The 61,212-nt window shown below is 41.6% G+C and overlaps 3 protein-coding genes across 9 annotated transcripts; 1 reads left to right on the forward strand and 2 right to left on the reverse strand.

The window, feature by feature from the left end:
- Positions 1 to 568: 568 nt before the first annotated feature.
- Positions 569 to 11,260, reverse strand: LOC138651497 (arylacetamide deacetylase-like 4). The gene is made up of 4 exons (XM_069741760.1): positions 11,028 to 11,260; positions 5,831 to 6,053; positions 3,106 to 3,169; positions 569 to 2,410 (listed from the first exon to the last, which is right to left on the reverse strand). The coding sequence occupies exons 1-4, from the start codon at positions 11,181 to 11,183 to the stop codon at positions 1,654 to 1,656; spliced, it is 1,200 nt and encodes a 399-aa protein (XP_069597861.1). The 5' UTR covers positions 11,184 to 11,260; the 3' UTR covers positions 569 to 1,653.
- A 1,900-nt stretch (positions 11,261 to 13,160) lies between these two features.
- On the reverse strand, positions 13,161 to 36,228 carry LOC138651496 (arylacetamide deacetylase-like 4). Of its 4 annotated transcripts, none has more exons than XM_069741756.1 (6): positions 36,023 to 36,228; positions 34,986 to 35,152; positions 25,424 to 25,623; positions 21,883 to 22,105; positions 14,328 to 14,391; positions 13,161 to 13,926 (listed from the first exon to the last, which is right to left on the reverse strand). In XM_069741756.1, the coding sequence occupies exons 3-6, from the start codon at positions 25,577 to 25,579 to the stop codon at positions 13,170 to 13,172; spliced, it is 1,200 nt and encodes a 399-aa protein (XP_069597857.1). In that variant the 5' UTR covers positions 25,580 to 25,623; positions 34,986 to 35,152; positions 36,023 to 36,228; the 3' UTR covers positions 13,161 to 13,169. The 4 variants fall into 4 exon arrangements, with proteins under 4 accessions (XP_069597857.1, XP_069597856.1, XP_069597858.1 ...); XM_069741755.1 differs by having other exon boundaries at positions 25,424 to 25,695; positions 36,023 to 36,203; XM_069741757.1 differs by lacking the exon at positions 34,986 to 35,152 and adding an exon at positions 34,907 to 34,966 and having other exon boundaries at positions 36,023 to 36,201.
- A 10,684-nt stretch (positions 36,229 to 46,912) lies between these two features.
- Positions 46,913 to 60,265, forward strand: LOC138652095 (arylacetamide deacetylase-like 4). 4 transcript variants are annotated; one of them, XM_069742831.1, is made up of 4 exons: positions 46,913 to 47,112; positions 48,567 to 48,789; positions 58,457 to 58,520; positions 59,386 to 60,265. In XM_069742831.1, the coding sequence occupies exons 1-4, from the start codon at positions 46,957 to 46,959 to the stop codon at positions 60,140 to 60,142; spliced, it is 1,200 nt and encodes a 399-aa protein (XP_069598932.1). In that variant the 5' UTR covers positions 46,913 to 46,956; the 3' UTR covers positions 60,143 to 60,265. The 4 variants fall into 4 exon arrangements, with proteins under 4 accessions (XP_069598932.1, XP_069598930.1, XP_069598931.1 ...); XM_069742829.1 differs by lacking the exon at positions 48,567 to 48,789 and adding an exon at positions 56,435 to 56,657 and having other exon boundaries at positions 46,917 to 47,112; XM_069742830.1 differs by lacking the exon at positions 46,913 to 47,112 and adding an exon at positions 56,435 to 56,657 and having other exon boundaries at positions 48,635 to 48,789.
- Positions 60,266 to 61,212: the final 947 nt, after the last annotated feature.

The raw sequence follows: 61,212 nt of genomic DNA on the forward strand, positions 1-61,212 counted from the left end.
CGTTTTTTCACCATGCGTTTTTTTTTTTTTTAAACGCATGCGTTTTGAAACGCAAGTGTGAAACCAGCCTAAAAATCTCCATTGCAGGATATTGCTGGGTGGTGGGTTAAGAATTTGAAGTTCTGCCAGTAGCTGGTGAGTATTTTGCACTGTGTTAGAAGTTACATTAGGCTGCAAATGAGAAGGCTGGTCATGGGTCAGCATGGGGTTAACATTACGTTCATCCTAATGAGCCCTGTAGAGTCTGAGGGAGCATAAAAGAAAATGTCAGGGCCAGACTCACAGATGGCACAGACAGGTACAGGATGAGGTTGTGTTAAGTGAATGCCTGCACCTTAGTTAGCTAGCAGTGGGAATTAGTAATCATTGGCTACTAAGCTGCACCAACCCAGGGCTTAGATGGGAACACTGAGAAGCTATAAAACTCCAGCCTGAGCTGTAATCGTGCGAGATTTGTTCCAAATTGAAGAAACCAGCTCCCCTGCCACTGCAGAATGGCGCATTGAGGATTAGTCTTGATTGTATATACTGTACATCCTGTATAAATACGAGTACGAGCTAGACAGTCAAAGAAATATAAATTCATTTATTGAATGGCACATACTGTTTGCAAGTAGACAAAAATGTTAAATACATTGGAAGGTACCCCAGACCAAGCAGTAGAAGACTGTACAATGTAAGCGCAAAATACATATATGTTGAAATTGAATATACTATTAAACCACTAAAATAATACAAAAGTGCCATGATCAAGTCATTAAAAACCGTCAGCCCACAAAGAGTATAATGAAATAAAAAATGAGAAGTTACTTGGCTATAAATGATTTATAGTATACGAATTAGTAACAAACACTCAATGACCATGCTGAAACAAGAAATCTATGTCCGGGCTAAAGAGAGAACTAGAAGTTAGCAAAGTGGTAAACACGGCAAGGAATAATAGGTGCATGACTACATATCAAACAGTATCTGTGTTCTAATGCTGGAGTGGTGCCGAAACCCGACACACGTTTCGTCAGATACTGTTTGGTGTGTAGGAAGCACGCTTAGCTGCCTGCACCTCTCTCATCTCTCCTGTCTCCTGACCAATAGCATTTAGATGTCGATAGCACATTCAGCCAATCAGCAGCTGCACTGCAAACGTCTTACGCTGCTGCCCAGTGTACTCACTTGCCACACAAGATATTACCAGATTCTATCAGGAAATCCCTCCTCTCGACTCTACAGGACCCCGGACTATAAAGGCTTACACTCTACAAAAGAGAGATTCTCTGGAGATGGAAAATGACCCTGTCATATATAACTATGCTCTGCTGGGAATTGCCGATTTGTGATGGTCCAGGTACTGACCACCACTGTACAAGGTAAGATAATCAGCTAGATGTTATAGCTGCAGGTCATTATGGAGAAGTCATTTCAGCAATGCAAAATCACGTTAGCTTGTTCTCTGATGTTCCAGTAGTGTGGTAAATGGTACCAAGTTTTTTAAAATTTATTTTGTGAATGGCAAATCGTATCTCAAAATGTTCGAAATCACGGGAAATGGCAAATTTCGGGAAATTCGAATCCAACTCATCCTCCACGGATCGAATCACTAATCGTAACATGAAGCCAAAAACTGGAAAATCTCAAACATGTTCACCATAGAAGGTTTCAAAGGTTTTTAATGTAAGTAATAACATTATCTACAGCCAGCTTTCCAGACACCATGTCGGGTTCATTAAAACAGTTGACAATTCCATGGAAGCCATCTTTAACAGCATACCATGTGACCGGGACTCCATTGTCCTCCAGACGTTTTTTGTAGAGTATCCCATCATCACGAAGAACATCAAACTCACATGTTAGTATGTAGGCTTGTGGTAGTTGCCGGATTACAGCATCATCGGACAACAATGGGGAACATGGAAGGTCAAGAGTTATCTTAACTTTCTCATAAATCTCTTTATTAAAGGGTGCCATGATGTGAGGTTTGTAGCCTTTGACCTTTAATTCCTCAGATCTCAACCACTTACCTAATGTTTGCCTTATTTCAGGAGGAACATGGCTGCCCTTTATAATTTCTTTTGATAAAGAACGATCACTACTTATATAGGTAATTACGTAGAGTAGAGCATGTTCTTGGCTTAACAATGGGACCATCTTGTTTTGTTGGTACGAAGGTAAATTGAAGTCCGCCATCTGGAGCACTGGGTATATCAGCACTTGGGCAAGAGGCTTTGGAATATCTGATCTACCCACAAGAGCTTGACAAACCCCAGCTGTAAGATTGCCCCCGGCACTGTCTCCACATATTATAACAGAAGAAGGATCAACTCCATGTTCTTGCGCCGTCTTCAGAAAGTGAACTGTAGCCAATACACAGTCATCAAATGCAGCCGGGCATCTGTGTTCTGGTGCCAGGCGGTACCTAAAATATTAAAATATAAAACATATTTTATATTGGACCTTTGTCATTTAGAAAACAAGGGTCAATATTTGGATAATAAAGACCACCATATGCACTGTTCACCACCTCAACCCATTTCATATAGTTTGTAGTCATCTTGCATAGTATGACCCAATGAACACGACCAATGGTCAAGCTAAGTACCTGAGATGGAGAAACATTTTTTTTAGCTACTTTCGACCCTAAGGGTATGGACGCTGCTTACTTACATGCTTCTAGGTCTTCTGCACATACCCTAAGTGATAGTGGTCCTGAGATGGGAATCCTCTGTACAAGGACAGACGTTGTCTGAAGCAGGTAGCACTGTTCCATGTAGTTAAAATACAATGAAATACAGCTTTCGTTTTCCCAAAATGGGAGCTGAAATTTGAGTTATTGCCTTGTATATTTTCAGCATTTTTTTGCTTTTTAATCGATCTCCCCTACAGGCATTTTGTATGAAAATGAATATAGTTGCAGCAGGTCCCCCAAAAAAACAATCAGATTTCAACTATGATCAACTTTAATTGAATTGGTTGCTTTAGACAAATCCTTTTTATCCACACTAATTGTCACTATACCTGCAAACTGAAGTGGTAAAAATCCCATATCATCATCACTACATCATTACATTAATTAAACCATCAGGAAATGTTAGAGGAATGTTGTCACCTTACCCAACAGAAACAACCACGGCTCCGGAATTCTTGGTTACGTATCGGCATAAACTTTCATGGGTGTCTAAACCACATAAACAAGAGATTAGTTATTAGTGTCCATCTTTTTTGTCAGTGGTTAAGACATTAATGGCTGTGTGTGAGTTATTTAGAGGGCACACCAAATTTACACTGTTATACAAGCTGTACACTGACTACTTTACATTGTATCAAAGTGTCATATCTTCAGTGTTGTCCCATGAAAAGATATAATAAACTATTTACAAAAATGTCAGGGGTGTACTCACTTTTGTGAGAGATACTGTAGGTAGCAGAATCCACTGCAGGATCCAACATAATGTGAACAGATTCTCATAAAAAAGGGTGATGCTTATGGCAAACGATGGGTTAATCATCAGTAAACAAGTGAAGAGTTAAGCAGCATGTTAGAAGGTTTGAAGAAATCACAGTAGTTTGCATGGATGAAAGCTACAGATGACAATGGATGGTGGCAAACTCCAAACAAATAACTGGACATTTTGCTGTCTCAATTCTAGAGATAGAGTGTGTCCAAGAAAGACTTGGAAGGCCTTGTGAGATGATGTCACTGAGGAATTTCGGAGCACTTGTAAGACCTGACGTGGCGCACAACAAATGGTGGTGGCCATAGGAGACAGTAGTGAAGCGCTTCCTTCAAGACGAGACCAGTACGTAAGAGCGTGCATGTTTATGGAGTCTTTAGGAAAAACATCTATTGATTAAAAAAGTCATCAACCAACAGCTATAAATATATACATGGATGAATTTAACACTTTTAGAGTTCATGCATAGTGCTTGTACAGTTGTGCACATAGTGTCCGACAGACGAAATGTTAAAACTGATATTGTCATCTAGAAGCAGCATCTCTACACACACATCTTCTGATGGGATTTGTTATGATTTGTTTTATGTTAGAATCAAAAAGCAAAACATTTTTAAATCTACGTTGTGCTACAGTGAGAACATTACGGATAAGATTTTAGGAAATCTCATCCATGTGCTGCAGAAATTACACAACATAAACTGACCAGTGCTTAGTAGTGGTGATCGAGCGCTAAAATGCTCGAGTGCTCGGTACTCGAATAGAGCAGGTTGGAGGCACAGACGGGCTCAATTCGAGTAATAAGTACAACGGAACTTGAGAATTTTTCTCTCTGAGCGCAGCATTGAGCCAGCGGCACTGATGAGCATTGTCATCACTACCTGGCGCCTGTGAATAATGGTAACTTTACTCCTATTCATAGATGCCGAAGTCAGATACAGAGAATATCGACTATGACGGAGAAGCTTTGTGGGAACATTTTTTTAATAAATTGGTGAACGAGGGATTTTTGTGGGGGAGTCTTTTGTGTATGTGTTTTTTTTTATTACTGGATTAGTAATGGGGGTGTCTGGTAGACACCTCTCCATTACTAACCTCTGGGCTTGATGCCGGCTGACATTACACAGCTGACAGTAACCCCCCAAAATATTACCCCAATTGCCACAGCAACAGGGCAATAGGGAAAAGCTGAGCAAAGCGCCAGAATTGGCAAATCTAATGTGATGTGCCAATTCTGGGACAGTTGTGCGTTGTTATTTTTAGGCTAGGAAAGCCCAATATACATGAACCTTACCAGCCTGATATCATCAGCCCCCATCTGTCTATTTTTGCTTGGCTGGTTATCAAAAATAGGGGGACCCCACATCATTTAAAAAATATATATGTTTATTTAATAGGTTTAAAAAAAAGGTTAAAAACACCATTTAGCACCACATGAAAAGCACTAAAGGGAGCAACTTTATGATATGTAGGGGGGGACACACAAATAATCTCAGGTCTCCCTTCTAACAACTCTCCCTGAACTGCTTCCAGGGGAGAGTGTGCCGAGCATCGCGTCACCGGGTTTTATATAAGAAATGACGCGATGCGACCGACCAATCACAGTAATGCCAGTACCCAACATGGCTACGTCATTACCGTGTATGGCGGACAATCATTGCATGTTCATTGCCTTACTAACAACCATGAAACACTCAGGCTGAGTACTCGAGCATGGCGCTTGAGCACCGTCAATATTTGATCGAGTATCGAGCATTCTCGAGCACTCTGATGCTCTATCGAGTATCGAACATTGTTGAGAACACTCATCACTAGTGCTTAAGATTCAAAATCCAGATGCCAGGAAATTGTTTCAGAAATGAAGGCATTTTTCTCTCCTGAAATGTCTTTTGCAACATTTTTTTCAGCGTTTTCCCAACGATTTTAATACACTTTTTTTTTTAATTCAACAAAGAAAAATCTGCTAGTGGTCACTCAAGCAAAAACACACAACTTTTACGAATACGCCCGGAATCATTTGAGTTTTCCCACTGACTCGTATTGGAGCATTTTGAAAGAGGAAAATGACAAAGAATGGTCGGGTCACTTTTTTTAACCGCTTGGTATCTTAGGAAACCTGAATTGGTTAAAAGACGCTCAAAAGCTTCAACATATGAATAGAAAGTCGTTTTTATCAAAATACATATGTACATTCTTGTTTGTGTTTCTAGGTGATTTTTTTAGGCGAGTTTCAGAACAAACTTGTTCCAATCACACCTCAAAAAGACTTCATGTGCATATACTCCTATACAGCTGAATGGATGAGCCATCAGACAATTGAATAAGTAAGTACATCCCTTCATACAGAAGATCAATCTTTAAACCACACAGTTTTACTTGCTTACCGATACTCCCCAACATGAATCCTCCTCCATGAAAGAACATGACTCCTTTTCTGCCACCAGCTGAAGGAGATCGGGGCTGGTAGACCCTCACCGGCACTCCTCCAAATTGTAGGTCTTTTGTGAAGATCTCTTGATCTTCCTTCAGTTTAGGCATTAATATTTTTTGTAGAAAATTATTAGGTCCTGCAACATTCCATACTCCAAGTTTATCAAGAAATTTCCCCTGTAAAGAAAAGAAAAAGTGAAAAATCACAGAGACATATATGATGTTGATCCAAGTGTCGGATTAAAATAAACAATGCAAGTCTATGGGTCCGTGGAAAATCAGACAATATTCAAATGCCATCCCAGTGCACAGATTTTCACAAACTGTTACTAATAGAAGAAGGAGAATCTTTTTTTCACATACGATAATAACTTGGATGACATGCTATGATGAAATTTGGTCAGTTTTTAGGCCATATAAAGACCACATTCACACGTTCAGTATTTGTAAACTAAAACCAGGAGTGGAACAGTCAGAGGAAAAGTATCATAGAAACACGTCACCACTTCTGTATTTATCACCCACTCCTGGTTTTGGCTTACAAATACTGATGTAAAATACTGACCAAATACTGAATGTGTGAACATGGTCTGAAGAATAGACTTGCACTTGTGAGTTTTATCTGAGACTCGGGTTAAAATCGGACATGTCTCCTTGATTTTATATGGACCAAAATTTGGTCTGAAAAAATACACTTACATGTGGACAGCTTCACACTATAAGAAGTAGGAGTGATAGCCATCAAAAACATGTACTTCTTCCTCTTGTAAGATTGTAGTAGCATCGTACGTAGTGAAGAGGCAGTGACCCACAAAGTTCCAACACAAAAGTCTCTTTAATGTGTTTTCTCAGCATAAAAGTCCAATTCACAAATGCATATAACTTCAGTGTATATTATCAGTGTTCAATTCACACCAGTTCATAGCAAAACATATCTTATGGCTTTAGATTTACAGTCCCTAAACAGGCCAGACTTCCCGTGCGCAGTTTCCCTGGGCGACCGCATGCCATATTACAGTCTCCATATACACAGCCTAAGGCTGCCGTCACATTGGCAGTATTTGGTCAGTATTTTACCTCAGTATTTGTAAGCCAAAACCAGGAGTGGAACAATTAGAGGAAAAGTATAATAGAAACATATGCACCACTTCTGTATTTATCACCCACTCCTGGTTTTAGCTTACAAATACTGATGTAAAATATTGACCCTGACCAAATACTGCTAGTGTAATGGCAGCCTTATATGTTGCAGACACTACACACACCAGCCCCCTCCGACTAGTTCCCGTGGGTGTCCTGCATCACTGTATTACAGTCTCTTACAGTCTCTTTACTCACACAGCCTCTGGATAGCAGCCGGGCACCATATCCACCTGTTTGCAATCGTTACACATGCTAGTCCTCTTTTGGGCACAGGATATCCACCTCCGGAACAAGGACTGTCCACCTTCGTCTCCTTCGGGCACAGGACATCCACCTCCGGGCATAGGACTTTCCACATCCGACTTCTTCGAGCACCGGACATCCACCTCCGGGCACAGGACTGTCCATATCCGAGACCAGTACCATGGACGACTTGCATCGCTATATAAGCTGCGGGTTCCAGGCTATTCAGCTGCCCTGGGTGCTGGCTCCGCTGGCCTGTGCCTCCATGCGCTCAGCCAGTGCTCTGCAGGCCTCTGCTCTGCACACCAGACTGACACTGACGTGCACCTCACACACCTGACACACCCATACCTCTTACTGCAGGGCTTTTAGCATGCACAAACCTGTGGCCTTCAGTCAAATGGAAAACCCGGATCGGAAATCAGTGACTCCCATGCACACCTATGGACTTCAACCGTCTGCACGCACAACCTGGGGAGAAGACACAGCAACCCCTACCTGTGACATGGGTTACTGCCTCACACTCTGTGAAAGGTTCACCTATCATACGCAGGCAGCAGCATCAAGGGAAAAAAGAACATCCCCACAATAGTTTAGAAATTACTTTAACCTGTTTGAAACATGTAATGACAGACATTGCAGAGCTGTGTGTAATTATAAAATGCGGGGAATAGAGCAGAGATGACTGTGATTACATACACTGTCATCTCATGGCAGTCGGTATGGGAAGGTGGAATATTACATTAGAGCTTAGTCCCATTACAGTCACCTGTGCATCAGCAGCTCTTCTTTCACAGCACTGTCAGCTCTGATGTATTCATCCCCCAAACTGACTCCCCTGAGATGAATGATAAATGGTGCTTAAAATCACGCTCATCTCTGTTCTACTCCCAGCACTTATAATTGTTCTACAGTGCGATCAGTGAGAAGAATAGACTATCTGTCATTACATGTCTCATACCAAAGAAGCTATTTTGGAGGAGTGCTGTTTTTCCCTTGTATGTTGCTGCTTGCTTATGATTGGTCAACCTCATACAGAGGAAAAAGTACCCAACCCCAGAGCTAAATCTATGGTAATGCCTCCTTCGACTTAAGATAAATTATATCCTAAACTTTACAAGCTAATATCTTCTTAATATTGAAGAGAAATTAAAATATACAAAGCTTTGAAAAAATATTCATAAATATTCATATTTTATTTTGTTAGCATTTTAGGAGGTTTAAAAATGGAGCAGCAATCTTTCATTTTTTTCATGGAAATTTACAACATTTATTTTTTTAGGGACCTATCCACGTTTGAAGAAAAGCCGGGGAGACGCCATCACATGTTTCTCAACGCAAGCAATAAATAACCAGGTCTTTCACCGGGAAGGAACAACCACGGGAAGGGCAGCATCCAAAAAGGAAAACCACCTATGCCAAAACATGGTATCCATCCACAGACAGCTGTTTCGGGGTATTATTTCCAATAAGGGAAAACTCCTATAAATTGGAAAACCCCTGAAAGTTATACCATTCAAGTGCACCCATGAAAAAATGTGTTGCACCACAGAAACAGGATATGGGTACAGAGGTAATAAAGCAGAGCACGATTTTTTCACTATAACCAGCAATATTAGAATAATAAAGTGCCAGTGCATAATATCCAGAGTGGCTATAGTCCCCTAGTAACACATGGGTATGGTGAAACACATATCCCTCAATTCAAAATCGGTCTCGGACCGCATAGTAAGAAACCCATCATGTAAAAGAACAAGAATTAACTGGCCCCCCGAGGAAGCCAAATACAAAACGCGTGTCAGGGCGCGTGTGTGCACCGAGGAAAAGGATATGGGTAAGAATATATAATTGGAACACTTGTTCTTTTACATGATGAGTTTTTTACTCTGCGGTCCAAGACTGTTTTTGAATTGAGGGATATGTGTTTTCCCATACCCATGTGTTAGTAGGGGACTGTAGCCACTCTGGATATTATGCACTGGCACTTTATTATCCTAATATTTCTGGTAATATTGAAAAAAATCTTCCTCTGCTTTATTACCTCTGTGCCCATACCCTGTTACTGTGGTGCAACACATTTTTTCATGGGTGCACCTGTACCGTATTTTCAAATAGCTCTGTTCGTGATACTTGAATTTTGATTGTCATTTAATTGTACTTTATGGTAATTTTCTATGGTAAATAAAATATACATTTTTGTTTAGTACCTTTTTTGTGATTTTTATGCTTCAAGTCATGTGTTCTATCCCATTTTTCCAAGGTGTTGCAATATGTAATGCAAAAACACAAAATGAAGCGAACGCAAGTTTATTTACATAAATCATTTACGCAGAGTAATTCAGGTAAAATCATTCATTTTTTACAATCCAGGCACTTTCCTTGATTTTCGTGCTGCAAAATCACTAATGATGTCACTAAAGGCCAATTCACGCAGTATATCTGACTCGATGCTCATGATAGCCAAAGTTACAAGTCGTTCCTGCTTCATGGATGTCCTTAATCGGTTTTCAACTAATCTGAGTTTTGAGAAGGAACGCTCACCACTGCAGTTTGTTACCATCAAAATTAGATATATCCTTAGAGCTATCTCAATATTTGGGAAAGTGTCCTGCACACCCTTTTCCATGATAAGCTTGTACATGAAAAGTTCACTGCTGATATCTTTTGGCTCCTCGTCTGTGAATAAATTGGCAAAATGTTACAAACTGACACAGTTCTTCGATAAATGTAATGTCCAAGTCATCGGAATAAGACCTGACGAGTTGCTCTTCTGCGGCCTTAAGCTCGTCTGAAGACAGTTCTTTCAGATGGCTAAAAAAGCAAAATTTGCTTGATATACCTTTATATGCTTGAAGGCGTTGGTCAAGAGAAGCGATAAACTGATCAATGATAGGCAAGAAAGTTTCGGTTCTGTTTTTTTCAGGAGGGCTGTATATATCAGAGGCTGTTGCTGTGCTGGCTGTATATAGAATAGAGGCTGAGGAGCTGTATAAAGTGTATACACAGCACTATACTGTAAACAGGACCACACTATATACATACATACATACAGTATACACAGACACACTGTACTGCAGGATATAGTGTGGACCTGTATATACAGTATGGTACTGTGTAGGACAGGAGCTGCAAGAAAGATAGACAGACAGTCAGACACACAGATAGGCAGAGATCATACTCACCCACCGCGACACTGTGAAAACTGAACCTCTTCACCTCTGGATCTTCAGTGACTGAAAACCCATTCCAGAGTGAAGTCCTGCCGCGCTCCGCGGTGGAGAATCCTCTTCTCGCGCCAACATTCTCGAAGGTAGCTGAACAAACTCTCATCTGATCTTGGTGAATAGGTAGCGCCTAGAAGCTTCTGTTGGGATCGCAGAAGGCTGTCGCATGCCATAAGCTAAGCATTGGGTACAGGGAGGGTACTAAGAAAGTCTGGCTAGGCTAGCCAGGTCAGTGGATGCTGACGCAGGTCAGGTGCCATGACTCTGCCGCTCTGCGCCAGCCACTGAGATGTAGGACCATAGCCAGGTCCCTACACTTTCAATAGTTTCTCTTTCGTTAAATGTTCCTTATCATTAGAAACGGTTCACAGCGAAGAGACGTGTATTTTACATGTTTTGAAATATTTATCCCTATATTGGTGGGAGGCCCTGCTTGGTGGGTGGCCCAGGGCCCGGGCCCCTTGGGCCCACCCCTAAATCCGGGCCTGAGAACAAGTAGGAAAACAAAGGAAACATCTTCAAATTCTGGCTGTGGACTTACCAAGATGAATGAGCCAACAACAAACGTATGAGCTGTCCGAAGAAATTTAGGATTTGCAATCCCTGGTGGGTACTCCGCTTTCGAGGATTCATACCAGGTGACCCCCAAAAATAACAGAATACCCAAGACAAGGAAAATGATGATTACTCCGAGCATTCTTGCGGCTTTTGTCCTTTCTGGCTTTCTATCAGTTTCTGGTTTCCTTTAATAGTCATTTCCATGTAGTAATTACAGGGTAGCGGAGCTTTACCTCCTCTAATAGGAGAAGTGAATATAATAATATTTAAGCTGAAGTTGCCAAATATTCAAGTGCAAACACATCTTATCTGTACAGATCTTCTTCTGAGAATTCCTGCCCCAGCCTGCTGGCTCTTCCCTTAGCAAAAAGTTTCATTTAGAACATTAGGAATAAATTGACAACTAAGTGATAGAGTAAAATTTTTTTTCTTTTAATGCAAAAATTCACAAACTTACATGAGCCCCACTGTTAGACTCCAGACTGTGATATCATTTAAGATCGTCTGCGTTCTCATTATGGATGCAGCCAATTTTTGGTTACCGTATTTTGCCCTCTTGTTGTTTTTCCTCCCTTTTTTCAAAGAGCCATTACATTTATATGTATTTCATCGACATAGCTATATGAGGGCTTGTCTTTTTGTGGGACAGGTTGTAATTTTCAAAGACATCATTCATTTTCCATTATTGTGAATGGGAAAATTGGGAAAAAAATCCAATTGCGGTGAAATGGTGAAACCCCACCTCCCACAATTTTGCCTTTTTTTTCATTTTTACAGCATTAATTGTAAATTGTAATAATTGTAAATAGTAATAATTCACATGGAAAGAGCCTTTACTGCCACACACCATTTTATAATACAAATATGCCATTCTTTGCAATTCATTTCCAAGTCTCCAAGTAGAAATACCAGTTGTGCCAGTAATTTACTAGGAGGGGGCGAACCTTGTTATAATTGACCTTGTTGTGATTTAAATACCACCTTGTTCTATCATTAATGTGTCTATGTTATGATGATGTTATGTTGTGTAATGTTATCTAAGGTATTGCGTGCTGCGTGCACCCGTACCACCCTGCGTGCCTCCTGTAGGTATGTACATTACAGGAAAAAAATGTTGATGTGTGACTACAGTATAATAAAGTTTTAATAAAATTATAATGTTCTATTAAAACTTTAAAGGGAACCTGTCGCCCCCCAAGCGGTTTTAACGAAAAGAGCCACCTTGTGTAGCACTAATGCTGCATTCTGTCAAGGTTACTCTTTTATTTGGGGTCCCTTCCAACGCTGAAATATTAGTTTTTATAATTTGCCCGCCACACCTGTAGTCTGTCCGGGGGGCATTTCTTTTCCCCCCGGACACAAACGCCTCCCAGCCATCCCTCAGCTCCTCCGTGTGGCGGGCGCCGCCTCCTCTGAAGTCATTAATGTCCGTGGCGCCTGCGCTGTAAGTTCCCATCATGTGATGGGAGTCAAAGGGCAGCGCAAACTGCGCATACCCGAAAAAAAACTTACAGTGTATAAGAGTATAATGAAATAGAAATTGAGAAGTTACTTGGCTATAAGTGATTTACAGTATACGAATTAGTAACAAACACTCAATGACCGTGCTGAAACAAGAAATCTATGTCCGGGCTAAAGAGAGAACTAGATGTTAGCAAAGTGGCAAACACGGCAAGGAATAATAGGTGCATGACTACATATTAGTATCTGTGTACTACTGCTGGAGGGCTTCCGAACCCCAACACACATTTCGGCAGATACTATTTGGTGTGTAGGAAGCACGCTTAGCTGCTTGCACCTCTCTCATCTCCCCTGACGACCACTGTACAAGGTAAGATCATCAGCTAGATGTTATAGCTGCAGGTCATTATGGGGAGGTCCGTTCAGCAATGCAAAATCACATTAGCTTGTTCTCTGATGTTTCAGTAGTGTGATAAATGGCACCCGTTAAGTTTTTTAAAATGTATTTTGTGAATTGCAAATCGTATCTCAAAATGTTCGAAATCGCATGAAATGGCAAATTTCAGGAAATTAGGCTGAAACTCAATCCTCCACGGATCAAGCCAATAATCTTAACAAGAAGCCACAAAACGGATGATTTCAAAAACTTTTACCATTCAAGGTTTCAAAGGTTTTTAATGTAAGTAATAACATTATCCAAAGCCAGCTTTCCAGACACCATGTCAGGTTGGTTAAAAGAGGTGACAATTCCATGGAAGCCATCTTTAACAGGATACCATGTGACAGGGACTCCATTGTCCTCCAGACGTTTTTTGTAGAGAATCCCATCATCACGAAGAACATCAAACTCACATGTTAGTATGTAGGCCTGTGGTAGTTGCCGGATCACAGCATCATCGGACAACAATGGGGAACATGGAAGGTCAAGAGTTATCTTAACTTTCTCATAAATGTCTTTATTGAAGGGCGCCATGACTTGAGGTTTGTAGCCTTGGACCTTAAATTCCTCAGAACTCAACCACTTACTTAATTTTTGTCTTATTTCTGGAGGAACATGGCTGCCCTTTATTATTTCTTTCGATAAAGAAGGATCGCCACCTATATAGGTAATTAAGTAGTATAGAACATCTTCTTGGAGTAACAATGGAACCATCTTATTTTGTTGGTACGAGGATAAATTCAGGTCCGCCATCTGGAGCACTGGGTATATCAGCACTTGGGCAAGAGGCTTTGGAATATCTGTCCTGCCCACGAGAGCTTGACAAACCCCAGCTGTAAGGTTGCCCCCGGCACTGTCTCCACATATTATAACAGAAGAAGGATCGACTCCATGTTCTTGTGCCGTCTTCAGAAAGTGAACTGTAGCCAAGACACAGTCATCAAATGCAGCCGGGCATCTGTGTTCTGGTGCCAGGCGGTACCTAAAATATTACAAAACAAAAAAACATTTTATATTGGTATTTTGTTGTTTAGCTAACAAGGGTCAATATCTGGTTAATAAAGACCACCATATGCATTGTTTACCACCTCTACCCATTTCATATAGCTTGTAGTCATCTTGCATAAGGTATTATTAATTACTCCTGAAGTATGACGCAATGAAAACGAGCCATGATCAAGCTAAGTCCCTCAGATGGAGAAATTAGATTTCAACTATGATCAAATGTAATCGGATTTGTTGCTTTAGACAACTCACTCTTATCCACACTAATTATCACCATACCTGCAAATTGAATTGATAAAAATCCCATATCATCATCATTACCACTTCATTACATTAATTAAAGCATCAGGAAATGTTAGAGGAATGTTGTCACCTTACCCAACTGAGACAACCACCGCTCCGGAATTCTTGGCTAGGTATCGGCATAAAGTTTCATAGGTGTCTAAACCAAATAAGCAAGATATTAGTTATTAGGATCCATTCTACTATCAGTGTCATAGAAATTCTCCGGAGCCATTCTATCAGGAACCAAAATCAATGTACTGGAATATAAGTTGATGTGCATGTAGTGTGTAGGCACATGTTCACACTGGCAACTAAACAGAGAAAACGCAAGACAAAAAGAAAAGAACAAATTCCCTACAGTAAATAAATGAATAGCAATAGTGCATAAAAGTAATTAATATTGAGTACTTGGTTAACATAAATTTGATTAAAAAAGTAAAAGCCATCCCACCATGTCACAGTGACCCTATTCGGGATGGTAGTAACCTCTAATTTTTTAAACCTTACCATGTGTCTACTGACGTATGTGTGAATAAGGGCTGAGACAGACCAAGGCCCAAGCTAATGGATACCCAGCCTTGGGGAGGGTTGAGTTGGACATTACATTTAAAAAGCTCCCCACTGCTGGGTGTCCATTAGTCGGGGCCTCGATCCTTCTCAGCCCTTATTCTCATGTATGTCAATAGACACATGGTAAGGTTTTAATACTAGAGATTAGCATTGTCCTTAATAGGGTCACCTTGACGTGGTGGAGTGGGTTTAAGTTTTTTTGGTCAAAATTATGTTTATCAAGTACCCTACATTATTTTCTCTTAATTCTCTTAATCTCCTGGCTCTTACTGAAACCTGGATCCAGCAGTCAGACACCACCGCTGCTGCTGCTCTTTCATATGGTGGACTACACTTTTCTCATACCCCAAGATCAGACAACAGAGCAGGTGGAGGCGTTGGTCTGCTCCTTTCACCCAAATGTACTTTCCAAGTTATCCCCCAAGTACCCTCACTTGTCTTCCTTTCCTTTGAGGTCCATGTGGTCAGACTCTACGTCCCCTTCTCCATGCGAGTGGCGGTGGTGTATCGTCCTCCCGGCCCCTCTCATCAGTTCCTGGATCACTTTGCCACCTGGCTTCCACACTTTCTCTCCTGTGACACCCCCACCCTTATCATGGGTGATTTCAACATCCCCATTGCCTCTCCCCTCTCCCCATCTGCTTCTCACCTTTTATCTCTATCCTCCTCTTTTGGCCTTTCGCAGCATACTAACTCTCCAACACATGAAGATGGAAACTCCCTTGACTTGGTCTTCTCCCGACTTTGCTCAGTGGATGACTTCACAAACTCCCCTCTCCCGCTCTCTGACCACAACCTTCTTTCATTCTCTATCAAGAACTGCCATCCCGCTCAGGTCACCCCCACTTTCCACACCTATAGAAACATACAGGCCATTAACACCCAGAAACTTATGATGAACTTGCAGTCCTCATTGGCCCCTATTTCCTCCATCTCATGTCCTGATTCTGCATTGAAGCATTACAATGAAACCCTGCAAAGTGCTCTGGATGAAGCTGCTCCTCCTATACATAAAACAACTCGGCACAGATGGCAACAACCGTGGCACACGCTGCAAACACGTTTCCTGCAGCGGTGCTCCAGGTGCGCAGAACGTCTGTGGAGAAAATCTAATCTACCCGAAGATTTCATCCATTATAAGTTCATGCTAAAGACATACAATTCTGCCCTTCACCTCTCCAAACAAACCTACTTCAACACCCTCATCACCTCCCTGTCCAATAACCCTAAACGTCTCTTTGACACGTTCCAGTCCCTACTCAACCCAAGAGAGCAGGCCCCAACCACGGATCTCCGTGCTGACGATCTGGCCAATTACTTCAAAGAAAAAATTGACCACATTCGACAGGAAATCATCTCCCAATCTCTTCATACCATGCACTGTCCTCCCTCCCCCACTGCATCTAGTTCACTCTCTGACTTTGAAGCAGTTACAGAAGAAGAAGTAAGCAGGCTCCTTGCATCTTCTCGCCCGACCACTTGCACCAGTGACCCCATTCCGTCACATCTCCTCCAGTCCCTTTCCCCGGCTATCACCTCTCACCTAACAAAAATATTCAACCTTTCCCTCACTTCCGGTATTTTTCCCTCCTCATTTAAGCATGCCATCATACATCCATTACTTAAAAAACCATCCCTCGATCAAAACTGTGCCGCTAATTATAGACCTGTCTCTAATCTTCCCTTCATCTCTAAACTCCTCGAACGCCTGGTCCACTCCCGTCTTACCCGCTATCTCTCAGATAACTCTCTTCTCGACCCTCTTCAATCTGGCTTCCGCTCTTTACACTCTACTGAAACTGCCCTCATTAAAGTCTCTAATGACCTACTAACAGCTAAATCTAATGGTCACTACTCCATGCTAATTCTCTTGGATCTCTCTGCAGCATTCGACACTGTGGATCATCAGCTCCTCCTCACTATGCTCCGCTCCATCGGCCTCAAGGACACCGTTCTCTCCTGGTTCTCCTCCTATTTCTCTGACCGATCCTTCACTGTATGTTTTGCTGGTTCCTCCTCCTCTCACCTTCCCCTTACTGTTGGGGTTCCTCAAGGATCAGTCCTAGGCCCCCTACTCTTCTCGTTGTATACTGCCCCTATTGGACAAACAATCAGTAGATTTGGTTTCCAGTACCATCTCTATGCTGACGACACCCAATTATACACTTCTGCTCCCGATATCACACCGACCTTTTTAGAAAACACCAGTGATTGTCTTACCGCTGTCTCTAACATCATGTCCTCCCTCTATCTGAAACTAAACCTGTCAAAAACTGAACTCCTCGTGTTCTCTCCCTCTACTAACCTACCTTTGCCTGACATTGCCATCTCCGTGTGCGGTTCCACCATTACTCCAAAGCAACATGCCCGCTGCCTTGGGGTCATCCTTGATTCTGACCTTTCATTCACCCCCTACATCCGATCACTGGCTCGCTCTTCTTACCTGCATCTCAAAAACATTTCTAGAATTCGCCCTTTTCTTAATTTCGACTCTGCAAAAACTCTGACTGTTTCACTTATTCATTCTCGTCTGGACTATTGTAACTCTCTACTAATCGGTCTCCCTCTTGCAAAACTCTCCCCGCTCCAATCTGTCCTGAATGCTGCAGCCAGGATCATATTCCTCACCAACCGTTACACCGATGCCTCTACCCTGTGCCAGTCATTACACTGGCTACCCATCCACTCCAGAATCCAGTACAAAACTACTACCCTCATCCACAAAGCACTCCATGGCTCAGCACCACCCTACATCTCCTCCCTGGTATCAGTCTACCACCCTACCCGTGCCCTCCGCTCCGCTAATGACCTCAGGTTAGCATCCTCAATAATCAGAACCTCCCACTCCCGTCTCCAAGACTTTACACGTGCTGCGCCGATTCTTTGGAATGCACTACCTAGGTTAATACGATTAATCCCCAATCCCCACAGTTTTAAGCGTGCCCTAAAAACTCATTTGTTCAGACTGGCCTACCGCCTCAATGCATTAACCTAACGATCCCTGTGTGGCCTATTTATAATAAAAAAAAAAAAAAAAAAAGGTTCCTCGCATCATGTTCTCATACACTTTATGCAGTATTAGCCCTCTGTGTCTGTACTGCTACATACTTAGGCAATTAACTGGTTCATGCAGCTTTACATGAACACCTGAGCCCTACACTATAGCTGGTCCGAATAACTAAAGCAATTGTTACCATCCACCTCTCGTGTCTCCCCTTTTCCTCATAGTTTGTAAGCTTGCGAGCAGGGCCCTCACTCCTCCTGGTATCTGTTTTGAACTGTATTTCTGTTATGCTGTAATGTCTATTGTCTGTACAAGTCCCCTCTATAATTTGTAAAGCGCTGCGGAATATGTTGGCGCTATATAAATAAAATTATTATTATTATTATTATTATTATTTTCATGCATTATTGCTATTTATTTATTTGCTCCCGCAAATTTGCTCATTTTGTTTTTGTCTTTTTGGTTTTGTGCTGGGATTTGTCCGTTCTATCAGGACCCATTAAAAAGTGGCCATAATAAATCGATTACATTTACTTAAGGGGGGTCTTCTAGTATATTCGCCCGATTTTTATGCTATTTTTTTGTGCGGAAGAAGTATAAGGATTTTTGGGATAGTGTTTTTTACAGTACATGTTTGCCGAATGCTAACAAATGTTTATATCATGAACAGAGTTTAAATAAGTACTGTGAAAAAAATGCAGTGAAGTGGAAAAGGAAAACAAAACGGTGGTCAACAGTGGCCATGATCCCAGCTGTTGTACTTATCTGAAACTGAAGGACTGTTTTTTTAAAATGCTGCCCAAAAATTGACCATCTAATGGGCAAGTTAATCCAAAAGCTAAGAAAGTACACATGCACACAAGAACACAAGACTGACGTAATGCTCCATTGTGCGCTGCATGTTCCGAGCACCGAGCCTGCGCCGGAGAATTGCTCCCTATAAGGTGCTATAACTTTTTTAATATTGTGAATCGAGATAAATTATTTGGCAGATCTATCCTTCACACTAAATACATGAAAAATACAACAAAAAAATGAATAGATTTTTCTGATCCGCTAGACTAAAAGACCACCATAACTAGATTATACTGGATGTTGCTAGCTACAAAAGAAAGTCGGGTATGTAAAAATACAAATGGGGGGCTTCTGTTTCTAATTTCCTTTGCAATGTTGCTGCCTATCTTATACTGAACAATGTGGGTCACAAAACCTCCTTTCCTTTGAAAGGTTGTAAAGAGTTTGAAAAGTGTCCCAAAATGCATTTACAAATAAGTTGACTGCTACCATGACAGACCCTCACTGAAGCTGTTGTTGAGTAGTTTCTTTTTGGGATAGGCTTGGTTCCCCACTTCTGTGTTGGGTGTTGCCCCATTCCGGTTAAGCACTTTTTACATTATTTATATTACATGCTGTACTCATGCTGTTTTGTGCATACGTATGATGAAATGTATGAGGGCCAGTGGATGTTTGGTGATCAGTATGAGTGTCTCCTGGATGAAAGAGGACCAGGTCCAAAATGCATGGTAAGGGGATGAGGTGACGGTCTCAGTCCAAAATGCTGTCATAAAAAATTACAATAACATACGCATAACATTTTTATGGATGGAGATAGGTAAATGGATAAAAAAAGTTAAATTTTAGGCTCACCTGGATTCATGAAGCAACTAGCACAGGTGTAGTCACACACCCAGGGCATTTACACAGCTGGCTAGATGGTACGTGAAATAGTGAGGACATGGAAATCAGGTGATGGTGAAAGGCAGATGAACAAGCAGTAAGCCATCCATGTCCTTATTCTGCTTGTCTTCAGCAACCTGTGGACTTTTTTGTGCATCATCTTTGGGGCATATAGTTTGAGCATGGACAGTCTGACCTCCCACCCCTGTAACCTCTGCAGTAAGGCTGGCAGCGCTCATACGTCTACCCTAACAAGACACCCTCTGGGTATGACGCTGAGCACGTGCACTCAACTTCTGTGGTCGACCATGGCGAGGCTGATTCTGTGTGGAACCTGTCGTGTTACACCTCTGTATGGTCTTGGCCACCGTGCTACAGCTCAGTGTTGGCAATCTTCTTATAGCCTCGGCCATCTTTATGTACAGCAACAATTCTTTTTTTCAGACCCTCAGAGAGTTCTTTGCCATGAGGTGTCATGTTGAACGTCCAGTGACCAGTATGAGCGAGTGTGAGAGCGATAACACCAAATTTACCACACCTGCTCCCTATTCACTCCTGAGACCTTGTGATACCAATGAGTCACATGACACCGGGGAGGGAAAATGACAAATTTGGCAAAATTTGGCCATTTTCACTTAGGGGTGAACTCAAATTGCGTGCAAAGCATCTAATTTGTTTTCCTAATATTCAAAAGCCGTATTGCGATTCATATTTCATATATTTCACATTGACATGCATTAGCACGATAGAGTGCAACCTATTTTTGTATATTGTATATGGAGGTAGCTTCTCCTGGTATGCACCTATTCAGACTAGCTTGGATGTGCCAGTCAGTTTTTTGTTATTTGTATATTAGCTTACTGACCAAGCACTCCGCCCTTAAACATATGGTGATTTTAATTACAGCAGGTTCCTACCCACCCATAAAAGCAGGAATTACTGAGGGAGGTGTCCACATTCACCCAGGAATTAGACATCAGGCTAAGAGAGGTATTGACATTGGTCAGGGACCCATCAGTTTTTGAGACCACCTTGACATTGGTTGCTGGGCAGACATAATTTGGCCAAATTGTGTGCAAAGTGTCTCATTGTTTTCCTAATATTCAAAAGCCGCAGTGCTATTCATATTTCATATATTTCACATTGACATGCTTTAGCACGATAGAGTGCAACCTTTTTTTGTCAATTGGTTAAAAGACACTCAAAGGCTTCAACATATGAACAGAAAGTCATTTTTATATCGATATACATACTGTATGTGTTAGGAGTCGAGTTTCCTCTGCTGCACAGGGGGAATCTCAATCCGTGTCTGCTGCGGTCTCCCATTCTGCTTCGGCCGCAGTGGGTTCTGCTCAGCGGAGGCGTCGCTCCCAGCGTCTCGCTGGGACTGATTCTGTGCAGAGGGTTACTGCTGCCTTTTCTGGCTCTCCTGTTGTACCCTGCACTGATTTGCGGCGAGCTGGCTTCTCTGGGACTAAGTCCTTATTTTCACACACTGAGCATGCCCAGGGCAAGGTCTCCCGTTGGAGATCGAGGGTCACATGCTCAGGTGCTGCAGCACATCTCATTGGCCCTCCTGACAGGTCTTGGAAGGGCAAAAGTTCTGTGGCCACTTCCTGTGCTGCAACTATATAAACTGCGCATGACCGCACGGCCATGCGCTAGTATTGTTCTATTATGATATATGTGTGTGTGTAGATGGATGTATGTCGATGGATGAAAGCTCCTAAATATCCCTCCCTAGAGTTGTTGTCTGCTCGCGGATGTTGGTAGCTATCTAGCGCCCGACTTATCATCTGCACGATATACACATTACAGCGTCCTCTTGCTGTGTCCGCCTGTACGGCGCCGTGCGCTTGCCTTGCGCTTTCCATACCCAAGCCTCAGTGGTTGGTGGCGTCCGTCAGTGCGACATTGCTCGCACTCCTGTGCATTATATATTTCCTTTTAGTTTCCTTACACACCCAGTTGCGGTGTAGTGCCAGCAAGGGTCTAATCGGACTTCAATCCCAGTCGGGGTTAAGTACGCTGACTACTTGCTCGCGCTTTAGGTGCGGTACCGCAGTCCTGTGACTCAACAGGATTGCTCCCTTCACGCTGGGTGAGGTTGAACCCACGTGTTTATACTTTAGTGTACCGCCATATAGTCTGCTATTTACTAGCAGCAGGGTTTCTCCTGCACGGTGGACCTCGGACTGCGAACGCACCTTGTTCTATTCCATCTTGTACTTGGTGCGTTCCGCCAGTCCTAACAGTATGTTAATTCTTTTTTGTGTTTCTGGGTGATTTTATTTAGGCAGGTTTCAGAACAGATGGGAAGAACCATCAGACAAATGAATAAGTAAGTACATCCCTTCATACAGAAGATCAATAAACCACAGAGTTTTATTTGCTTACCGATACTCCCAAACACGAATCCTCCTCCATGAAAGAACATGACTCCTTTTCTGCCACCAGCTGAAGGAGATCGGGGCTGGTAGACTCTCACCGGCACTCCTCCAAATTGTAGGTCTTTTGTGAAGATCTCTGGATCCTCCTTCAGCTTTGGCGTTAATTTTTTTTGTAGAAAATTAATAGGTCCTGCAACGTTCCATATTCCAAGTTTATCAAGAAACTTCCCCTGTAAAGAAAAGAAAAAGTGAAAAATCACAAAGACATGTCTGATGTTGATCCAAGTGTTGGATTAAAATAGACAATGCAAGTCTATGGGTCTGTTGAAAAATTGGACAATATTCAAATGTCATCCCAGTGTGGTCCGATTTTCATAAACTTTTACTAAGAGAAGAAGGAGAAACATTTTTTTACACATACGAGAAAAACATGGATGACATGCTGTTGAAACTCTGATGAAACGTGGTCAGTTTTTAGGCCACACAAAGGCCACGTTCACACGTTCAGCATTTGTAAGCTAAAACCAGGAGTGGAACAGTCAGAGGAAAAGTATAATAGAAACACGTCACCACTTCTGCATTTTATTTATCACCCACTCCTGGTTTTGGCTTACAAATACTGATGTAAAATACTGACCAAATACTGAACATGTGAATGTGGCCTGACGCATAGACTTGCACTTGGCAGTTTTATCTGAGACTTAGATTAAAATCAGACATGTCTACTTAATTTTATATGGACCAATCAGTCTGCAAAAAAACACTTACATGTGGACAGCTTCACACTATAATAAGTAGGAGTGCTAGCCATCAAAAGCATGTACTTCTTACTCTGTAAAAGGTTGACCTATTATAGGCAGGCAGCAGCATAGAGGGAAAATAACAACACCCCCCACAATAGTTTAGAAATTACTTTAACTGTGTGAAACATGTAATGACGACAGTCTGCTCTTCCCACTGACGTCCCTGCAGAGCTGTGTTTGATTACAAAATGTGGGGAATAGAGCAGAGATGACTGTGATTACATACAACTTTCATCTTTCATCTCATGGCAGTCAGTATGGGAATATTACAGCAGAGTTTTGTCCCATTACAGTCACCTGTGCATCAGCAGCTCTTCTTTCACAGCACTGTCAGCTCTGAGGTATTCATCCTCCAAACTGACTCCCCTGAGATGAATGATAAACGGTGCTTTGAATCACGCTCATCTCTGTCCCAGCGCTTATAATCGTTCTGCAGTGTGATCAGTGAGGAGATCAGACTGTCTGTCATTACATGTCTCATACCAAAGAATGCCCGTTTTAAGCTATTTTGGGGGGATGTTCTTTTTCCCTTGCATGTTGCTGCTTGCATATGATTGGTCAACCTCATAGAGAGGAAAAAGTACTCAACCCCAGAGCTAAATCTATGGTAATGCCCCTTGGACTTAAGATAAATTATATCCTAAATTTTACAAGCTAATATCTCCTTAATATTGAAGAGAAATTAAAATATACAGAGCATTAAAAAATTATTCATACCCTGTGAAGTACGTAAGTGTTTTTTTTTATTTCGATTGTATGTGATAAACCAATAAGTAGCAACTAGCAAGTATTTGTGAAGTGTAAAGGAAATGATACACAGTTCTCAAATCATTTTAAAAGTATAAATCTGCAGCCATTAGTCCATGATGTGGCCAGTTTAACATGTGGTTAAAGGTTCTATTTAATGACAGAATAGTCAACTGTATATACATGTACAGTGGGGCAAAAAAGTATTTAGTCAGTCAGCAATAGTGCAAGTTCCACCACTTAAAAAGATGAGAGGCGTCTGTAATTTACATCATAGGTAGACCTCAACTATGGGAGACAAACTGAGAAAAAAAAATACAGAAAATCACATTGTCTGTTTTTTTAACAATTTATTTGCATATTATGGTGGAAAATAAGTATTTGGTCAGAAACAAACAATCAAGATTTCTGGCTCTCACAGACCTGTAACTTCTTCTTTAAGAGTCTCCTCTTTCCTCCACTCATTACCTGTAGTAATGGCACCTGTTTAAACTTGTTATCAGTATAAAAAGACCCCTGTGCACACCCTCAAACAGTCTGACTCCAAACTCCACTATGGTGAAGACCAAAGAGCTGCCAAAGGACACCAGAAACAAAATTGTAGCCCTGCACCAGGCTGGGAAGACTGAATCTGCAATAGCCAACCAGCTTGGAGTGAAGAAATCAACAGTGGGAGCAATAATTAGAAAATGGAAGACATACAAGACCACTGATAATCTCCCTCGATCTGGGGCTCCACGCAAAATCCCACCCCGTGGGGTCAGAATGATCACAAGAACGGTGAGCAAAAATCCCAGAACCACGCGGGGGGACCTAGTGAATGAACTGCAGAGAGCTGGGACCAATGTAACAAGGCCTACCATAAGTAACACACTACGCCACCATGGACTCAGATCCTGCAGTGCCAGACGTGTCCCACTGCTTAAGCCAGTACATGTCCGGGCCCGTCTGAAGTTTGCTAGAGAGCATTTGGATGATCCAGAGGAGTTTTGGGAGAATGTCCTATGGTCTGATGAAATCAAACTGGAACTGTTTGGTAGAAACACAACTTGTCGTGTTTGGAGGAAAAAGAATACTGAGTTGCATCCATCAAACACCATACCTACTGTAAAGCATGGTGGTGGAAACATCATGCTTTGGCGCTGTTTCTCTGCAAAGGGGCCAGGACGACTGATCCGGGTACATGAAAGAATGAATGGGGCCATGTATCGTGAGATTTTGAGTGCAAACCTCCTTCCATCAGCAAGGGCATTGAAGATGAAACGTGGCTGGGTCTTTCAACATGACAATGATCCAAAGCACACCGCCAGGGCAACGAAGGAGTGGCTTCGTAAGAAGCATTTCAAGGTCCTGGAGTGGCCTAGCCAGTCTCCAGATCTCAACCCTATAGAAAACCTTTGGAGGGAGTTGAAAGTCCGTGTTGCCAAGCGAAAAGCCTAAAACATCACTGCTCTAGAGGAGATCTTCATGGAGGAATGGGCCAACATACCAACAACAGTGTGTGGCAACCTTGTGAAGACTTACAGAAAACGTTTGACCTCTGTCATTGCCAACAAAGGATATATTACAAAGTATTGAGATGAAATTTTGTTTCTGACCAAATACTTATTTTCCACCATAATATGCAAATAAATTGTTAAAAAAACAGACAATGTGATTTTCTGGATTTTTTTTTCTCAGTTTGTCTCCCATAGTTGAGGTCTACCTATGATGTAAATTACAGACGCCTCTCATCTTTTTAAGTGGTGGAACTTGCACTATTGCTGACTGACTAAATACTTTTTTGCCCCACTGTATATACAGTTTATATATATACACTGGCTTTTCCATTTTCCATTTGGCTTTCTCTACCAAAGCTTATAGGATAAATCCTTGCAACACACAACAAATGATGCGAGAATTAAGAATAAACAGTGCCCATAACTAGAATTCTGAGACTGGAGTAAGAACAAGTAGGAAAACAAAGAAAAAATATTCAAATTCAGGTTATGAACTTACCAAGATGAATGAGCCAACAACAAATGTATGAGCCATCCGAAGAAATTTAGGATTTGCAATCCCTGGTGGGTACTCCGCTTTCGAGGATTCATTCCAGGTGATCCCCAAAAATATCAGAAGACCCAAGACAAGGAAAATGATGATTACTCCGAGCATTCTTGCGGCTTCTGTTCTTTCTGGCTTTCTCACTTTCTGGTTTCCTTTAATAGTAATTGCCATGTAGTAATTATAGGGTAGAGAAGCTTTACCTCCTCTTATAGGAGAAGTGCCGCCTACAGGAGATTATAACTGAATGATAATAATAATATTTAAGTTGAAGTTACCAAATATTCAAGGGCAAACACACCTTCTCTGTATGGTTCCTTTGACATTTCCTGCCCCAGCCTGCTGGCTCTTCCCTTAGCAAAAAGTTGCTTTTAGAACATTAGGAATCAATTGACAACTAAGTGATACAGTTCAATTTTTTTTCTTTTAATGCAAAAATTCACAAACTTACATGAGCCCCACTGTTAGACTCCAGACTGTGATACCATTTAAAATTGGCTGCGTTCTCATTATGGATGCAGCCAATTTTTCGTTTGTTTGCCTTTTTGCCTTCTTGTTGTTTTTCCTTCCTTTTTTCAAAGAGCCATTACATTTATATGTTTTTCATCGACAAAGCTATATGAGGGCTTATCTTTGTAATTTTGAAAGACATCATTATTTTCCATTATTGTGAAAGGGAAAATTGGGAAAAATTCCAATTGCGGTGAAATGGTAAAAACCCACTCACCCCACAATTTTGCCTTTTTTTTTTTCATTTTTACAACATTACCGTAATTGTAAATTGTAATAATTGTAAATAATAATAATTCACATGGAAAGAACCTTTACTGCCACACACCATTTTATAATACAAGTATACCACCATTTGCAATTATTAAGTAGAAATACCAGTTGTGCCAGTAATTTACGAGGAAGGGTCAAACCTTGTTATAATTGACTTTGTTGTAATTTAAATACCACCTTTTACCAAAGTTCTATCATTAATGTGTCTATGTTATGATGATGTTATGTTGTGTAATGTTATCTAGGGTATCGTGTGCTGCGTGCCACCCGTACCACCCTGCGTGCCACCTGTAGGTATGTACATTACTGGAATACAATCTTGATATGTGACTATAATAAAGTTTTAATAAAATTATAATGCTCTATTAAAACTTTAATATCATTATGATGCAACAGATTTGAGACTGAAAGATGTTAGTCCTCATTGAGTTATGTGGGTGAATGCTGACATCACTAGAATTTGCAAGTGAAATACGCCTTAAGAATCTCCTTTGCAGGGTATTGCTGGGTGGTGGGTCAAGGGTTTGAAGTTCTGCCAGTAGCGGGTGAGTATTTTGCATACTAGTTAGCAGTACATTAGGCTGCAAATGAGATGGCTGGTCATGGGTCAGCATGGGGTTAACATTACATTCATCCTAATGACCCCTGTAGTGTCTGAGGGAGCATAAAAGAAAAGGACTTTTCTGCCAGCCGGAGTCAGATTCACAGATGGCACAGACAGGTACAGGATGAGGTTGTGTTAAGTGAATGCTTGCACCATAGTTAGCTAGCAGTGGGAATTAGTAACCACTGGCTACTAAGGTACACCACCCCAGGGCTTAGATGGGGACACTGAGGAGCTATAAAACTCCAGCCTGAGCTGTAAGCATGTGAGATTTGTCCCAAATTGAAGAAACCAGCTGTTAGGTTTCAAGTTCCTGCCGCTGTACAGGGGGAATCTCAAACCATCTCCACTGCGGTCTCCCATTCTTCTTCAGCCGCAGTGTAGCCTGCTCAGCGGAGACATCAGTCCCGGCGTCTGGGACTAAGTCCTGCTTTTCCTCTACTGAGCATGTCCAAGGGACAACCTCTCATTTGAGGTCGGGGATCACATGCTCAGGTCCTGTAGCACTTCCTATTGGATCACTAGGAAGGTCCTGGAGCACCTCCACTATAAAAGGTTTGCATGGCCACACGGCCATGAGCTAGTATCAACTTATGTTCATGAGTGTATGAGCTTTGCTAGTTTGTGGTCTGTGTCAGCATGTGCTCAGGGTCGGCTGTAAGCCACTAGAATTCCGGCACCTCCGGAGAGGAGTTTGTTTGTATGATTCTAGGGCAGGCGTATAGCAACTAGAATTCCAGCACCTCCGGAGAAGAGTTGCTTGAGTGCTATTGCTGACTGTATGACCACTGTATGCTACCTGCTCCATTAGTGATCTTCTGTCCTCTGTGAGGTTTACAGAGCACACTGTTTCCTTTAATCCCTGCGACTCTGAGAAGCAACTGAGTTTGCTCCCATACAGACCGGGTGACGGAACCCATGTCTATTCAGGCGTAGTACCGCCATATAGTGCCGCCATTTACTAGCAGCAGGTTCCACACCTGCACGGTGGACCCTGGGCTGTGAACGCACCTATACCAGCCAGCCCTAATGCCAGCTCCCCTGCCACCGCAGAATAGAGCAATGAGGATTAGTCTTGTTTGCATATACTGTACATCCTGTATAAATATGAGATAGTCAAAGAAATGTAAATTCATTTATTGACTGGCATATACTGTTTGCAATTAGACAAACATGTTAAATACATTGGAAGGTGTGCCAGACAAAGCAGTAGAAGACAGTACAACGTAAGCGCAAAATACATATATCTAGAAACTGAGTATACTATTAAACCACTAAATTACTGCAAAAGTGCCAAGATCAAGTCATTAAAACCGTCAGCCCAAAAATAATATAATAAAATAAAAATTGAGAAGTTACTTGGCTATAAATGATTTATAGTATACGAATTAGTAACAAACACTCAATGACCGTGCTGAAACAAGAAATCTATGTCCGGGCTAAAGAGAGAACTAGAAGTTAGCAAAGTGGTAAACACGGCAAGGAATAATAGGTGTATGACTACATATCAAACAGTATCTGTGTTCTACTGCTGGAGTGGTGCCGAACCCCAACACACATTTCGGCAGATACTGTTTGGTGTGTAGGAAGCACGCTTAGCTGCCTGCACCTCTCTCATCTTTCATTAACATTTTCAGGAAATTCGACTTAGATTTGATCCTCTACTGATCAAACCATTTATCTTAACATGAAGCCAAAAACTGGAAAATCTCAACATTTTTTACCATAGAAGGTTTCAAAGGTTTTTAATGTAAGTAATAACATTATCCAAAGCCAGCTTTCCAGACACCATGTCGGGTTTATTAAAGAAGCTGACAATTCCATGGAAGCCATCTTTAACATGATACCATGTGACTTTGACTCCATTGTCCTCCAGCCGATTCTTGTAGAGTATCCCATCATCTCGGAGAACATCAAACTCACATGTTAGTATGTAGGCCTGTGGTAGTTGCCGGATTACAGCATCATCGGACAACAATGGAGAACATGGAATGTCAAAAGCTTTCTTAACTTTATCATAAATCTCTTTATTAAAGGGCGCCATGATGTGAGCTTTGTAGACCTACAGTCAGGGCACATAACTGGACAACTGCCTGAATACCTGCCCCATATGAAAGGAGAACACGTTGAACTGGCTGCATCACAACACTGTTGGCTGAATTCTATGATTTCTTCAGTAGAGAATTAATTGCACCACCCGCCTCAGGGTTATTGTCATCATCCACCTGAATTATTATAGAGCCTTCCTCCTTCAGACTTCTGGCTCACGCAGACGTATTTAAAGGGAACCTGTCAACAGGGTTGTGCATAGTAACCTACATACGGTGTCAGGTCGGCGCCGTTATGCTGAATAAAATGATACCTTTGTTGATGAAATCCGTCTCGTGCTTCTTTTTTAAATCCTTATGTTTAGCTTTTAGTTAATGATATGCTCGAGTCCTAAGGCGGGGTTCATGTATGGTGCTCTGGTTATATATTCATAATGCAGCCTGCTGACAGGTCACTGATCCCTCACGGGCCTGCCTCCTAGTTTGCATAATAAATATACTAATGTGTGTATTTGAAAAAAAAATCACTTCATCACATACATGAACCCCGCCTTAGGACTCGAGCATATCATTAATTAAAAACTAAAAATAAGGATTAAAAAAGAAGCACGAGATGGATTTCGTCAACAAAGGTATCATTTTATTCAGTATAACGGCGCCGACCTGACACTGCCTGTAAGCTACTATGCACAATCCTGCTGACGGGTTCCCTTTAACCACTCAGGGTAACCATTTGGCAACAGCTATGTTCTCTTCTTGCAGATTACCCATTTAGAAGTAGCTATGTCCTCTTAACCCCTTTCTGACATTAGACATACTATCCCGTCGAGGTGGTATGACCACCGACGGGATAGTACATCTAATGCAATCAGCCGCACTCACGGGAGGAGCGCGGCCGGGTGTCAGCTGACTATCACAGCTGACATCTGGCACTATGTGCCAGAAGCGGTCACGGACCGTTCCTGGCACATTAACCCCCGGAACACTGCGATCAAACATGATCGCAGCGTTCCGGCAGCATAGGGAAGCACCGCGCAGGGAGGGGGCTCACTGCATGCTTCCTTGAGACCCTTGAGCAACGTGATGTGATCGCGTTGCTCCGAGCGTCTCCTCCGTCCTCCTCCCTGCAGGCCCCGTATCCAAGATGGCCGCAGGGCTCCTTCCGGGTCCTGCATGGAGGTGGCTTGCAAGCGCCTGCTCAGAGCATGCGCCAGCAAGCCTCCTGCAGTGCCTGTCAGATCGCTGATCTGACACAGTGCATTGCAAAGTGGGACAAAGTAACAAGGTAAAAAAAAAATATTTACATGTGTAAAAAAAAAAAAATCCTAAATAAATAAATTAAAAAAAATATTGTTCCAATAAATACATTTCTTTATGTAAATAAAAAAGAAAACAAACAATAAAAGTACACATATTTAGTATCACCGCATATGTAACGACCCGACCTATAAAACTGTCGCACTAGTTAACCCCTTCAGTAAACACTAAAGAAAGGCAAAAAACAATGCTTTATCATCATACTACTGAACAAAAAGTGGAATAACGCGTGATCAAAAAGACGGATATAAATAAACATTGTACCACCGAAAATGTCATCTTGTCCTGCAAAAAACGAGCCACCATACAGCATCATCAGCGAAAAAATAAAAAAGTTATAGCCCTCTGAATAAAGCGATGCAAAAATAATTATGTTTTCTATAAAATAGTTTTTATTGTATAAAAGCGCCAAAACATAAAAAAAGATATAAATGAGGTATCGCTGTAATCGTACTGACCCGAAGAATAAAACTGCTTCATCAATTTTACCAAACACGGAACGGTATAAACGCCCTCTCCTCTAAAGAAATTTACGAATTGCTGGTTTTTATTCATTCTGCCTAACAAAAATCGGAATAAAAAGCGATCAAAAAATGTCATGTGCCCAAAAATGATAGTAATAAAAACATCAACTCGTCCCGCAAAAAACAAGACCTCACATGGCTCTGTGGACCAAAATATGGAAATGTTATAGCACTCAGAATGTGGTAACGCAAAAAATATTTGTTGCAATAAAAAGCGTCTTTTAGTGTGTGACGGCTGCCAATCATAAAAACCCGATATAAATAGTAAATCAAACCCCCCATTATCACCGCCTTAGTTAGGGAAAAATAATAAAATAAAAAAATGTATTTATTTCCATTTTCCCATTAGGGTTGGGGCTAAAGTTAGGGTTGGGGCTAAAGTTAGGATTAGGGTTGGGGCTAAAGTTAGTGTTAGGGTTGGGGCTAAAATTAGGGTTGGGGCTAAAGTTAGTGTTAGGGTTGCGGCTAAAGTTAGGGTTGGGGCTAAAGTTAGGGTTGGGGCTAGAGTTGGGGTTAGGGTTTGGATTACGTTTACGGTTGGGTTAGGGGTGTGTCAGTGTTAGGGGTATGGTTAGGGTTGGGATTAGGGTTAGGGGTGTGTTGGGGTTAGGGGTGTGTTGGGGTTGGGATTAGGGTTAGGGGTGTGTTCGGGTTAGGGGTGTGGTTAGGGTTGGGATTAGGGTTAGGGGTGTGTTGGGGTTAGGGTTGGAGTTAGAATTGGGATGTTTCCACTGTTTAGGCACACCAGGGGATCTCAATCCATACAATTCTGCATTGAAAAAGTAAAACGGTGCTCCTTCCCTTCTCAGCCCTGCCGTGCGCCCAAACAGTGGTTTACCCCCACATATGGGGTATCAGCGTACTCAGGATAAATTGGACAACAACTTTTGGGGTCCAATTACTTCTGTTACCCATGGGAAAATACAAAACTGGGGGCTACAAAATCATTTTTGTGGAAACATTTTTTATTTTATTTTCACGGCTCTGCGTTATAAACTTTAGTGAAACACTTGGGGGCTCAAAGTGATCACCACAATCTAGATAAGTTCCTTTGGGGGTCTAGTTTCCAAAATGGGGTCACTTGTGGGGGGTTTCTACTGTTTAGGTACATCAGGGCTCTGCAAACGTAATGTGACGCCCACAAACCATTCCATCAAAGTCTGCATTCCAAAACGCCACTTCTTCCCTTCCGAGCTCTTCCATGCGCCCAAACAGTGGTTTACCCCCACATATGGGGTATCAGCGTACACAGGAAAAATTGCACAACAAGGTTTGGAGTCCAATTTTTCCTGTTACCCTTGCGAAAATAAAAAATTGGGGGCAAGAAATCATTTTTGTGAAAAAAATAACATTTTTTATTTTTACGGCTCTACATTATAAACTTCTGTGAAGCACTTGGGGGTTCCAAGTGCTCACCACACATCTAGATAAGTTCCTTAGGGGGTCCACTTTCCAAAATGGTGTCACTTGTGGGGGATTTCAATGTTTAGGCACATCAGGGGCTCTCCAAACGAGACATGGCGTCCTATCTCAATTCCAGCCAATTTTGCATTGAAAAGTCAAATGGCGCTTCTTCACTTCTGAGCTCTGCCATGTGCCCAAATAGTGGTTTGGGGTCCAATTTCTCCTATTACCCTTAGCAAAATAAAACAAATTGGATCAGAAGTAATTTTTTTGTGAAAAAAAAGTTAAATGTTCATTTTTTGTAAAACATTCCAAAAATTCCTGCGAAACACCTGAAGGGTTAATAAACTTCTTGAATGTGGTTTTGAGAACCTTGAGGGGTGCAGTTTTTAGAATGGTGTCACACTTGGGCATTTTCTATCATATAGACCCCTCAAAGTGACTTCAAATGTGATGTGGACCCTAAAAAGAAAATGGTGTGGTAAAAATGAGAAATTGCTGGTCAACTTTTAACCCTTATAACTCCCTAACAAAAAAATGTTGGTTCCAAAATTGTGCTGATGTAAAGTAGACATGTGGGAAATGTTACTTATTAAGTATTTTGTGTGACATATCTCTTTAATTTAAGGGAATGAAAATTCAAAGTTGGAAAATTGCGAAATTTTCAACATTTTTGCCAAATTTCCGATTTTTTTCACAAATAAACTCAAGTAATGTCAAGGAAATTTTACCACTAACATGAAGTACAATATGTCACGAGAAAACAATGTCAGAATCACCGGGATCCATGCAAGCGTTCCAGAGTTATAACCTCATAAAGGGACAGAATTGTAAAAATTGGCCCGGTCATTAACATGCAAATCACCCTTGGGGGTAAAGGGGTTAATCTAGCTGGTTGGCAAATACACAGGGACATCTTATTACATCTCTGATATATAACGTTGCCATTAATAAGAAAAAGTCTTTCTCATGGGGTTGAAAGGAAATATTTTGCCTGATTTCCGTTTCACTGATCTGTTGCTTGTTGGGATCCATTTGTGAAACAATTCACCATGTTTATGAATGAGTTTTGGCAGCTTTTTCAGGAAAATAGTTGAATTGATTCTCCTATCAAATTAAACATACCAGTAAATACATAAGTAATAATAATATTATGACACGTTTGTTATTGTTGAAATATCAATTTTTAAGGAAAGGAATTACTCTTTAGTTCGATATGTGGATGACTTTGGATCATGGACATGTTTAATTATTTTCTTCTTTTTAGAAAGAGTATACATCATCTATCTCTTTCTATATTTTAATAAAGATATATGTTTAATAGTTAAGCATCTTTACATATGTGTTGGTTGGTATTATATTAATTTCCATACATAGGGTGTGCCTGCTTAGTCATTAAACCTGTTTATCATGGGTGTAGATTCACCTGTACTAGGGTGTAATGGAGAGAACCACAGATTGGCGGTGCCAATCTGCATTCTAATTTTTAGAGTGCCAAGGATACGTATGATTGTTTTTAAAGAAGCGCTCCTCCTTCTCCCATCAAAAATGTTATTCTCTAAATATATTGCAGCCATTGTATTATATAGCACCGTGTACTTACAATTGCTCATTTTGCCTTTTTACCCAGATAATTCTTTCCTTTTCTATTAGGTCTATGACATCACATGATTGATGAGCAGAATTCTTCTAAGTCAGGCCCATATATATTTGTATCTCATGAACCTAAACTCCCATTATGTCCAACGGTAAGGAGATGCTGGGAGTTGTTATCAGTCTTTATCAGACTGTGGACCATACAGGAGCCACAGTACTGATAAGATGTAGTCAGTATCAACAAATAAACATTTACATCCAGGTACCTTATAGGTGATCTCTTCTCTGATTCAGTCTTTTTTTGCTTTTCATGGCAGTGAATATTAATTTCTCTTAAAGCGTGCACAGTTATAGCCGCAGTCGCTGGCTTGCGGCACACATCCTACATACCTTCCCTGCGCACCCTCCCTGCATCTCATTCCGGTCGGCACCAGAAGCTCTTCCGGCCGAGCGATCACGTGGCCCCTGTCATTAAGGTGGAGTGAATATTCATTACCTTAATAAGCGGGGACACGTGATCGCTCGGCCGGAAGAGCTGCTAGTGTCCAACGAGATGCAGTGAGGGCGCGCAGGTAAGGTAAGTAGGATGTGCCTTTTTATAGGACTCATGCATACAATGATAGGAGATAAGGAGCCATGCATACAAGGAGAGGAATGGGCGAGCCATTCATACAAGGACAGGGACGGGGGAACCATGCATACAAGGACAGGGATGGGGGAGCCATGCATACAAGGAGAGGAATGGGCGAGCCATTCATACAAGCACAGGGACGGGGGAAACCATGCATAAAAGGACAGGGATGGGGGAGCCATGCATACAAGGACAGGGATGGGGGAGCCATGCATACAAGGACATGGATGGGGGAGCCATGCATACAAGGACAGGGATGGGGGAGCCATGCATACAAGGACATGGATGGGGGAACCATGCATACAAGGACATGGATGGGGGAGCCATGCATACAAGGACAGGGATGGGGAGCCATGCATACAAGGACAGGGATGGGGAACCATGCATACTAGGATAGGGATGAGGGGACAATCCATACAAGGACAGGGACGGGGAGCCATGCATACCAGGATAGGGATGAGGGGACAATTTATACCCAACTTATACTCGAGTCAATACGTTTTCCCAGTTTTTCGTGGTAAAATTACATGCCTCGGCTTATACTCGGGTCGACTTATACTCGAGTATATACGGTACTTCCAAATGGGTAATCTGCAAGACAAGAACATACCTGTTGGTAAATGGTTACCCTGAGTTGTTGTAGAAAACACCTCCGGCACTCAAAAAAAGATATTTCTAAGGAACATTCCGTGTAACAAAAGAATCTTTATTTACAGACGATATATGAAATGGACAAGACTTCCGATGTTTCGGCTCTCAGGCCTCTATCAAGGATGTCTATTAACAATAGAAAAGAGAAGAAATAAATACAAATAAACTGAAGCATATCACTTCTATGCAAAAAGTCCGGGTTATGTTACAGGATCTGTATATCATATATCCTAAAATAATAAAGGATGTAGCAACCTTTACATCAAAATCTATTATTCAAGAGTACAAAATGACATAATAATGTGAATAATCTCAAACCAAGGGTTTTAGATAAAGTGAACAAAAATATATATAAAGCCAATGAGGTCAATATCAAAACTCACATTGCTACGGTAAATATCTGTCAAGAGAACACTTGCAATCTCTGAAAAGTTATAATATATGGAAAATCCACAAAGACCCAAGAAGGGAAGATCAGAACAAAGGCACAAGATAAGAAAGAAGGAGTAAAACTACCAAAGCAGATCATGTAAGTAAGGCTACTTTCACACTAGCGTCGGCCCGTCGCAGTGCGTCGGGCCGATGTACCGATGCATACTGTGAAATAAAATCACAATGGGGGCAGCGTATGCAGTTTTTCAACGCATCCGCTACAGTATTGTGAGTTGAGGGGGCGGAGCTTCGTCCGCGCATGCGCAATCGAAAATGGCAGACACGACGCACAAAAGAACGTTACATGGAACTTTTTTTGTGCCGACGGTCCGCCAAAACATGACGCGACGGATGCGACGTGTGGCAATCCGTCGCAATGCGTCGCTAATGAAAGTCTATGGAGAAAAAACGCATCCTGCGGGCAACTTTGCAGGATGCGTTTTTTCTGCAAAACAACGCATTGCGCCGTGCGTCGTACAATGCTAGTGTGAAAGTAGCCTAAGGTGAAAAATAGCAGGAAAAGAGAACACAATGACTCACAGACAGACAGCAGGAAGAGATTACCTGCCACAAGATGAATCGGCGTGCATGGCGTGGTTGCAGCCAGGAGTAGGGTAACAAGTGTGAGGAAATTCGAGTAATGGGAGTTTTAAAAGACCAGCGTGGTGAGCTACATCCGGGTAACACAGCGACCCCAGGGGAATCACCTGACATCGGCTCGGCGGCCCAAGATAAACAGTGCACCTGCATTAGAAAGAAAGACATGGGTGTAGCTGGAAGGAAGCCCAACAGTCCTCAGTGGTGAGACATAACAATACCCACGAGTCAGGTCTTATGACAGATACCTAAAAGGGGAAAGAGAGGGGGTGTGTGAGTAAAGGGCTTATGCGCACCATGCAAAAGGACCAAAAAAAATATTAGGACTGAAAGAATAATTCAAAGGGCAAAAAAGTAATAAGCATTCGAGAACCAGGAGAAGACTAAGAAAAGAGGAAGGGGAATAAAATATGTTAGCAAAGGAAAGGGGAAAATAGGAAAAAATGGGAAAAGGAAGGGGGGAGAAAAAAGGATAGGGAAGAGGGAAATGTATGAGAACCCATGTAAGTGGTATGCATAACCTGGGAGTTTTTCTTATTCAGAATTCATTGTGTGATCTAAAAAAAGAGCAAGAGAATATGTGGCTATCTCGCAATATATAGCAGGAGCAAAAAACCTTATGAAAGACCTCATATTCCCTGTTTAACCCATGAGGCTCTAAAGTTTGTAAGTTATATATCCAATAAGCTTCTCGTTTTTTTCAATAGCTTAATGCCATCACTACCCCTTCTAGGAACACTCACATTCTCAATAACCTGACACCTAAGTTAGGCTATTGTGTGTCCTGTAGAAATAAAATGTGCGGGGATGGGCAACATTGTTATTTTACATCGAATAGTCGATGTATGTATGGGTATCCGCGTTGTATGAATTTCACCTCCATATCCTTCACGCGCTCAATTTTTTTCCGGTCATCAGTGACAATACGTTGGAACGAATGGAACTAGGATTTTGGTAATTATTTTTTGACGTGCTGTGGGTGGCAACTTGAGAAGTGTAAGGGACTCTTTTTGTCAGTCGGTTTGACATAAAGGTCTATATCAAGAATCCCACTTTCCTGTGTTGACATTAGGGTATCAAAGAAATTAATCTTTTCAGTGCTCTATTGAATTGAGAAGTTAAGGTTAGGAATAGAGGAATTGATGTCCTGGAAGAACCTAATCAAAGAACCTCCAACACCCATTCACACCATAAAGATGACATCGATAAACCTCTTCCAGTACATGGAATGCTCACGAAAGAGGACGTGAGTATAGATATAATTTTCCTCAAATGAAGCGATACAAATATTGGCATATGGAGGTGCCATATTGGACCCCATGGCTGTGCCCGTCTTTTGGATATAATATTGGTCTGCAAACAGAATTCTTTTTTGAGAATTAAAGAAAGTAATTCAATACAAAATACTTTTTGTGATGAACCAAAGTCCGTATACCTGTTTAGAAATTCTTGGACAGTCCTTATACCATTACGGTGATCTATGCAAGTATAAAGGCTGTTGACATCTAGTGTCACTAAAAAAACAGTTGGTGGGGACAGGTCCAAGTGTCTTCAGACCGTTCAAGAAATCGGAGGTATCCTTCAAGTAACACGGTATGAAGGGCAACAGAGGGGTCAAAATTTTTTCAAGAGTTATGGCAAGGGGTGAAATAATAGAATTGGTAGCTGCACCAATTGTTGATTGAATATGTGTATTTTCTATTTTTTTATTGTTTTAATGCTATTATCAGTGTAGCTCCTGCTGTAGAAGCTGGGGACCCCCAAGGGAGTGGGGGCCATGAGCAAGTGCCCATTCTGCTCTCCCCAACCCCTAACACTGGCCCTGGTGGTTAAATATGTACAGTGCCTTGCGAAAGTATTCAGCCCCCTGGAACTTTTCAACCTTTTCCCACATATCATGCATCAAGCATAAAGATACCAAATGTAATTTTTGGTGAAGAATCAACAACAAGTGGAACACAATTATGAAGTTGATCGAAATTTATTGGTTATTTTACATTTTTGTGGAAATTCAAAAACTGAAAAGTGGGGAGTGCAATATTATTTGGCCCCTTTAACTTAATACTTTGTTGCGCCACCTTTTGCTGCGATTACAGCTGCAAGTCGCTTGGGGTATGTCTCTATCAGTTTTGTACATCGAGAGACTGAAATTCTTGCCCATTCTTCCTTGGCAAACAGCTGGAGCTCAGTGAGGTTTGATGGAGATCGTTTGTAAACAGCAGTTTTCAGCTCTTTCCACAGATCCTCGATTGGAGTGAGGTCTGGACTTTGACTTGTCCATTCTAACACCTGGATATGTTTATTTGTGAACCATTCCATTGTAGATTTTGCTTTATGTTTGGGATCATTGTCTTGTTGGAAGACAAATCTCTGTCCCAGTCTCAGGTCTTTTGCAGACTCCAACAGGTTTTCTTCAAGAATGTTCCTGTATTTGGCTCCATCCATCTTCCCATCAATTTTAACCATCTTCCCTGTCCCTGCTGAAGAAAAACAGGTCGTAACCATGATGCTGCCACCACCATGTTTGACAGTGGGGATGGTGTGTTCAGGGCGATGAGTGTTGTGAATTCTGTGGTAGAGCTCCCTCCTGTGGTCACAAGTGGTACTTCGGCTGATTCTCTCTGTGAGCTTCCGTTGGTGGAGGAGAGTGGTACTGCGGCTTCTGAGTTTCCTTCCTCAGGTGATGTGGTGAAGTCGTTAGGTGCTGCTCTATTTGACTCCACCTAGTGCTTTGATCCTGGCCTCCAGTCAATCTTCTAGTATTGGATCTGTTTCCTCCTGGATCGTTCCTGTGGCCTGCTGCTCTGCATAGCTAAGTTCCGCTTTTGCTTTTTGTTTTCTGTTTTTTTTCTGTCCAGCTTGCTTATTTGTTTCCTCGTGCTTGCTGGAAGCTCTGGGACGCAGAGGGTGTACCTCCGTGCCGTTAGTTCGGTACGGAGGGTCTTTTTGCCCCCTTTGCGTGGTTGTTTGTAGGGTTTTGTGTTGACCGCATAGTTACCTTTCCTATCCTCGCTCTGTTCAGAAAGTCGGGCCTCACTTTGCTAAATCTATTTCATCTCAACGTTTGTCTTTTCATCTTAACTCACAGTCATTATATGTGGGGGCTGACTTTTCCTTTTGGGTATTTCTCTGAGGCAAGGTAGGCTTATTTTCTATCTTCAGGCTAGCTAGTTTCTCAGGCTGTGCCGAGTTGCATAGGGAGCGTTAGGCGCAATCCACGGCTGCCTCTAGTGTGGTTGGAGGGATTAGGGATTGCGGTCAGCAGAGTTCCCACGTCTCAGAGCTCGTTCTATGTTTTTGGGTTATTGTCAGGTCACTGTGTGTGCTCTGACTTCTATGTCCATTGTGGTACTGAATTACCAGATCATAACAGTACTGGAGGCCAAAAGTACTAATGATTCCCAATAGAGGGAAAAAAGAAGTTCTGAGACCATTTTTTTTTCTTTGCACTGTGTTTTGCCTTTTTTTTCCCCTAGACATTTGGGTGGTTCAGGACACAGGTGTGGACATGGACATTCAGGGTCTGTGCTCTTCAATGGATAATCTCGTTATAAATGTACAAAAGATTCAAGATTTGGTGGTTCAGAAGCCTATGTTAGAACCAAGAATTCCTATTCCTGATTTGTTTTATGGTGATAGAGCCAAGTTTGTGAATTTCAAAAATAATTGCAAACTGTTTCTGGCCTTGAAACCTCGCTCCTCTGGTGACCCAGTTCAACAAGTGAGAATTATTATTTCTTTTTTGCGTGGCGACCCTCAAGACTGGGCATTTTCCCTTGCGCCAGGAGATCCTGCATTAAGTAATATTGATGCGTTTTTCCTGGCGCTCGGATTGCTGTACGATGAGCCTAATTCAGTGGATCAGGCAGAGAAAAATTTGCTGGCTCTGTGTCAGGGTCAGGATGAGATAGAGGTATATTGTCAGAAATTTAGAAAGTGGTCCGTACTCACTCAATGGAATGAAGGTGCGCTCGCAGCTATTTTCAGAAAGGGTCTCTCTGAAGCCCTTAAAGATGTCATGGTGGGATTTCCTATGCCTGCTGGTCTGAATGAGTCTATGTCTTTGGCCATTCAGATCGGTCGACGCTTGCGTGAGCGTAAATCTGTGCACCATTTGGCGGTATTATCTGAGCATAAACCTGAGCCTATGCAGTGCGATAGGACTTTGACCAGAGTTGAACGGCAAGAACACAGACGTCGGAATGGGCTGTGTTTCTACTGTGGTGATTCCACTCATGCTATCTCTGATTGTCCTAAGCGCACTAAGCGGTTCGCTAGGTCTGCCACCATTGGTACGGTACAGTCAAAATTTCTTTTGTCCGTTACCTTGATCTGCTTTTTGTCATCTTATTCTGTCATGGCATTTGTGGATTCAGGCGCTGCCCTGAATTTGATGGACTTGGAGTATGCTAGGCGTTGTGGGTTTTTCTTGGAGCCCTTGCAGTGTCCTATTCCATTGAGAGGAATTGATGCTACGCCTTTGGCCAAGAATAAGCCTCAGTAGTGGACCCAGCTGACCATGTGCATGGCTCCTGCACATCAGGAGGTTATTCGCTTTCTGGTGTTGCATAATTTGCATGATGTGGTCGTGTTGGGGTTGCCATGGCTACAAGTCCATAATCCAGTATTAGATTGGAAATCCATGTCGGTGTCCAGCTGGGGTTGTCAGGGGGTACATGGTGATGTCCCATTTCTGTCTATTTCGTCATCCACCCCTTCTGAGGTTCCAGAGTTCTTGTCTGATTACCGGGATGTATTTGATGAGCCTAAGTCCGATGCCCTACCTCCGCATAGGGATTGTGATTGTGCTATCGATTTGATTCCTGGTAGTAAATTCCCAAAGGGTCGACTGTTTAATTTATCTGTGCCTGAGCACGCCGCTATGCAGAGTTATGTGAAGGAGTCCTTGGAGAAGGGGCATATTCGCCCGTCATCGTCGCCATTAGGAGCAGGGTTCTTTTTTGTGGCCAAGAAGGATGGTTCGCTGAGACCTTGTATAGATTACCGCCTTCTAAATAAGATCACGGTTAAATTTCAGTACCCCTTGCCGTTGTTATCTGATTTGTTTGCTCGAATTAAGGGGGCTAGTTGGTTCACCAAGATAGATCTTCTTGGTGCGTATAATCTTGTGCGTATTAAGCGAGGCGATGAATGGAAAACTGCATTTAATACGCCCGAGGGCCATTTTGAGTATCTAGTAATGCCATTCGGACTTGCCAATGCTCCATCAGTGTTTCAGTCCTTTATGCATGACATCTTCCGAGAGTACCTGGATAAATTCCTGATTGTGTACTTGGATGACATTTTGATCTTCTCGGATGATTGGGAGTCTCATGTGAAGCAGGTCAGAACGGTGTTTCAGGTCCTGCGTGCTAATTCTTTGTTTGTGAAAGGATCAAAGTGTCTCTTTGGTGTTCAGAAGATTTCATTTTTGGGGTTCATCTTTTCCCCTTCTACTGTCGAGATGGATCCTGTTAAGGTCCAAGCCATCCATGATTGGACTCAGCCGACATCTCTGAAAAGTCTGCAAAAGTTCCTGGGCTTTGCTAATTTTTATCGTCGTTTCATCTGCAATTTTTCTAGTATTGCTAAACCATTGACCGATTTGACCAAGAAGGGTGCTGATGTGGTCAATTGGTCTTCTGCTGCTGTGGAAGCTTTTCAAGAGTTGAAGCGTCGTTTTTCTTCTGCCCCTGTGTTGTGTCAACTAGATGTTTCGCTTCCATTCCAGGTCGAGGTTGATGCTTCTGAGATTGGAGCAGGGGCTGTTTTGTCGCAGAGAAGTTCTGATTGCTCGGTGATGAAACCATGCACCTTCTTTTCCAGGAAGTTTTCGCCTGCTGAGCGAAATTATGATGTTGGCAATCGAGAGTTGCTGGCCATGAAGTGGGCATTCGAGGAGTGGCGTCATTGGCTTGAAGGAGCTAAGCATCGCGTGGTGGTCTTGACTGATCATAAGAACTTGACTTATCTCGAGACTGCCAAGCGGTTGAATCCTAGACAGGCTCGTTGGTCGCTGTTTTTTGCCCGTTTTGACTTTGTGATTTCGTACCTTCCGGGCTCTAAAAATGTGAAGGCGGATGCTCTGTCTAGGAGTTTTGTGCCCGACTCTCCGGGTTTATCTGAGCCGGCGGGTATTCTCAAAGAGGGAGTAATTGTGTCTGCCATCTCCCCTGATTTGCGGCGGGTGCTGCAAAAATTTCAGGCTAATAAACCTGATCGTTGCCCAGCGGAGAAACTGTTTGTCCCTGATAGGTGGACGAATAAAGTTATCTCTGAGGTTCATTGTTCGGTGTTGGCTGGTCATCCTGGAATCTTTGGTACCAGAGAGTTAGTGGCTGGATCCTTTTGGTGGCCATCTCTGTCGCGGGATGTGCGTTCTTTTGTGCAGTCCTGTGGGATTTGTGCTCGGGCTAAGCCTTGCTGTTCTCGTGCCAGTGGGTTGCTTTTTCCCTTGCCGGTCCCGAAGAGGCCTTGGACACATATCTCTATGGATTTTATTTCAGATCTTCCCGTCTCTCAAAAGATGTCAGTCATTTGGGTGGTTTGTGATCGCTTCTCTAAGATGGTCCATTTGGTACCCTTGTCTAAATTACCTTCCTCCTCTGATTTGGTGCCATTGTTCTTCCAGCATGTGGTTCGTTTACATGGCATTCCAGAGAATATCGTTTCTGACAGAGGTTCCCAGTTTGTTTCGAGGTTTTGGCGAGCCTTTTGTGCTAGGATGGGCATTGACTTGTCTTTTTCCTCGGCTTTCCATCCTCAGACTAATGGCCAGACCGAACGAACCAATCAGACCTTGGAAACATATCTGAGATGCTTTGTTTCTGCTGATCAGGATGACTGGGTGTCCTTTTTGCCTTTGGCTGAGTTTGCCCTTAATAATCGGGCCAGCTCGGCTACCTTGGTTTCGCCGTTTTTCTGCAACTCTGGGTTCCATCCTCGTTTCTCTTCAGGGCAGGTTGAGTCTTCAGACTGTCCTGGTGTGGATACTGTGGTGGACAGGTTGCAGCAGATTTGGACTCATGTAGTGGACAATTTGACCTTGTCCCAGGAGAAGGCTCAACGTTTCGCTAATGGCAGACGCTGTGTGGGTCCCCGACTTCGTGTTGGGGATTTGGTTTGGTTATCTCCTCGTCATATTCCTATGAAGGTTTCCTCTCCTAAGTTTAAACCTCGTTTCATTGGTCCATATAGGATTTCTGAGGTTCTTAATCCTGTGTCTTTTCGTCTGACCCTTCCAGATTCTTTTTCCATTCATAACGTATTCCATAGGTCATTGTTGCGGAGATACGTGGCACCTATGGTTCCATCTGTTGATCCTCCTGCCCCGGTTTTGGTGGAGGGGGAGTTGGAGTATATTGTGGAGAAGATTTTGGATTCTCGTGTTTCAAGACGGAAACTCCAGTATCTGGTTAAGTGGAAGGGTTATGCTCAGGAAGATAATTCCTGGGTCTTTGCCTCTGATGTCCATGCTCCCGATCTTGTTCGTGCCTTTCATATGGCTCATCCTGGTCGTCCTGGGGGCTCTGGTGAGGGTTCGGTGACCCCTCCTCAAGGAGGGGGGGGGTACTGTTGTGAATTCTGTGGCAGAGCTCCCTCCTGTGGTCACAAGTGGTACTTCGGCTGATTCTCTCTGTGAGCTTCCGTTGGTGGAGGAGAGTGGTACTGCGGCTTCTGAGTTTCCTTCCTCAGGTGATGTGGTGAAGTCGTTAGGTGCTGCTCTATTTGACTCCACCTAGTGCTTTGATCCTGGCCTCCAGTCAATGTTCTAGTATTGGATCTGTTTCCTCCTGGATCGTTCTTGTGGCCTGCTGCTCTGCATAGCTAAGTTCCGCTTTTGCTTTTTGTTTTCTGTTTTTTTTCTGTCCAGCTTGCTTATTTGTTTCCTCGTGCTTGCTGGAAGCTCTGGGACGCAGAGGGTGTACCTCCGTGCCGTTAGTTCGGTACGGAGGGTCTTTTTGCCCCCTTTGCGTGGTTGTTTGTAGGGTTTTGTGTTGACCGCATAGTTACCTTTCCTATCCTCGCTCTGTTCAGAAAGTCGGGCCTCACTTTGCTAAATCTATTTCATCTCTACATTTGTCTTTTCATCTTAACTCACAGTCATTATATGTGGGGGCTGCCTTTTCCTTTGGGGTATTTCTCTGAGGCAAGGTAGGCTTATTTTCTATCTTCAGGCTAGCTAGTTTCTCAGGCTGTGCCGAGTTGCATAGGGAGCGTTAGGCGCAATCCACGGCTGCCTCTAGTGTGTTTGGAGAGGATTAGGGATTGCGGTCAGCAGAGTTCCCACGTCTCAGAGCTCGTTCTATGTTTTTGGGTTATTGTCAGGTCACTGTGTGTGCTCTGACTTCTATGTCCATTGTGGTACTGAATTACCAGATCATAACAGTTGAGCTGCGTTGTCTTGATGCCAAACATATCGTTCGTCATTGTTGCCAAAACGTTTGCTTTTGGTTTCATCTAACCAGAGCACCTTCTTCCACATGTTTGGTGTGTCCCCCAGGTGGTTTATTGCAAACTCTAAATGACACTTTTTATGGATATCTTTGAGAAATGGCTTTCTTCTTGCCACTCTTCCATAAAGGCCAGATTTGTGCAGTGTATGACTGATTGTTGTCCTATGGACAGACTGTTCCACCTCAGCTGTAGATCTCTGCAGTTCATCCAGAGTGATCATGGGCCTCTTGGCTGCATCTCTGATCAGTCTTCTCCTTGTTTTTTACATGAAAGTTTAGAGGGACGGCCGGGTCTTGGTAGATTTGCAGTGGTATGATACTCTTTCCATTTCAATATGATCGCTTGCACAGTGCTCCTTGGGATATTTAAAGTTTTGGAAATCATTTTGTATCCAAATCCGGCTTTAAACTTCTCCACAACAGTATCACGGGCCTGCCTGTTGTGTTCCTTGGTCTTCATGATGCTCTCTGTGCTTCAAACAGAACCCTGAGACTATCACAGAGCAGGTGCATTTATACGGAGACTTGATTACACACAGGTGGATTATATGTATCATCATTAGGCATTTAGGACAACATTGGATCATTCAGAGATCCACAATGACCTTCTGGAGGGAGTTTGCTGCACTGAAAGTAAAGGGGCCGAATAATATTGCACGCCCCACTTTTCCGTTTTTGAATTTTCACAAAAATTTAAAATAACCAATAAATTTCGTTCAACTTCACAATTGTGTTCCACTTGTTGTTTATTCTTCACCAAAAATTTACATTTGGTATCTTTATGTTGGAAGCATGATACGTTGGGAAAAGGTTGAAAAGTTCCAGGGAGCCGAATACTTTCGTAAGGCACTGTATATGTTTTCTTGAGTTCTGAAGTCCCCTAAATAAAGAGCCAGAAGTCTGAAGGAGGAAGGCTCTATAATAATTCAGGTGAATGAAGACAATATCCCTGAGGCGGGTGGTGCAATTAATTCTCTACTGAAGAAACTATAGGATTCAGCAAACAGTGTTGTGATGCAGCCAGTTCAACGTGTTCTCCTTTCATATGGGGCAGGTATTCAGGCAGTTGTCCAGTTCTGTGGCCTGACTGTAGCTTGCCCTGACTCCCTATAGTCTCTTCAGTACTTCACCTTCTTTCTAAACTAAACAGAACACTTATTTTGATGCTTTCCATGGCTCTGTACACACTTTGCTTGCAGTCTATCTGTCCAGGGCACACACAAGGCTCTTTAACTCATGCGGTAATTGTCGTAATAAAACAAAAAAAACGGAGAAATCAAAATCTAAAAATTGCCATTTTTATGTCACAGCACCTCTCACAAAATATTGAATCAAAATGTAGTATTTTATTCCCATGGTATAATTAAAAATATGTCAGCTTCCCATGCAAAACACCAACCCATACACAGCTCCAAAATAAAATAAATAAATAAATAAAAAGTTTTTTATTTTACAAAGTTTGAATTTTTTTTAGCAGCTAAAATAATTTAAGCAACTATATTTGTTTGATGTCACCAGAATCACACTGACCTGAAGAATGATATTCAAAAGTCATTTTAATGCAATTAATGTTGTAAAAATTACACTTAAAAAAACAACGTAAATTGTGTAATTTTTTTTTTTTTTTCACCATTTAACCGCACTTGGATTTTTTTTCCCAATTTTCCCATTGACAATAAGGGAAAATGAATGGTGTCTTTCAAAAATAAAACTTTTCCCACAAAACGACAAGCCCTCATATAGCTATGTCGATGAAAAAAATATAAATGTTTTTAAATGAAAAAATGAAAAAAATATAAATGTTTTAAAAATCTTTTAAAAAGGGAGGAAAAACGAGAAGGCGAAAAAAACAAACAAATTGGCTGCATCCATAATGACAATGCAGCCAATTTTAAATGATATTATAGTTTGGAGCCTATCAGTGGGGCTCATGTCAACTTGTGAATTTTTGTATTAAAAGAAAAAAAATTGAACTGTAAGACCTAGTTGTCAATTTATTCATAATTTTCTAAATTAAATGCAGAGCTAAGAGTGAAAAATAAATAAAAAAAATATAAAGCACTGCACATAGGAACCTGTTTCATAGGAAAGTCTAAAAGAGAGTTACAGTAAATAAATAGTCAACTGGGTATTTTAAATGACAAGCAGCCCAGAGCTTAAGGGGTTAAATATTTGTGTCTCTTTTTGGGTGTGCTAACAAGGGAAGAGCCAGCAGGCTGGGGCGGGAAATGTGAGAAGATCCGTACAGAGAAGGTGTGTTTGCACTTGAATATTTGTTAACTTCAATGTAAATATTATTATTATCATTCAGTTATAATCTCCTGTGGGCGGCACTTCTCCTATAAGAGGAGGTAAAGCTCCTCTACCCTATAATTACTACACGGCAATTACTATTATAGGAAACCAGAAAGTGAGAGAAAGCCAGAAAGAACAGAAGCCGAAAGAATGCTCGGAGTAATCGTCATTTTCCTTGTCTTGGGTCTTCTGATATTTTTGGGGGTCACCTGGTATGAGTCCTCGAAAGCGGAGTACCCACCAGGGATTGCAAATCCTAAATTTCTTCGGACAACTTATACATTTGTTGTTGGCTCATTCATCTTGGTAAGTCCATAGCCTGAAAATGAAGATTTGTTTTCTTAGTTTTCTTACTTGTTCTTACTACAGTAGCAAAATTCTAGTTATGGGCACTTTTTATTCTTAATTCTTCGCAATTATTTGTTGTGATCTTACAATGATTTACCCAATAAGCTTTGGTGTAAAAAACCTAATAGAAAATGTGAAAGCCATAGATATATAATACCACAGAGGGGAGGCATATACTTATGCTACTTAGTGTCGAAATAAAAACACTTAAGTTTGTGGGTGTAACATGAAAAAAATGGAAATCTTCACAGGGTATGAATAATTTTTCAAGGCACTGTATATTTTAATTTGTCTTCTATATTGAGGAAATATTATTTTGTAAATTTTAGGATATAATTTATCTTTTGTCCATGGTGGGTGTTACCATAGATTTGGCTCTGGGGGATCTGTACTTTTTTCCTCTATATGATGTTGACCAATCATATGCAAGCAGCAACATACAGGGGAAAAAGAACACTCCTCCAAAATAGCTGAAAACAGGCATTCTTTGGTATGAGACATGTAATGAATGTATTGTACCAAAATTGATTAGAATAAACAATAATTTGCAAATGATGTGCCAAAATGCCTATCAAATGTAAAATAAAAATGATTCGAGTAAATGAGATTGTGTATTTGTTGTATCTAAATATTTTTAAGATCCACCAATGACCAGTGTAAAACAACATATAGACAATGTCAACATACAGATGCCCCTCATAAGCAGATACCGGCAAATAAATAGAACCTAGGGCAGTACCTATCCCAAAGATCAAAAGCAATATCCATGCTATTATAGCTGTAAGGGAGATAGTCAATGCTGCCCACAATAGTTATATTCTTAAAAAGAGAGGGAACATTACCGGTAGCTAATGGTCCTGTAGGTCAGCTCGGCGCCCCTCACCCCGACGCGCGTTTTGCTGCCAGCTACTGTCCAAAAACTGAATGTGTGAACATGGACTTAGTAATAAAAATGGATAGCGCTTAAATGTGATCCATGTGCTGTGCAATTTTCATGGACTATTTGATAGGAGAAACTAGAAAAACCTCTTTTATACATACCAGAAAAATGTATCAAACTGTGATGGTACAAACTGACACTGACCAAACTCTGATGAAACTCTGATCAAAAATACAGATCAAACTTGGATTGTTTTTCTCCTTGCTCTCATTCACGGTTTTTTTTTTCAGACACAAGAAAAACTGACCAAGTTTCATCAGTGTGTCATCCAACTTTTTCTTGTATGTGAGAAAAAAACATTCTCTATCTTTTCTCAATTTACAGTTCTTGAAAATCAGACCGCACTGGCATGGCAGTCGAGTGTTGTCTGATTTTCCACGGACCCATAGACTTGCATTGTCTATTTTGATCCAACACTTGGGTCAACATCAGACATGTCTCAGCGATTTTTCACTTTTTCTTTTCCATACAGGGGAAGATTCTTGATAAACTTGGAATATGGAATGTTGCAGGGCCTCTTAATTTTATAGGAAAATTATCCAAACCTAAACTGAAGGATGATCCAGAGATCTTCACAAAAGACCTACAATTTGGAGGAGTGCCGGTGAGAGTCTATCAACACCGATCTCCTTCAGCCGGTGGCAGAAAAGGAGTCATGTTCTTTCATGGAGGAGGATTCATGTTGGGGAGTATTGGTGAGTAAATAAAACTCTGTGGTTTAAAGATTGATCCTCTGTATAAAGGGATGTACTTACTTATTCGTTTGTCTGATGGTTCATCCATTCAGCTGTATAAGGTAGTAAAAGACACAGTAGTGACACCTAGATAATAGACAAATGAAAAGATCAAAATAAAAGTTCCAATATAATCAATGGGTCACCACATGTGCCACAGTTATAGTGGAAAACCACTAAAGAGAAGAGAACAAAGCTCTCAACACAAAAATCCCGAACCAATGAGAACGTGACAGGGAAAGATTATAGTATAAAAATCAATTTTTATTTATTTCATAGCAATAGTGACAAACATTTAAAAAAATTATAAATATATATATACTGTATATAGATAGATATTTTCCAAGAAAAATGTGCACAAGCCGCAAATAGCGAAAATCCTCATAATATACCACAGGGTAAGATGGCCGTCTATCACGTATGCACACCAGGGGTAAATAAAAAATGTAAAAAATGTATATATATAAAAGCCAGTGTGTACCAGTGATATATAAATATATGCATCAATATCATAAAAGAATTTCCAAAAAAGCTCACAAAAAATCACAACAGATCATAGTGAAAATAAAACTGAGTGAAATGCTATGTGCGACAAATTAATCCTCACCAGAGGAACATATTGTGCAAAATGCAAACAAAAAAACCAATAGAGATGCCAGTTTACTTACAATAAGTCAGGAGAATGTTCACAGGCTGCCAGCGGCTAGGTAATGTGCACCCCGACGCGCACCCCCTGACAAAGGACTGCGTGTCTGGAACGCGCGTCGGGGTGCACATTACCTAGCCGCTATTTGCGGCTTGATTTGTGCACATTTTTCTTGGAATATATCTATCTATATATATATTTTTATAATTTTTTTAAAATGTTTGTTGGTAAAATATTTGAAGGGTTTCTGAGGGATGTTATTCTGGATTATCTCAATGAGAATAACTGTTTAACTCCATATCAGCATGGGTTTATGAGAAATCGCTCCTGTCAAACCAATCTAATCAGGTGAGTCATTGGACGTGGTATATCTCGATTTTTCCAAAGCGTTTGATACCGTGCCGCACAAGAGGTTGGTACACAAAATGAGAATGCTTGGTCTGGGGGAAAATGTGTGTAAATGGGTTAGTAACTGGCTAAGTGATAGAAAGCAGAGGGTGGTTATAAATGGTATAGTCTCTAACTGGGTCGCTGTGACCAGTGGGGTACCGCAGGGGTCAGTATTGGGACCTGTTCTCTTCAACATATTCATTAATGATCTGGTAGAAGGTTTACACAGTAAAATATCGATATTTGCAGATGATACAAAACTATGTAAAGCAGTTAATACAAGAGAAGATAGTATTCTGCTACAGATGGATCTGGATAAGTTGGAAACTTGGGCTGAAAGGTGGCAGATGAGGTTTAACAATGATAAATGTAAGGTTATACACATGGGAAGAGGGAATCAATATCACCATTACACACTGAATGGGAAACCACTGGGTAAATCTGACAGGGAGAAGGACTTGGGGATCCTAGTTAATGATAAACTTACCTGGAGCAGCCAGTGCCAGGCAGCAGCTGCCAAGGCAAACAGGATCATGGGGTGCATTAAAAGAGGTCTGGATACACATGATGAGAGCATTATACTGCCTCTGTACAAATCCCTAGTTAGACCGCACATGGAGTACTGTGTCCAGTTTTGGGCACCGGTGCTCAGGAAGGATATAATGGAACTAGAGAGAGTACAAAGGAGGGCAACAAAATTAATAAAGGGGATGGGAGAACTACAATACCCAGATAGATTAGCGAAATTAGGATTATTTAGTCTAGAAAAAAGACGACTGAGGGTCGATCTAATAACCATGTATAAGTATATAAGGGGACAATACAAATATCTCGCTGAGGATCTGTTTATACCAAGGAAGGTGACGGGCACAAGGGGGCATTCTTTGCGTCTGGAGGAGAGAAGGTTTTTCCACCAACATAGAAGAGGATTCTTTACTGTTAGGGCAGTGAGAATCTGGAATTCCTTGCCTGAGGAGGTAGTGATGGCGAACTCAGTCGAGGGGTTCAAGAGAGGCCTGGATGTCTTCCTGGAGCAGAACAATATTGTATCATACAATTATTAGGTTCTGTAGAAGGACGTAGATCTGGGTATTTATTATGATGGAATATAGGCTGAACTGGATGGACAAATGTCTTTTTTCGGCCTTACTAACTATGTTACTATGTTACTATGTTTGTCACTATTGCTATGAAATAAATAAAAATTGATTTTTATACTATAATCATTCCCTGTCACGTTCTCATTGTTTCGGGATTTTTGTGTTGAGAGCTTTGTTCTCAGCTGTATAAGGGTATATGTACATGATGTCTTCTTGAGGTGTGACTGGAGCAAGTCTGTTCGGAAACTTGCCTAAAAAAATCACCCAGAAACACAAAACAAGAATGTGGAACTGGTACCAGGAATTGTTATGGACAACTCTGCAGAGAGACAGTGACCGCGACCGCGACAGCACACTGTATGCAGCCTTGTGAATAGAAAGCAGAGTTTACACATTGATGGTTTCACAATGCGCTCTGCAGTGTCGGTGTGCTGTATACATCCTTTTGGCTGCTTCAGGTTGGTATACTTTTTTTGTGGTGTAAAATTGGAGAAAAAAATCATCCCATGTTAGCATGTGTAAATCACTTCAGAAGTCCATGAAATATGATGTGTGTACACACCATGATACGTGGACTGGCCACGGCCCGGGTCTCCTGACCCAAATTTCACAGCTTCATAGAGCTATATGAGGTTGTTGAGTTCAGGTCGGAGACCCATAGCCAGTACATGTATCATGGTGTGTACATGCGCCATATTTCATGGACTTCTGAATTTGTCCTTAAACTGAACAAATGCGATGGGACGAATAAGAGGCGACCCAATATGTAAAGCAACTAAATTATCTTGATAATAATTAACTTACATATTGAAGTGTAAAATCATAATCTGTCATAACCTAAGCAGGTGACCGGAAGCACAAGTGGATGTAACCTGTGAAACAATTTATTTCCCTGATCTGGTGGGAATTGTAATAACTACGCAATGACAATTCATGTTAAAAAAGGTAATTACAGCACGAAACATAAGATAAAAAATGTACAAAGAATCGTCAGGTACCCTGCAGCTAGTACAATAATCTCTTGTTACACATTCTTATAACTTCTGATAAAGGGGTTGATACCGGTCCTAAAGAAAATCACTGTATTATGGCTTCTTTTAGAGAGGCCACTAGACCACAAGTCATAGTCTGGACTCCAGGTCTTGACCAGCGCAGGTTGGGTTTTTGGAACGTGACCGGCGTCATTTGGATTCCGGTACTTGTTTAGTGTGGATGGAGTCTTGACCGGCATCGTCTGGATTCTGGAACTTGCTTGGTGCTGCCCGGATTCTGCTTACAAGCGGGCCACAGCCCACTGCTTTCGGGCCTTCCGCGGCTGCCTGTCAACTCGGCCTCAATTTTTGGATACACGTCCTGCCAGTTCCTTCACTTGGCGCCAAACCTCCCGTTTTGGCATGCTCGCCTTTTATATCGGGAACTGTGTCATTAAAACTCTTCCTCTTCATTCAAAGTTTTCCTCTCTGAAACTCTCTCTCTTCTGGTTGGTTAAACATTGTTTCTTGTCTCCTATGTCACACCTTCTTACAAAACCACAGCACCAAAATCCTGCCCTTTTTTTTATTCTTGGGTCAGTATTTTGGGGCAAAAAAGAAGGCAACCCAATGGAACCTACAGCAACCAGTAAAGAATATAAAAGTCCAAAACATATAAGTGGCATCCACGTAATGTCCAAGTCCATATAACTTTTTTGTAGAAGGTAAGGCCTAATTCACACATCCGATTCTTCCACATATGAGAAAAATTGACTGTTTTTTTTTTGGATCACATTTTGATCAGAGTTTGATCAGAGTTTGGACCAAGTGTCTTCAGTTTTTCTCATACCTGGAAAAAAAAACGTTTCTCCACCTTCTTCATTTTGACAGTCTGCGAATATCAGACCCCATTGATAAGGCATCTGAGCACTGCCAGATATTTTCATGGACCCATAGACTTGCCGCTTTTGATTTCACCCTCAGATCAAAATCTGACATGTCTGCTAGATTTTCAACCAAACATCCAGTTGTCAATAAATGTATAGGTTTATAGGCAGGAAAACAGAGAAACAGCTCAATGATCTAGAGTTATGACTTAAAAAATAAATAGAAATGTTACTACATAGGGGCAGCAAACTAGTCCTTTTTAAATGACATAGAGACCTGGGCATAAGGGGTTAAATATATGCCTGTGTCGAGATGGTAAGGGAAGAGCAGAGGCCCTGGGGCATGAAATGTTATCAGTAGGATCCATGCAGAAATGTTATTTTGGGATTTAAAAATGTTATAATTTGGACTGAAATACTATTAATATATTGCTATAAATTTCTAGTGCTACTTCCCCTTTAAGAGCCTCCTCAGCTATCCGGTAATTACTATGGGTAGGAGCCAGGAAGTGAAGACATGAGTAAGGAAATCTGCGAGAATGCTCGGAGTACTGGCTGCTCCGCTTTGTGCAATCTGCATTTTTCTTGTCTTGTGTCTTTTGACATTTTTGGGAGTCACCTGGTATGAATCCTCAAAAGCAGAGTACCCCCCGGGGATTGCAAATCCTAAAATGCTGAAGACACTCCATACATTTGTCACTGGCACATTCCTCCTGGTGAGTCCATAGTCTGAAGGTGAAGATTTCCTTTTTTCCGGTGCTTGTTTTATCTCCACCCTTTGCTCTATTACATTTCTTACAATTTTATTTATTTTTTACTTTTTTTTTATCTTTTGCAACAATTTACCCCATAAACTTCAGAAAAAACCTCATTGACAACCGCATGTAAAGGCCATGTTCAGGTAGTGCCACAATGGAACTGGCAAATATTTATTTTTTACTAATCCGTTAATATAAGGGAGGCAAAATTGTGCTGATTTTTACTTTTTTTTGCTGTTTTTTCATGTGGAAATGAGTGGTCGCTTTCCTTTACATTGTTCTTACAGGAATCCACAGCTAATTCTTTTCACTTCATGCGTTTTTTTGCGACAGGTCTTTTGCACTCACTTTATGGTTTTTGAGTAATTGGCTAAGATTCTTCAGGAATGCTGCCGGAACCTAACGTCTGGCTATGCGCCATGCTTGTAGCAGGTTATAACAGCCAGAGAGGATCTGCTAAGTGCTAAAGAGGCTGGTAATGAAGGTGAATGCAGCGCCCCAGAGATCTGGTCGTTGCAGTATGACACTCTGCCACTAAGGGGAGTGATGGTACGTCTGATGGCACTGAAGGAATTCTACTGACCAGGTATCACCAGCACACATTACACTTCACACTCTGGCCACTAGGGGGAGCAAAAGGCTTTATTTATTGGGCCACTCCTCACACTGGTAAAACTAGGGGTTGGATAGGAAGTTAGTCAGAAGCTGACTGGGTTGGATTCAGGCAACATCCCGTGGCAGGGGGTGTTGCAGGGAGAAGACACAGGGGTGTCCTTGTCAGGCGTGGGAACCTGGCAGGTGCCTAGCGAACAGAGCAGAACGTTACGGAACCGCGCCTGCACACCCCGCGGCGGTATCCTAAGGAAGTGACACGAAGGGAAGGATATTGTGGAACTGTGTAAACGAGATCAAGCACAAAGGAGAGCCAGTAAGAGTCGTGCCGTGAGACCGAGGCAACATCCAACTGAGGTGCGTAGCCGGTGGCCGGAACACCGCGGGAGTAACTGACTTCAGGCCTTACTTCGAACTCCGCAGGACAGTTAATTATAGGTTGGCTGTCTACCTTAAATTTCCTACGAAGACATAGGGGGCAACGCGTGGAGAGGGGCGTCTCTAGGGTCCCGGAAGGGCTCCGAGCCTTCCCATCATACAGGTGCGTCCTAGCCATAACATACTGGGGGACGAGAAACTAGTAACATCTGGAACAAGCGAGAGAGAATTAGAAAGAACGAATGAACGAGAACAGCAGTTGTCAGGACTATTCCGAATGCTCAGCAGGGTAGCACTACAACACACAGGCGCTATTGGTAGGCACTGATTTCCACCTGCAAAGGGAACTCTGGATGTGCCCATCGGACCGGCCGGTCTCAGATAGCCCTGTTAAGCGTGCTCTGGATTGAGGATCCTGAAGTCTTCAGTAAAGAGGTAAAGAGACTGCAACCCTGTGTCCTCGTTATTGACTGCACCTCACACCATCACCATCCACCTTACTGGGAAGCCCTGGGGACACACTTCACCTGTGGGAAGGTATACCATCCAGCTGCCATTCCATCACCCCAGCGGACCCCACAGCAGCATCGGTCACCCTGACCGAACACCACAGGTGGCGTCACGAAACCTTGACAGACTCCCATCACCTTTTATTGGACGCCTCTTAGCAGGGTCACGGACCGGGTCTAGCCACCGTGACAGCCTCAGAACCGAATCAGAGAGGCCCGGTACCGAGAACTCGTGGCCCTGTGTCTGGGGGCGCTCCATGAATAATTCATGTAGTAACCAGTAAAAGTGGATTTTGTGCTGATTTTGGAGAAACTTTGTTACATTAGTTGTATTCTTAGTTGTTCTTGTTTCATGGGTTTATTGCAAATAGCAGAAAATGTGCAAATTTTGCTAATAAACTTAATCTGTAATAAAGGTGGAGGAGAAACTGGGACCTGCTGAGAAAGCCATAATTACCGAGAAAAACTCACCTGCGAAAAAGAAAAATATAACACACAGATTACAATAAACGTTATATTATTTAGTCTTTTCCGAAACCGAACTGACATTAGGATTAGGGCCTCAGCAATATAAATGACCTGACCTTCCTTTTATTTCTTACATTGGAAATAAAAAAACTAAAAAAATTGTTAGACAATTGTTATTTTTAAGATTATGACATACACCAGCATATTAGATGTCGTGCAATCTGAGCAAATACAGAAATCAATCTAGAGACAGACAAACATAAAAAAACTATATTTGGTTAAAAAAAAAAAAAAATTACACTAATATTGAAGAAACTTGCATTTTTCATTTTTTTATTCAATTTTTGTAAGATTTTTTTGACAGAAGAATTCCTTCAAAATATTTTATCAATGAAAAGTCTTATTTCTCCTGAAAAAAATTCAACATAAAATATATTTGCTAAGCTGTCCCATAGACAATTAATGGAGAGGAGGCTGAGCATGCATTGCACACATCTCTGCCTCATTCAGGATGTGGCTGCATTGATTTCTATGGGAATAAGCCTTTTATATTTTTTACATTTATAATTAGTACCCCAAGTCCTATAGTTTTGCATTATTTTGTGAAATTGACAATGGCTGGTCTTCACAGGAGATCTTAAATACCTGGCTACAATACTAATATACTGCAGGATACAGACAGGGCCAATGACATACATCAGAGGCAGCGTAAACAGGCAGGACCCGCACTGAATGGAGCAGACTCAGCTCCTGAGCCCACGCCATAAAGTGATAGCACAGCAATCGCTAAGGGGTGAAATAGTAGTTGTTCTACTATAATAACTGATTGTAGAATGGACATTACCTATAAGGTTACTTTTTCACTTTTTCTTTTCTTTGCTCCACAGGGAAAAGCTCTTGACAAACTCAGAGTATGGAACATTGCAGGGTTTATTAATTCTCTAGAAATAATATTAATGCCTAAGGTGAAGGATGATCCAGAGATCTTCACAAAAGACTTACAATTTGGAGGAGTGCCGGTGAGGGTCTACCAGCCCCGATCTCCTTCAGCTGGTGGCAGAAAAGGAATCATGTTCTTTCATGGAGGAGGATTCATGTTGGGGAGTATTAGTAAGTAAATCAAGCTCTGTGGTTTAAAGATTGATCCACTGTATGAAGGGACGCACTTACTTATTCATTTGTCTAAAGGCTCATGCACTCGGCTGTAGGGTATATTCAAACAGGATGTTGGTAAAATCCAACAGTGCAAAATCTGCAAAAAATAAAAAAAACTTGAAGTTTTTACTGGAAAAATGAAAATCTGGATTTCGAATTCTAAAAAGTTCTCTGCATCGTGTAAATGAGAACTCATCCACAATCTCATCTACAATGCTGCCACTGGAGTAGATTTTGGGCCTTTTTGGGACTTTTTCTGTTTGAGTCTGACATATAACCAATAACCAATCATGGCTCATTTCAATAGATGATGAATGTATAGAGGTATAAAGATGTGCTGCTTCGAGGGGACAATGACTCTGTACACACGTTGTCTGTCAGAATCTGTGCACCACTGTATATATTATGAGTGTGACACTGCTTTGAGTCCATTTATTTGTAAGGCAGGGCTCACATTGGGTCAGTGGCAATGCCCTGATGGCATCCGTTACACAGCGGCACTAACGCTGCGTTAGCGCACCCATTGACTGCCATTATGTAGCGCATCGCTAACGCATGTCATAATCGGCATGCTTTAGTGATGTGCCGTCATTCTGTGATGGACCCTCGGACGCAGTCTGCAGCATTTCCGGGTCCGTCCCCAATAGCTCAGGTGGAACATCTGCGCTATCGCGATCGCATAATGCAATCTTTAAAAGGCACACTAGCATTGGTGCAGTTTGTTTAACGCATGCGTTGAACGGACTGCACCAGCGCAATGTGAACCCAGCCTTAGCGGGTGATGGGTCACTTTTCAACCCCCTAACAACCTTTCAGGGAAAAAGAGTGACCCCATTGAGCAGTAAAGGCTAAGCAATAGTGATGAGCGAGTGTACTCGTTACTCGTGATTTCTCGAGCACGCTCGGGTGTCCTCCGAGTATTTTTTAGTGCTCAGAGATTTAGTTTTCTTTGACGCAGCTGAATGATTTACATCTGTTAGCTAGCTTGATTACATGTGGGGATTCCCTAGCAACCAGGCAACCCCCACATGTACTTATGCTGGCTAACAGATGTAAATCATTCAGCAGCGGCAAAGAAAGCCTAAATCTCCGAAAAAATACTCGGAGGACCCCCGAGCATGCTTGGGAAATCTCGAGCAACGAGTATATTCGCTCATCACTACTAAGCAACAATAATCACAAAGGAAAGGAGAAGCAGGGGACGGCCACGTGCACATATCTATATATATAATTGTCTAAGGGTTTTTCTGTCTGTCTGTCTGTCCTGGAAATCCCGCGTCTCTGATTGGTCGAGGCCGCCAGGTCTTGACCAATCAGCGACGGGCACAGCATGGTGACGATGATGTCATAAAGGTTGCCTCAACCAGTCAGCGACGGGCACAGTCTGCCGCGAATTCGCCTCGACCAATCAGCGACGGGCACAGTATCGACGTAGATGTCATAATGGTTGCCATGGCGACGATGATGTCATAAAGGTTGCCTCGACCAATCAGTGACTGGCACAGTCTGCCGCGAATTCTAGAATCATCATTGTCCATATACTACGCGGACATGCATATTCTAGAATACCCGATGCGTTAGAATCAGGCCACAATCTAGTCTACAATACCTGGCTTTTTCTCTTGTAGCCAACAGCATCAACTATCAGCTATATCAACATGATTGATATTTAATATGTCCTGATATTGGAACGTTTCTATTACATCGATAGGAGAATGGATCCCAATAACTGATGACTTATATATTTGTTTTAGACACGTATGACGCTCTCTGCCGATACCTAACGAAGAATTCTGGAGCTGTGGTCGTCTCTGTTGGGTAAGGTCACAACATTACTGTAAAATTTCTTCAAGTTATAATTAAAGACTATCTATCAGCAGGTCAAAAGTGGCCATATGGTGCTCTAATTTTATTCCCTCTTTTCCCATGAGCATTCATTATTTTTTTTTTAATCTGCCAAACAGTTCTAGAGATGTAGACCTTTTTAGTTGACATTATTTTCAAAATCTTTATAAAAGGGGTGTGGCATATGAGGGTAATTATGTAAATTAGCCTAAAGACATGCCCCAGAGGATCCTGTGAGTCACGCTCCTTTGTAAAAACAATAAAAATTAATACTCAAAAAATAGCCCATGTCTCTGGAACCATATGATGGATTTTAAAAATATAAACATCTGAATAATCAGGGGAGCAGTGTGAATAAAATAAGAGCAACAACTTGTCACTTGTCATAAAGGTGCTGTCTGCTTCAAACATCTTCTGTCTGTCTATGGAGGATTCCCAACAGGAGTAGCTCCAAAAAATGTTTCTGCATCTGAGGGACATGGCTTGACCAAGGCTCATTTTCATTGGGTCATGCTTCGGGAGTAATCAATAATACCTTATGCAAAGTATCTCAAAACTATATGAACATGGTAGAGGTTGTAAACAATGCATATGGCGGTCTTTATTATCCAGATATTGACCCAACCCTAATCATAAAGGTCCAATAAAAAGTATTTATTTTTGATTTGTAGATTGTGAGCCTTCGCGGGCAGGGTCCTCTCTCCCCCTGTACCAGTTGTGACTTGTATTGTTCAAGATTATTGTACCTGTTTTTATTATGTATACCCCTCCTCACATGTAAAGCGCCATGGAATAAATGGCGGTATAATAATAATAAATAATAATATATATATTTTAGGTACCGCCTGGCACCAGAACACAGATGCCCGGCTGCATTTGATGACTGTGTCTTGGCTACAGTTCACTTTCTGAAGACGGCACAAGAACATGGAGTTGATCCTTCTTCTGTTATAACATGTGGAGACAGTGCCGGGGGCAATCTTACAGCTGGGGTTTGTCAAGCTCTTGTGGGTAGATCAGATATTCCAAAGCCTCTTGCCCAGGTGATGATATACCCAGTGCTTCAGATGGCGGACTTCAATTTACCCTCGTACCAACAAAACAAGATGGTCCCATTGTTACTCCAAGAAAGTTGCCTATACTACTTAATTACCTATATAAGTGATGATCCTTCTTTGTCAAAAGAAATGATAAAGGGCAGCCATGTTCCTCCTGAAATAAGACAAAAATTAAGTAAGTTGTTGAGTCCTGAGGAATTTAAGGTCGAAGGCTACAAAGCTTACATCATGGCGCCGTTTAATAAAGATGTTTATGAGAAAGTTAAGAAAGCTTTTGACCTTCCATGTTCTCCATTGCTGTCCGATGATTCTGTGATCCGACAACTACCACAGGCCTACATACTAACATGTGAGTTTGATGTTCTTCGTGATGATGGGATACTCTACAAGAAAAAGCTGGAGGAAAATGGAGTCCCGGTCACATGGTATCATGTTAAAGATGGCTTCCATGGAATTGTTAGCTTCTATCATCACCCTGATGGGGTGTCCGGAAAGATGGCTTTGGATAATATTGTATCTTACATTAAAAACCTTTGAGACCTTGTATGGGTGAAAAATTGTGCATTGGTGTTCTAATGCCAGAAACTGGAAGATCTCACTTTATGTGATGTGATTTATTATAAAATTGTAACCTTTCAATAAAAGGTTTATATCACAGAGGTTTCCTTCAGAGATTTTTATCAGCAGTTTTTATTCAATTTTCTGAGATCAATGAATTTATTTATATCATATTTTTTTGGGTGGCTTTTTTGTGTCATTTTGGCGAGTGCTGTGACTATACACAACTCTTATACACTATTCAAACACTGGCATCTGGTAATCCATCCCACAGAGTATGTTTTCTTACAATTTGACCCTACAGGCTGATGCTGTAGAAGGATGTCTGAAAGAATGGCGATAAGTGTAGAAACAGGAGGAGGCGTGAAATAGAGCTGGAGTGACAGAGGCTTCAGATCTACCATAGCTTTTCATCCTCTTTTACATATCAATGCAAACACTGATTTCTCAATAATGGAGAACCAGACTGGCCATGTTAAAGTATTGCTGGACTTGTCTAGATGACAATTAAAAAAAATTGTTGGTTTTGGAAAATGGCAACATAAACATTTTTTTTTATTCACAAGGTTCAGAGTTTTTTAAACCACGATAATATAAAAAAATTACAGTCGTTTTTTATCATCATAATTATACTGATCATGTCACCTGGTCATTTTTACCACACAACACTGTAAAGAAAACAAAACCCATAAATAATGTCAGAATTTCCTTTGTCTTCACCATTTTTGAGTACATTATATGGTAAAATGAATAGTGTGATTCAAACTAGAAGGGGTCCTGCAAAAAGCAAACCCTCAAATGACAATGTTGATGCAAAAATAACAATGTTATGACTCTTAGAAGAAGAGGAAGAAAAAAATGAATATTAGCGCCTTCATTAAAGGGGTAAAGCAGACCTGAGCAAACTTCAGCCCATGGACCACATCAGGCCCTCTGGCAGTTCCTGCCCAGCCTGTGGACTGAGAGATAATTAAAAAATATTTACAATTTATTTTAATGGTATAAAATCTGAAAAATAATTTAAAGGTTTTACAATTTTGAACTCAAGG

This window comes from Ranitomeya imitator, chromosome 10, assembly GCF_032444005.1.
Source record: "Ranitomeya imitator isolate aRanImi1 chromosome 10, aRanImi1.pri, whole genome shotgun sequence".
Taxonomy (NCBI): Eukaryota; Metazoa; Chordata; class Amphibia; order Anura; family Dendrobatidae; genus Ranitomeya; species Ranitomeya imitator.

Coding starts and splice junctions, on each gene's coding strand:
- LOC138651497 (XM_069741760.1), bottom strand. CDS start 11,183: ATGCTCGGAGTAATCATCATTTTCCTTGTCTTGGGTATTCTGTTATTT. Junction 6,054..11,027: donor TTGTTGGCTCATTCATCTTG/GTAAGTCCACAG, acceptor TTTTCTTTACAG/GGGAAATTTCTTGATAAACT. Junction 2,411..3,105: donor GCCGTGGTTGTTTCTGTTGG/GTAAGGTGACAA, acceptor TTAATATTTTAG/GTACCGCCTGGCACCAGAAC.
- LOC138652095 (XM_069742828.1), top strand. CDS start 53,362: ATGCTCGGAGTACTGGCTGCTCCGCTTTGTGCAATCTGCATTTTTCTT. Junction 56,658..58,456: donor ATTCATGTTGGGGAGTATTA/GTAAGTAAATCA, acceptor TATTTGTTTTAG/ACACGTATGACGCTCTCTGC. Junction 58,521..59,385: donor GCTGTGGTCGTCTCTGTTGG/GTAAGGTCACAA, acceptor TATATATTTTAG/GTACCGCCTGGCACCAGAAC.
- LOC138651496 (XM_069741755.1), bottom strand. CDS start 25,642: ATGGCAATTACTATTAAAGGAAACCAGAAAGTGAGAAAGCCAGAAAGA. Junction 22,106..25,423: donor TTGTTGGCTCATTCATCTTG/GTAAGTTCATAA, acceptor TTTTCTTTACAG/GGGAAGTTTCTTGATAAACT. Junction 14,392..21,882: donor ATTCGTGTTTGGGAGTATCG/GTAAGCAAATAA, acceptor TATTTGGTTTAG/ACACCTATGAAACTTTATGC.